Source organism: Callorhinchus milii, unplaced genomic scaffold, assembly GCF_018977255.1.
Source record: "Callorhinchus milii isolate IMCB2004 unplaced genomic scaffold, IMCB_Cmil_1.0 Scaffold6, whole genome shotgun sequence".
In the NCBI taxonomy this organism is placed as follows: domain Eukaryota; kingdom Metazoa; phylum Chordata; class Chondrichthyes; order Chimaeriformes; family Callorhinchidae; genus Callorhinchus; species Callorhinchus milii.
Window position 1 is genome coordinate 8185726 of NW_024704747.1, and position 60948 is coordinate 8246673.

The window sequence follows — 60948 nt, forward strand, 5'->3', positions numbered from 1 at the left end:
ATCACGTACATACCAATTTTGAACAAAGAGGAAAGGCAATAAAATGTACAGTGCCTGGCACAGAAGAAGTTACTGTGGAGTCCTGTAGCTCAGTAGTTAGAGCACTCGCTTTGCAAGTGAGAGACCTGAGTTCAATTCCAGGCAGAGGGCGAAACCTTGGGCAAGTTTCCTTACTCCACACGCCTAATAATAATCCCTCCAAAAAACAAAAACAATAATTAAATTGGTCATTTTCAATCTATGACTGTTTGTGGGACATTGCTGTGCGCAATTGGCTGCCGGGTTCGCCCACAAATATACAGTCAACTCACTTTACAGTATATTCTGTGAAGCGCTTTGGGACGTCCTCCCGACGTGAAAAGCGCTATATCAAATGCAAGGATTATTATTATTATTATTATTATTACTGTACTTTTCAGCAACCTATGTCTAGGGAATGTACAGTTATAGTCGAGACACTGCTCCCCATTGTTTAATTGTATATAATAATAATAATATTAAAAATAATCCTTGGATTAACGTGAATTGACTGTATGTTTGTGGGCGAAACATGGCAGACCCAGATCTTTCACTTGAGAGGTGAGTGCTCTAACCACTGAGCTACAGGACTCCACAAATATTCTAAGGAATTCTAAAATAGGCACAAAAACATTGTGTACAACAGTTGTGTTCATAATCAATAAATAAATATGGATAAGTGTGAGGTGATACACTTAGGTAGGAAAAATGATAGGAGGCAATATAGACTTGGTAGCTCAATCTTAAGGGCGATGAACGTACAGGTGTTCATCGGTGTTCAAGTATGGGTGTTCAAGTAAGCTAATCGTTAAAGGTAGCGGGGCAGGTAGATAAGGCAGTAAAAAAGGCATTTGGTGTACTGAGCTTTATTAGTAGGGGTATAGAGTGTAAGAGTAGGGAGGTTATGGTTAATCTATACAAAACACTGGTTAGGCCTCAGCTGGAGTACTGCGTCCAGTTCTGGGCACCTTACTTCAGGAAGGACATTAAGGCACTGGAAAGGGTGCAGAGGAGATTCACGAGAATGATACCAGGAATGGGGAACCTTAGCTATGAGGACAGGCTGGAAAAGTTAGGACTTTTTCCTTTAGAGCAGAGAAGGTTACGCGGGGACCTGATAAAGGTCTTCAAGATCATGAAAGGTTTCGACCGGCTAGATGTGGAGTCCTGTAGCTCAGTGTCTTTAGAGCACTCGCTTTGCAAGTGAGAGACCTGAGTTCAATTCCAGTCAGGGGGAAACCTTTGGCAAGTTTCCTTACTCCACATGCCTAATAATAATCCCTCCAAAACCAAACAATAATAAAATTGGTCATTTTCAATCCACGACTGTTTGTGGGACATTGCTGTGCGCAATTGGCTGCCGCGTTCACCAACAAATATACAGTCAATTCACTTTACAGTGTGTTCTGTGAAGCTCTTTGGGACGTCCTCCCAACGTGAAAAGCGCTATATCAAATGCAAGGATCATTATTATAAGGAAAAGCTGTTTCCGCTGGTAGGTGTGTCTGTGACCCGTGGTCACAGGCTTAAGATATCTACCAAAAGAAGCAGAGGGGAGGTTAGAAGAATTTTTTTCACTCAGCGAGTTGTTCGAATTTGGAATGATCTGCCTGAAACTCCTTTAATACCCTTATCTAATAAAATCTATCCACCTCAGTATTGTTCTGTCATCAGCGGGGCCCTGGAGTACTACAGACTCACCTGGCTCAGAAAGCAGACTACCAAGACCGTCAGAGAGGGTTAACTTGATTCTGACTTTCTGCTGCCAAGCCCTTCATGTGGAGGCAGCACAGCTCAGGGACTTAATAATAATCATGCATTTGATTGAGCTTTTTATCACTTTGTTGAGATATGTCAAACCGCTTTACAGAATATATTGTAAAGTAAATTGACTGTATTGTGTGGGCAAAACACGGCAGCCAACTGCATACAGCAGTGTCCCACAAACAGTCATGGATTGATTTTTGGGGGGAGGGTTTATTACCTCCGGAAAGCGATCCACCATTTGACTAACAATCGGGTTCCTACTTACTGCTAGGTAAACAGAGGTGTGAGGAGTAAGGACATCTGCTTAAAATTTTGGCCTGTCCAGGAATCAAACCCGGATCCTCTCGCTTGCAAGGCGAGTGCATTAATCACTAAGCTACAGGACTCCACACCCTGCAGATTAGGTGGCTTGTGGCAAAAATGATAGTGCAGGATGGGCCAAATATTCTATTTTTGTGCTGAAATGTTCTTTGATTCTGTAATTAGTTGAGGAAGGAACTCCAGGTTGAAAAGTCTTCCTGGCAGGGGGAAGGAATAATTAGGGGTATCCTCACTGGCAGCTGTTATACATATCCTGGCAGTGAGCCAACCATAGCCCTCGCAACAGCCTGGCATTGCAATGTCACTCACTGGCCTGGGACTGACTTTGACAGGAGTGGAAGGAAAACGTGGGTGTGTGCACACCCCTCATTGGAGGGAAGCCTACAATCTTCATCATTTTAGCAATCAGGATTATCCACCTTAAGCCACGTCATCATAAAAGTTCATTTACAGACCCTTACAATAGATTTAGAATAAAATCGGTCACTGTTTAAGAAAAAAAACAGATGTTATTTGTATTAATAAGTGGCATTTTTCACATTCCTTTTCAAGCAACTGTGTGTAAGCCATAACCTATTATATGAGCCGCTGCCCTATTTGTTTTGCACTTTTCCCAATTACAAGAAGTGTGTGTGCAGGTGTGTGTGCAGCTGAGATCTCTGTTAAATTAATCCATGGCACATGGTTGCACGCAAAGCTGTGCCACAAGCAGACTGTGGCGGGACAATGCGAACAGATGTAACAGACAAGGTGTGACTTTTTTCTTTAAGTTTCCTGTCAACACAAGCTGACTGTTAAGCCCATCGTTAAACACTGTCTGATAACATGTTTCAATTGGCGTGTTTTACGTCTGATAAGGAGCTAAAACCACGATATTGAAACCAACATTTGTGATTGAGGTCTTTTTTGGAGGGGAGATGGGTTGGGAACGGGGTGTTCGCGCTAACTAACCACAGTCATTTGTTACGCGTGATGCAGATACTACGTTGGTTTTAGGGAAGATAAGATAAAATTGAGCCCCACCAAACGTCTGAGAATAAGCTCCAGACGTCTGAAAGCACCAAAACAATTTGTTTTTGTATTGCCTGTGGTTTTCAGTTGAGACTTACTTTTCAAAAGAAGACATTAACTGGAAGAGGAACATAGAACAGACTGCAACCCAAATTAAGCAAGAATTAGAGACTCTAGCTGAAAATAAGTGCAACTTGACCATTACATAATCGCTTTTGAACTAGGAGAAAGAGTTGCGCAAAACATCCAGACACATTCTCCGAAAACGTTGGTATGAACTGTTTGAATATTCTGCACCCAGATCACTTATTCATGACACTTTCAAGTGTTTAACTTGACCTGCACTACAATAAATAATAATAATCCTTGCATTTCATATAGCACCTTAAAAAAAAATCCTCTGCGCACCCCCCTCCCCCCAGGGCTCAGAGCCCACCATGGTCCTGTTAGGTTGGCTGCCCCAGCCCCAGCCCATGGGATAATGTGTCCATCCACCTGACCGCTTGCTCCCGGTCCCGTGGGCGCAATATGGCTGCCGCTATGACCCGAGCTCCCTCACCCCCTCCCTCCTCTCTACCCCCAAACCCTCCCCCCTCTGCATCTCTCCCGCTCTCTCCTCCTCTCTCTCCGTCCCTCTCGCCTTCTTTCCCCACTTGACCCTCCCACAACCTCCCTCTGTTCCAGCCTGGGAATCCTCCGCCGGGCTCACCGTGGCACTCGGAGTTGGCTGTCCAGCAGCAGCCACACCGACTGCCCCATTCCTCACCACTCTCGCCACCCACCCCGGACACAGACCCTCTCCTCCCTTATCCCCATTTCCCCCACCCCTGCTTCACAACCTGGACCCCCCTCCCCTCCCACACACCCTTCTGTCAACCGCTCCATCCACATCGGACTACAAAATGTCCGCTCCCTCTGTAACAAGGCCCTGGTCATCAACGATCTCATCCTTGATGAGAGCATTGACATCATGGCCTTAACGGAAACCTGGCTCACCCCAGGTGACACCTTCCCCCCCCACGGAGGCCACACCACCCGGCTGCACCTCCCACCACATCCCTCGCCCCAACCGCCGTGGTGGTGGTGTTGCCCTTATCTCAAGGACACCACTTGCCCTATCTCCCTCCTCCTCTGGCTCTTTCCCCTCTTTTGAGCACCTCACCCTCTCCCACCCCTCCTTCCTCTCACTTAAAATCCTCCTCCTCTACCGGCCCCCTAAAAACCTCTCCCACATTTATCTCTGATATCTCAACACTGCTCACATCTCTCTGCCTCTGCTCTGATCGCCTCATCATCCTGGGCGACTTTAACCTGCACTTCACCCCCTCCTGCTCAATCTCCTCAGATTTCTCTTCCCTGCTCTCCTCGCTCAACCTCTCCCTCCACATCAACTCCCCCACTCACAGTCACGGCCACCCACTCGGTTTGGTGATCACCCGGGGCCTCAGTGTCTCGGATGTCACCATCACCGATAATAATAATAATAATAATAATAATAATAATAATAATCCTTGCATTTGATATAGCGCTTTTCACGTCGGGAGGACGTCCCAAAGCGCTTCACAGAACACACTGTAAAGTGAATTGACTGTATATTTGTGGGTGAACGCGGCAGCCAATTGCGCACAGCAATGTCCCACAAACAGATAAGGCCATCTCCGACCACCACTTCATCTCCTTCACCACCTCCACCCCCCTCCCCACCTCCACCAGACCCACCACCATCTTCTACCGCCCCTGGAAGAAGTTACCCCCTCAATCCCTAACCGCTGCCTTGGAGTCCTCTGAACTCCTCTCCCTCTGGCCTTCAACCCTCACCGACCCCTCTTCTGCTCTCACCCTCCTCCACAACACCCTCTCCTCCACACTTGACACTCTTGCCCCTATCACCTCCCGTACTGTCTCCTACTCTCGCTCCTCCCCCTGGTTCACCACCCACCTCCGCTCACTGAAGAGCCAGGTGCGGGCCGCTGAACGCACCTGGGTCAAATCTGGCCTAACGGTCCACCGACAAATCTGGCTGGACCTCCTCAAAATCTACCGCTCCACTCTAGCCTCGGCCAAATCGTCCTTCTACTCCAGGATAATCCTGGAGGCGAAGGACAACCCCAGGCTACTGTTCTTTACCACATCCCAACTCCTCCGTCCCCCCTGCCACCCCGCGCTGGTCATCTCCTCCAACCTTCACTGCGAGGAGATGCTGGATTTCCTTGAATCCAAGATCAAGGGAATCCGCTCCGCGGTCACTTCCCCTCCAACATCCACCCACACCCACCCCTTCCCTCCCACACTCCGACTCCTACCCATCCTCCCCTACACACCTTCGTACCCGTTTCCCCATCCTCTGTCACCAAACTCATCCTCTCCCTGAAACTACCACCTGCTCCCTTGACCCCATCCCCACTCCACTCCTTATCTCCCAGCTCCACCTCCTTGCCCCACATATCACAGACATCGTCAACCTGTCCCTCTCCTCTGGCTCTATTCCCATTCCCTTAAAAACTGCCACCATCACTCCCACCTTAAAAAAACCCTCCCTTGATGCGTCGCAGCTATCAAGCTACCGGCCCATCTCCAACCTCCCCTTCCTATCCAAGGTCCTGGAACGAGTTGTCGCCTCCCAGCTGCGCTCTTTCCTCTCCAACCATTCACTATTCGAACCCCTTCAATCGGGTTTCCGTGCTACCCATAGCACAGAAACTGCCCTGGTCAAGGTCACCAATGACATCCTGACCATCTCTGCCTCCTCGTCCTCCTCGACCTATCGGCAGCATTCGATACGGTCGACCATGCTATCCTCCTCCACCGCTTGTCCTCCCACCTAAACCTTCAAGGCCCTGTCCTTGAGTGGTTTAGGTCGTACCTCTCCCACCGTCTTCACTTTGTCTCCACAAATGGTTTTTCCTCCGGCCCCCGCACTGTCTCGTGCGGTGTCCCTCAAGGCTCTGTCCTCGGTCCCCTCCTCTTCACCCTCTATATGCTCCCCCTTGGTGACATCATCCGCAGACATGGGGTTAACTTCCACATGTATGCGGATGACACCCAACTCTACCTTTCCTCCTCTACCCTCAACTCCACGACCACCGATGTCCTGACAGCTGCCTGTCCGACATCGAGTCCTGGACGAGAGATAACTTTCTCCAGCTCAACGTGCGCAAAACTGAGGCCCTCCTGATTGGCTCACGTCAGCGCCTCCGCACCTCAGGCGCTGACAACATCAGCATCCAAGGCTGCACTCTCCACCTCTCAAAGCCAGTCAGGAACCTCGGGTTCTGTTCGACCCTGAGCTGTCCTTTCTCCCTCATATCTGCGCCACAACTGGCACCGCCTTCCATCACCTCCGGAATGTCGCCAGACTACGGCACTACCTCACCCCTCACGCTGCTGAAACTCTGGTCCACGCCTTTATCACCTCAAGGCTGGACTATGGGAACTCTCTCCTCGCCGGCCTTCCCGGCACCTCCCTCCACAAGCTGCAGGTCATTCAGAACTCTGCAGCTCGTGTACTGTCCCGCACCAGGCTTCGGAACCACATCACTCCCACCCTCGCTCGCCTCCACTGGCTCCCCATCCCCCAGAGGATCGAATTCAAGATCCTCATCCTCACCTACAAGGCCATTCACGGCCTTGCTCCCTCCTACCTCTCCGACCTACTATCCCCCTACCTACCTGCCCGTACCCTCCGTTCCTCTGGCTCCGGTCTGCTCCACATCCCCCGCCCCAACCGCCCTACCATCGGTGGCCGGGCCTTCAGCCTCTCAGCCCCGAGGCTCTGGAACTCCATCCCCCAGTGCCTTCGCCGCCTCCTCCCTTTCCTCCTTCAAGGCCGGTCTCAAAACCTTTCTCTTTGACCGTGCCTTCAGCTCCCCTCTCGACTCTCTACCCCCTTCTCGCTCCCTCCCTTCCCTCCCCCTGACCATTTCCCCCCTCCTCGCTCCCTCCCTTCCCTCCCCTCACCCTGACCATTCTCCCCCCTGCTCGGGTCCTGACCCAACTGTACAGCGCCTTGGGACGTCCTCCCGACGTGAAAGGCGCTCAATAAATGGAATCTTGTTGTTGCTGTTGTTGTTGTTATCACATCACAGAAACATCTTAAAGTCAGGACATTATAGCAAAGTGCAATGACCATGTACATATAGGTAAATATGTGTGGAACAATCTGGCAATTGGAGTTCAAAAATCTGGTTACCAATAGAAGATTTAGTTTCATATCTACAAAGCGAAGTCCTTCACTGTCAAAATAATCCATAACTATTTAGTAGCATAATTCTTGGAAATCTGCTGCAGTTCTGTGATAAACTCTCAGATCCTGTTGCTTTCTTTATTACCCTCTCCTCTACGTTAAAATGACCAGGCTCTGCTTTGTGCGTTTGTCAAGCATGTAGAGTGAAACAATTCTTTTTGAAATCCAACTGTAGAGCAATATATATATAAAGCGTATGTACTTAAAGAGAGAAGGTGGAACTTATAGAGTTAAATAAGATACTTAATTGGTTATAGGAAATAAACCTGCAATGGTAGTTTTAGATGGGACTTTGAACTTTGAACTCCTTGCCTAAAAGGAGCGCTGCATTGTCAGAGGTGTCATCTTTCAGAAGAGACATTAACCCAATGTTCCATAATAATCCTATAATCCTTGCATTTGATATAGCTCCTTAGTATGTCTTCGAGATGCCTCAATGCACTTTACAGACATACTGTAAAGTGAATTGACTGTATACTTTGTGGGTGAAACGCGGCCGCCAATTCCACACAGCAGTGTCCCACAGTCAGTCGTGGATTGAGTTACCAACTTATTTCATAGATTTATAGAATATTACGGCACAGAAGGAGGCCATTCGGCCCATCGAGTCTGTGCCGGCTCTTTGACAGAGCAAGTCACTTTCACTAACCCCAATCACCAGCTTTCTCCCCATAACCCTGCAAACCCGTCTTCCCCAGATACCTATCCAGTTCTCTCTTAAAAGCTGTTATCGAATCGGACTTCACTACCCTTTTGGAGTTGAGTTGAGGTATACATCCAATAGAATGGTGGAACAGGCTGAATAGCCTACTCCTGTTTCTGTGGAAAGGCAGATTGGTTACTTGGAGTCAAAGATTATTCCCATTCAGTCTGTTAACCCTGCATCCCAAAGTCCTAATGAGTAGAGTAATTTGCTCTCTAATTTGATCTTAATATCCACCTGAACAGGCATACTGAATCTCAGTCTAACATTTCATCCAAAGGATGCTGCCTCTTGTAGAGGAACAACAACCTTAATGTGGGCACATCAAAGAGGAAGGTCTTCAGATGCAATCTGAAGAAGGGAAAGGAGGGGGCAAGGAGGAGGGATTAAGGCAGAGCTCCAGAGTTTGGGGGAAATTGGTTAAAAACACGGCCACCAACGAGTTGGACAAGGCTGATTCCCTGTAGAATGAGTCTTGATGAGGTTGATCCAGTCGAGATGTAGAGAAGAAGAGAGTATATGCTCAAAAGGAAAATCAGTAACTCAAGCACAAGCTGCCCTCTTGCACCACCTAGCTTGTAATATTGCCAAATTGTTGCATGGCTGCCTGCTGTTCCAGTCTGAGTCTAAATATAATAATAGAAAAAATTATGGACTTTGAAGTTTGAAATAAATTTTGCTTTTGGTCAGCCGGGTGTCTGACACATGCGGAATCCCATCACCATGCTTAAGAGTATCCAAACCAAACTGAGAATTCCATGCATCCCTCCTACACATGGAAATTCCAGAAATAGACTGTTGGAATTTCCTTACCCCAGCCACAGCTAACTCTAAAGATCCTTTGTCACTCATCTCAGTGCGGTCAACTATTCTCCTTGGGGAGCAGGTAAGCGGGGTATCCTTGGAACTCAACTGGCTCCAAGCTCACATGCCTGACAACGGAATGTCGGAATCGAGCCAGCCCTCTGGGGTGGTCTTGGTCAACCGGTTCCTGAGCCAGCAGGTCCGCAGTATTCCTGCACATCGGCAGGACTTGGAAAGGCAATCAATCCTGTCCACTTTGATGCGTCCGCCAGTAAGAATGAAAAATCCAGGCTTTGCCAAGTTGCGTACAACAGAATTTGAAAGGGAAAAGATCGGTTTTATTTTGCAATGATTGTGGTTAACTTAATTCAGTTTCACGCACATTTTGCACGAAGAGGAAGGGCAATAAAGATAATTGTTCCTGGGATAGTTGAAGTTACTGTACTTTTTAGCAACCTATGTCTAGGGAACGTACAGTCCTAGCTCACTGTTCCCCATTGTTGAAATGCTAAAAAACAAATGTGTTCATAATAAACAAACAAATAAATAAATCAATAAATTGGTCATTCAATCCAAGACTGTGGGACACTGCTGTGTGCAATTGGCTGCCTTGTTTCGTCCACAAAATATACAGTCAATTCACTTTACAGTATAGCCTTTGAGACGTCTCGAAGACGTGATAAGGCGCTGTAACACATGCGAGGATTCTGATTATAATCGTAGCTGTTTTCAGTCAAAGAAAGCACAACACCTTGCATCGACTTTACAGCTTTTGGGAGGGGGGGGGGGGATTTTTATTTTTGCGCCAACGGTTGTAAACCCTGTTTAATTGTGCTCCTGGTGTTATCAGCTACACCTTCAACTGCTAGGGCGTTGTCTGGTTTCCTGTTAAATGCTGGAGAGAGAAGAAACCGTTAGACGTTTCGTTTGGTGTGTGTGTGTGTGTGAGAGAGAGTGTGAGTCAGAGAATGAGTGAGTGAGTGAGTGAGAGAGTGAAAGAGAGAGAGTCAGAGACATGTGCAATTACAGACAGTCCTGCGCATGTCTGGGAAGTTTGGGGCTGTTAGTTAAAACTTTTGACTGAAGACGTTTGAGATTATTCTGAGCAGATCATCAGGTCCGACGTGTGCAGAGAAAAAACCTTCTGTGCCACCAGAACACAACACAGAACACAATGACAGATGGGACGGAGTACTTAATGGACGAATTGGTGAGAGCAGATTTTTAATTATTATTATTATAATAATTATTATTATTGTTATTATCATTAACTGTCAGCTTCTGTTATAAATATTTTATTATGCAAGACCCCCCCCAAAAAAATACCTTTTTCAGGTGGTACACTTCTCTTTGGGCAAAAAAAAAAAATTTTTTTAATTTTTTTTTTAAAAAACTCATTTTTTTTTAACACAGTGTTATCGTTGGCACTGAGTGTAGACTGTGGTGAGGAGAAGATTAATCAGAGAGACTCACATCTATTATTGTTCTCTGTGTTGTTTGGATAACGCCAAAATCTGGATGTCTGACTGAAAACAGCATTTTTTTTTGTGCCCAAAAAAAAGTGTATTTGGATTTGACAACTCCTGATTTTTCCAATAACAAACAGTGCCTTTTTTTTATTTTTTTTATATAGGACCTGTGTTACCTGTCGCGGGTTCAGTCCGGACTCTCTTTTGATTGAGTTTCTGCGTTGAATTAAATGAATATGTGTTGGGAAGCGACTGAGGGGCAGTACAGGGACAGCACAGGACAGGACAGGGACAGGACAGGGATAGCACAGGACAGGACAGGGACAGGGACAGGGATAGCACAGCACAGCACAGGGACAGGGACAGGGATAGCACAGGACAGGACAGGGACAGGACAGGGATAGCACAGGACAGCACAGGGACAGGACAGGGATAGCACAGGGACAGGACAGGGATAGCACAGCACAGCACAGGGACAGGACAGGGATAGCACAGCACAGGACAGGGACAGCACAGGGATAGCACAGCACAGCACAGGGACAGGGACAGGGATAGCACAGGACAGGACAGGGATAGCACAGGACAGGACAGGGACAGGGACAGGGATAGCACAGCACAGCACAGGGACAGGGACAGGGATAGCACAGCACAGCACAGGGACAGGGACAGGGATAGCACAGGACAGGACAGGGACAGGACAGGGATAGCACAGGACAGCACAGGGACAGGACAGGGATAGCACAGCACAGGACAGGACAGGGATAGCACAGGGACAGGACAGGGATAGCACAGCACAGCACAGGGACAGGACAGGGATAGCACAGCACAGGACAGGGACAGCACAGGGATAGCACAGCACAGCACAGGGACAGGGACAGGGATAGCACAGGACAGGACAGGGATAGCACAGGACAGGACAGGGATAGCACAGGACAGGACAGGGATAGCACAGCACAAGACAGGGACAGGACAGGGATAGCACAGCACAGCACAGGACAGGGACAGGACAGGGATAGCACAGGACAGGACAGGGATAGGACAGGGATAGCACAGCACAGGACAGGGACAGGACAGGGATAGCACAGGACAGGACAGGGATAGCACAGCACAGGACAGGACAGGGATAGCACAGCACAGGGACAGGACAGGGATAGGACAGGACAGGGATAGCACAGCACAGGACAGGGATAGCACAGGACAGGACAGGGATAGCACAGGACAGGGATAGCACAGGACAGGACAGGGATAGGACAGGACAGGGACAGGGATAGCACAGGACAGGACAGGGATAGCACAGCACAAGACAGGGACAGGACAGGGATAGCACAGCACAGCACAGGACAGGGACAGGACAGGGATAGCACAGGACAGGACAGGGATAGGACAGGGACAGGACAGGGATAGCACAGCACAGGGACAGGACAGGGATAGCACAGCACAGCACAGGGACAGGACAGGGATAGCACAGCACAGCACAGGGACAGGACAGGGATAGCACAGCACAGCACAGGGACAGGAGGGGGTTTTTGCAGCTGAAATCGCAGCTCCGGGTTTTACGTCGCCTTCTCCCCTCCGCAAACCCGACCCAACCCCGACCCCCACCCCCCCCACCCCCCACCCCCCACACCCCCCACGCCCCCCCCCCCCCCCCCCCACACCCCCCCCCCCCCCCCCCCCCCCCCCACACCCCCCACACCGCCCACCCCACACCCCCCCACACCGCCCCCCCACACCCCCACACCCCCCCCCCCCCACACCGCCCCCCCCCCCCCACACCGCCCCCCCCCCCACACCGCCCCCACCCCCCACCCCCCCCCCCCCACACCCCCCCCACCCCCCCCACCGCCCCCACCGCCCCCCACACCGCCCCACCCGCCCCCCCCCCCACATACCGCCCCCCCCACACCGCCCCCCACCCGCCCCCCCCCACACCGCCCCCCCCCACCCCCCCCCCCCCCCCCCGCCGCCCCCCGAAAATCATTGGCTTTAAGCCCAGATTTGAAACTGGGCGGAATTTTCAAAATCGCAGTTTGTCGTTTTTTTTCTTTCAACGCAAAATAAACGAAGAAGAACGTGTTTTGGGGCAGTTTTAGCACCGAAATAAACGCGCAAAAATGGGGTTGGGGAGGGGGGTTGGTTGGGGAGGGGGTGGTTGGGGGAGGGGGGTGGTTGGTTGGGGAGGGGGGTTGGTTGGGGGGGGGTTTGGTTGGGGAGGGGGGTTTGGTTGGGGAGGGGGTGTTTGGTTGGGGAGGGGGGTTTTGGTTGGGGAGGGGGGGTTGGGGAGGGGTGTTTGGTTGGGGAGGGGGGGTTGGGGAGGGGTGTTTGGTTGGGAGGGGGGGGTTGGGGAGGGGGGTGTTTGGTTGGGGAGGGGGTGTTTGGTTGGGGAGGGGGGTGTTTGGTTGGGGAGGGGGGGTTGGGGAGGGGGTGTTTGGTTGGGGAGGGGGGTTGGGGAGGGGGTGTTTGGTTGGGGAGGGGGTGTTTGGTTGGGGAGGGGGTGTTTGGTTGGGGAGGGGGGGTTGGTTGGTTGGGGGTTGGGTTTGGTTGGGGAGGGGGGGTTTGGTTGGGGAGGGGGGTGTTTGGTTGGGGAGGGGGGTTGGTTGGTTGGGGAGGGGGGTTGGTTGGTGGGGGTTTGGGTTTGGTTGGGGAGGGGGTTTGGTGGGGAGGGGGGTTGGTTGGTTGGGGGTTCGGTTTGGTTGGGGAGGGGGGTGGTTTTGGTTTTGTTTGGGGAGTTTTTGGTTTGGTTGTTGGGGAGGGGCGGTTGGGTGGTTTGGTTGGGGTGGTTTGGTTGGGGAGGGGCGTTGGGGTGGTTTGGTTGGGGTGGTTTGGTTGGGGAGGGGGGTGTTTGGTTGGGGAGGGGGTGTTTGGTTGGGGAGGGGGGGTTTGGTTGGGGAGGGGGGTGTTTGGTTGGGGAGGAGGGTGTTTGGTTGGGGAGGGGGGTTGGTTGGTTGGGGGTTTCGGTTTGGTTGGGATGGGGGGGGTGGTTTGGTTTTGGGGGGGTTTGGTTGGGGGTTGTTGGTTGGTTGGGGGGGGGGGTGGTTTGGTTGGGGTGGGGGTGGGGTGGTTTGGTTGGGGGGGGGGTGGGGTGGTTTGGTGGGGTGGTTTGGTTGGGGAGGGGGGTTGGGTTGGTTGGGGAGGGGGGTTGGTTGGGGAGGGGGTGTTTGGTTGGGAGGGGGGTTGGTTGGTTGGGGGTTTGGGTTTGGTTGGGGAGGGGGTTTGGTCGGGGAGGGGGGGTTGGTTGGTTGGGGGTTTCGGTTTGGTTGGGGTGGGGGGGGGTGGTTTGGTTTTGTTTGGGGGGTTTTGGTTTTGTTTGGGGAGTTTTTGGTTTGGTTGGTTGGGGAGGGGCGGTTGGGGTGGTTTGGTTGGGGTGGTTTGGTTGGGGGTTTTGGTTTGGTTTTGTTTGCATTCTTTCACCATCAACTTCTGGTTCTGGTCCTATTCACTGTTTGTTTGCAGTGTTATTACTGATTGCAATCAATCGCCCGGGACTTCCACAAGAAGTTTGCAATTACTTAACAACTCCATCTGAACCCCCAGAAAACCGTCAGTCACACGTGTGTGTGTGTTTGGTGTGTGTGTGTGTGTTTGGTGTGTGTTTGATGTGTGTGTGTGATGTGCGTGTGTGTGTGTGTTTGGTGTGTGTGTGTGTGTGATGTGCGTGTGTGTCTGTGTTTGGTGTGTGTGTGTGTGTTTGGTGTGTGTTTGATGTGTGTGTTTTCTTTGTTTAAAAAAAAACAGTTTCCCCACAGTTGGTTTTATTCAAAGTCATATGCAGACTCGAAACTGTTAGTAGGGATTTTCATTCCGCACCGCTCACGGGTTGAGGTCCTCTCTCCTCTCTCTCACTGCCCACTCGGGGGAGACAGACAGAGCCCGTGAGTCAGTTCTATTTATTTTTGGATCTCCTTTTCACGAAAAGTCCCTTCCAAAAACCACAGCGATCAGTAAAGCAAAGCGGGTGGCGGCGGCTGCTTTAAAGCGACTCGGTTGGATGTCGGATGTAACGCTGCTGAGTGGAGACGCTTTTGTCAAAGGCTTTTTTTTGAGTTGGTTTGGAGCCGACGAAAAAAAAAAGAGAGAATTCTCTGGGGATTCACTCTCTCTCCTGTAGCAGCAAAATTTGAGCAGAACACTCTTGTGCCAACAACAAGAACAAAATGCATCTATGATTTGTTATCTATCTATCTGTCTATCTATCTGTCTATCTATCTAAATATCTGTCTAAATATCTATCTATCTAAATATCTATCTATCTAAATATCTATCTCTAAATATCTATCTAAATATCTATCTCTAAATATCTATCGAAATATCTATCTATCTAAATATCTAAATATCTATCTATCTATAAAGTAAAACTCATTTGTTAATTTCTGTAAATCTAAATCAGGGAGAGACATAGAAACCTGTGTGTGTTTGTGTGGGTTTTTTTTGTGGGTTATGTTGTATCCCGTGATGTTACGCCTTAGAAAGCGACAATGCACCTTTTTTTTAAAAAAAAAGTTGACGCAAGTTAAGTCGGTGGTGGTTTGGCTAAATTTGCTATAGATAGAGATAGAGATTATATATTAAAAAATATGTTTTTTTATCATTCTCGCAGAACTACGAACACAATGACTCGGCTAATTACAGCTACGAGGGGGAGTTCATGTGCGAAGAGCAGAATCTGTACATCAAAAAGATACTTATCCCGCTTTTCTACTCCCTGATCTTCATCCTGGGCATTGTGGGTAATGGGCTAGTGGTGCTGGTCATGGGCTACCACAAGCGTTACCGCAGCATGACTGACAAGTACAGGCTCCACCTCTCTGTGGCAGACTTGCTGTTCGTTTTGACCCTCCCTTTCTGGGCCATCGACACCGTCAACTGGTATTTCGGAGACATTACGTGCAAAATCGTGCACGTCATCTACACCATGAACCTGTACAGCACCGTCCTGATCATGGCCTTCATAAGCTTGGATCGCTACTATGCGGTCGTGCATGCAACCAACAGCACCAGACAGCGGAAAATGTTGGCCAACCGCTTTGTGTATGTGGGCGTCTGGTTACCATCGATTCTGCTCACTGTGCCCGACATGGTGTTCGCTAAAACCACACAACTCATGGACAGGATCGTGTGTGACCGCATCTACCCAACCGAGACCTTCCAGACCTGGCTGGTGGCCTTCAGGATGAAGGGTGTGCTGGTGGGATTTGTCCTGCCCGCTCTGGTCATCCTCACCTGCTACTGCATCATTATCTCCAAGCTGTCCCAGTCCACAGGTTTACAGAAGCGCAAAGCCTTGAAAATCACCATCATCCTGATCGTGATCTTCTTCACCTGCTGGCTGCCCTATTACATTGTGATCCTGATCGACACAGTGATGCTCATGAGAGGTAGAGAGTACTCCTGTGTGATGGAGCAGATGGTGATCATGGCCATGAATTTGACTGAAGCCGTAGCCTATTGTCACTGTTGCCTCAATCCCATTCTGTATGCCTTTGTGGGGGTGAATTTCAAGAGCTACACCCGAAAAGTCTTCAGTCATTCAGAAATCAGATGCTCACCTCTCAAAAAGCTTCAAAGCAAAGACAGAAGAGCGACTCACCCATCAATTTCTACCGAATCAGAATCATCCAGCCTTCAATCCAGTTGCTAAACTTGTTCCTGGACCCATCCACTCATTCCATTCTGCTTCTGAAGCTGAAATGCTGCATTAATTTGATTTCTCTTTGGTAGCAGTTTGTCACTATCTAAGTCCAGGCTTATCTTCGTGTAGTTTCACTGCTCTGTGTTTGCTATTTATAGAATGTTATTTATATCTACTTTTCAAATCTCTCTGCTCTCCAGCTGTATACGTTTGAAACATGTGTCAGGTTATTGCCATTGTAAATTGGGCAGTTCTATAATGTTTTTTGGAAGAGCTTTGAAAGCAACATTCATGTAAAGGCAGCGATGGAGAGAGAAATTATTCATGTTTTTTAGCGTTTGTTTCTTAACCAGTTTCAGTGTTGTAAATAGTTTGTGCTGTAAATAGTTTGTGTTGCAACAATCCCGATGTGTTTGTTATCTGAGTATTCACCCTTTACTGTAAATGAAGCAGTAAGATCAGGTTGCTGTGCCTGCAAGAGGCTGGGATGGAGGAACAGACTGTTTATGCTGCATAATGTATCACTGGCTTGAGACCTTTGTAAAGAATGAATATGCCAGAGTTTTTGCTTATGTCAAATGTGCATATAAGTGGATCGAGTGCAATTGTATTGCTGAATGCAATGTAAATAAATGCATTATTTTCAATATGATGTTTCATCTCTTGTTTTCTTTAAATGAATGGCTGTATGCCTATCCAACTTTACTTTCATACACTAAATCAGCATTTAAAACAAATCTGCATTTAGTCTCAAGATCATCACTAAAGACTGATCTTGTACAGAAGTTCCAGCTTTCCATCTATATCCATCAGGAGTCACCTCTCACATCAATGCTTATAACTCAGCTGGGGTCTGACACATGTGGAAACCCATCTCCCTGCTTGAGCCTCTAAGCCAGACTGAGAGTTCCATGTGCCACATGGAAACTTCTTAGTGTGGAATAGAATGTGCACTCTCCCTGGAGGGAAACACCCTATTTACCTAATTCTAAAGAATGTTAGGCACACATTGGCAAGAGCCAAGCCTTGGGGACCCTAGGGGGTGCATAACTGCATAACTTGCCATTCAAAGCAAGCTTCCTGTTGCTTGTCCAGCTAGGTCCACCCTAACTGTTAGGGATTTGGCTTGCAGGAAAACACGAGCTGAGTGAAAAGAATCCCTGCCCCCAGTTTGTCCTTCCAAGTTATGCTGATGAGCCAGAAACGTAAAAAATATTTTTGGCAAAAAAAGCCTAATATGCCAAAGTCTTTGGCAAACCTACCATGTTTTTATTATGTTTGTAGATAGGTTTATTTGTTCTTTTGGAGTCGTCTCTACTACCAGCTGCATTTGTAGTCGACAACAACAACAACAAAATTACATTTGTATAGCGCCTTTCACATCGGAAGGCTGTTCCAAGGCACTCGACAATCAATGTTTCGGACCCGAGCTGGGGGTTGGGATCAGGCAGGGGGGGAAGGGGGGTAACCAAAGGCAGAGGAGGGTCTTGAGATGGGTGTTGAAGGAGGAAAGGAAGGGGGCAAGAAGGAGGGACAGTGGGATGGAGTTCCAGAGGCTGGGGATAGAGTGGCTGAAGGCCCACCCACCAATAATGTGGTGGGCGAGGCAGGGGAAGTCAAGTAGGCCAGAGCCCGCTGAGTGGAGGCAGCGAGCAGGTTGGTAGGGGGTTAGGAGGTTGCAAAGGTAGGGGGGGAGCAAAGCCTTGGAAGGCTTTGAAAGTGAGGACCAGGATTCTCTGTATCCTCTGTGTGATGGAAAGCCAGTGGAGTCGGACGAGAGTGGGGCTGATAGGGTTGCGGAGCCTGGTGATGGAAAGGACACGGGCTACAGAGTTCTGGATGATCTGCAGCCTATGGAGGGAGGAGTTGGGGAGGCCATGATAGGATTTGGTTAATATAAACTATAGCCAACTATGATTTATTTGTATTTGCATTAAAAAAAATTGCTGAGGTAATAATAATAATAATCCTTGCATTTAATATAGCGCTATTCACGTCTTCTCGACGTCTCAAAGCGCTTCACAGAATATGCTGTAAAGTGAATTGACTATATTTGTGGGCAAAACACGGTAGCTAATTGCGTACAGCAATGTCCCACAAACAGTCGTGGATTGAAAATGACCAATTTTATTATTGTTTTGTTTTGGAGGGATTATTATTAGGCGTGTGGAGTAAGGAAACTTGCCCAAGGTTTCGCCCTCTGCCTGGAATTGGATCCAGGTGTCTCGCTTGCAAGGCGTGTGCTCTAACCACTGAGCTACAGGACTCCTAAGGTACCAGCCATTGAGGTAACCCTCTGCAGTAGGGATTTTTATTCAATTTAAAACACCAAATAAACTAAATGAGTAAAAGCATTGGAACATATTTTCAAGTGAAATGTTCTGTGGGTGTCATTTAGTGAAAGTTTAATTTCCTCTTGAGTTAACACCTTCTGTAAGATGGTGGATGATGACCTACATGTAAGATTTCCACTTTTCATACAGTGCTAATCTCAATAATTGCTTTAAAGATGATAATGTGTTAATAAAAAAGTGGATAGTATTATACCTACTTTGGATGCTATACTTCCAACACTTTAACAATTAATGATTCATGTATTTCCTATTAACATTTAGGTAAACTTAATTGTGCATTAAAAGCAGTTAATTATTTGTTTACAATCTCTTTTAAAAGGTAGCTGATCAATATCTACTTAACATGGGCTGGAAACTTAACCCTGAAAGGATAAGCTGATTGGTGATCAAATACTGCATGGATACCAAGGGTCTTCATGACTGAATGGACCAAGTAAGAACAATATCCTGGAGCTTTTGTCAAGGTGACAGAAAACTTTGGCAGGTACATGTTTAGTCTTTTGTAAGATAATTTTTTAGTCGAAAGTTTTTCTGAAATTAGCTTACAACTGTGTTGTCTCAGCTGACACTCCAATCCAGCACTGGGATATGTTGTATTGTCAGAAGTGCTATCCTTTGTATGAGTTGTTAAACCAAGGCCCATCTGCCTATTCACATTAAAGATCTCATGGCACTATTCGAAAAGAGAAGGGAGTTTCTCCGGGTGTCCTGGCCAACAATCCCCCAAACAAAATAGATCATTCACCTCATGATTGCCTGTGGAATACTGCTGTGCATAAATTGGCTGCCATGTTCACCTACAAAATCTAGTCACTGCACTTTACAGTAAATCCTATGAAATGCTTTGAGATATCTCAATGATTCGATGAAGCATTATATCAAATGTAAGGATTATTACTTAGTACTTAAGGATAATTTGCTAAATTAGCTTCCAGTATAAAAAAAGTATCCCATCCAATCTATAATTTGACTCAGTGTCCCGAGGTTATAGAAGAGAAATGATTCAGAGTTCCTAATCTAATTGCTGTCTAGTGATCACTGCTGGAAAGTAGATTGCTGTTGCCCCAACCTATCTCTGCAACCTCCTCAACCCGGTCACTTCTTCCACTCAATGGGCTCTAGCCTGCTTTACATTCCCTGCCCCACAAGCCCCACCATCAGCAGTTAGGCTTTCAGCTATAATAAATGTAAAATTATTTATTGAATTATATTGTAAGAAAAGGGTTAGGCTTGGTTGTCATTTCCCTCGCCCCCGCCATGGCCTAACAACTATTGACATTCAGAGAATTAGAATGGGAGGAAAGTTTCACCTCAGCAGTACGGGCTAGCATAGACATTTGAAAGTTGGGCGTATTGGATAGTTGGCAGTATCTGTGGAACCGTAACCCTGCATGAGTTAGTACTTTCAAAATGAGAGCACCAAAATGGAAAGAGAAATAAAGAAATTACATATTAAAAGCACAGTTCTGGTATGTATTTAAAGATTAACTTATCTATTGACAAGATGTTTTATTTTGAAGATTTGACTCAACTGATGTTAGAACTCATTGATTTATTAATTCCAGCATGTTAATACATCCTAAACTTTATACATATTATACTTTATTGTTATTTTTTAAAAATAAAAAAAATTCACAGTGTTCAGAAGTTTGCAATCTGCCTGTTCAGGTGCACATTAAAGATCCCACAGCACTATTTAAAAAGGGAAGGGAGATTCTCTCTCCTGTTGTCCTGGCTAATAAATCCTCTCAATAAAATTGGTCACTTACTCCATGGCTGCTTATGGGCACATTGCGACATTATTATGTGCAACTGGCTGCTATGTTGCGCCCACAAAACACACCTCCACACCACTATTTATCAGATGTCTCAATGACATGATGAGGCACTATATCAAATGCAAGGATTATTAATGCAATTTGCAATTCCTCTGACAATCTGGACCTTCCGCCACCCAGCCCCCCGCCTCACCCTCCTTGAGACGGCTTGATGAAATGTAAAGGATTATGATTGACCACCACCCCCGTACTATCAGCCCAGACTATAGCTCAATTTCTGATGTGTGGTCACCAACTGAGCCAAGCTAACACTCATTTGCTGTGCTTCCTAATTAAATTTAACTAAAAAGCAAAGGCAGGAAGCATTAATTATGGATTTCTGATCAACTTGGCAAATGTAATTCTTTGCAAAGTAAGTTCTTCCTGAGTATGATTTATGTGTATTACTCCTTTTTGTTTTACTAGTGTATGAAAATAAATACTGGATAAACAGTCGTGGATTGAAAATTACCAATTTATTATTGTTTTTTTTTTTGGAGGGATTATTATTATTAGGTGTGTGGAATAAGGAAACTTGCAAGGTTTCGCCCTGCCTGGAATTGAACCCAGGTGTCTCACATGCAAGACGAGTGCTCTAACCACTGAGCTACAGGACTATATCACAAGATAATATTCTGAACGTCATTCACCACTCATTAAAGGACATTGTGTACATTCCGGCAGCTGTCACCAGCATAATCACTGCTAAGAAAGTACAGTGTGAAAACCCTGTAAACAAACAGAGTCTACTTTGAGCACATTGACACCAGGAAGTGATCTCATGGCAGTTAATTGATTTTGAGATTAAGATTGTTTTCATAAAATGCTTGACGACATGATACGATGTAAATTCAACCCATGTAATGTTACATGCTTGATGTGCTAAATTGAGGTAAAAAAAGATTTAGAAGCGTGCTCCTGTTTGCGGTGGTTCCATTCACACAACTGGTCTTTGGATTTTGACTGTCGATTGAGGAAAACACAGAAAGGAAATGTTGGCATTTCCCAACATAAGAGGGGATGGAAGTTGGAGAGAGTGTTACTCTGCTGAAATAATTTTTGGTGGCTTGCTCAAGAGATTGGAAAGTGTGGAAACAGTTCATCTTCCTTCCCGTTTTGCTAAAAAAATGATCTGTGTGGAATATAAAATAATTAAATATAGCTACAAAATATTAATTGATTTCCACATTTTTATTTTCCAAGGTAGAATTCCCCAGCTACAATATCCCTCCTGTGAAGACAATGTGAAGATTCATTGCTTGAACAAAATATGATTTGTGGATTAAAATATTTCCAATAATGCTCTTTTCTGATATATCACAAAGTATCTTACAGGGGATTCAACAAAACCTGCAACCGCATTAAAAATACTAAATGTTAATTAAAACATTGAACTAGCCAGCTCTCATGGATTAGTTATACAAGTCAAACTGTGTGAAACTAACAAATACAACTGAATGTTTGAAGATGGTTTATATATAACAAGTAACTCCAACATTCAGTGGGATAGCTTTTGTATTTGTAACTAACTTATGAAGAAATTGTGTTAAATGTAATAATAATCCTTGCATTTGATGTAGCATCTTATCACGCCTTTGAGACGTCTCAAAGCGCTTCACAGAATATACTGTAAAGTGAGTTGCCTGTATATTCACTATTAATACACACAAAATAGTGAATATATTGATAATACAATAGAAAATATATAACTGTTAATTCCAGGGAGCACAGTGTGTTGTGTGTTGTATTGAGTGTTGTAAGATATGAGCTTCACAACTAGCATTTGCCAAATAGTAGCTCTCAATCTCCCGCGCATTTTCAAAGAAGAAACTGAATGAAGGGTGGGGAACAGTAACTGGAAACTCAGTCAGACTAAGCTGTTTTCATATTTTCCAGGAATCTGGCTCAGAACAGAATTGAGGACAGTCCATGTTCTCAGTCAGAGTGGTGCTTGGTGAAAGAGACCTAAAGGTGAATAAAAGTAAAATCAATCTTAAAAAATAAAAGTTGTTTTATCTTGAAAAACATTCCTCTTGTCACAAGAGAAGGCAGTTTGCATTGCTTCATCTTCCAATCATATAAAGTGAAACCACAAAGCTGAACTCTGAAAGGGGAAGAGTGCCAGCTGGTGGCTGTATAATAATAAACCAACTGCTTTCAAGATGCAAAATACAAATTCAATGACAAAAATAAAGTTAAAAAGCTCAAACAGAACAAAATGTTCATCCTACTCCATTCCTAGTCCATTCATTTCCTTGATAAATCTCATTCGAGCACACGCCTTGCAATCGAGAGACCTGGGTGGATTCGTTTCTTGGCAGGGTGAAACGTTGGGCAAGATTCCTTACTCCACATTCCTCTGTTTACCTAGCAGTAAGGAGGAACCCAGTTGTTAGCCAATTGGCAGATCGCTTTTCCAGGGTTAATAATTCCTTCAAAAAAAATTGGTCATAAATGTGCCTTGTTATATAATTATCACATACTACATTTCCCCGCCATATTAACTATTGGTAATCTACTTTGGTCATGTAAAATAAATGCTACTTTAATACATTGATTACATTTACTGAAATACATATGAAACAAGGGGGTGGGGGGGAAAGTAAAACCAGTTCCATTTATAGATAGCCGTGCAAAACAACATGCTATCATGGAATTGATCCCTTCCACTTTATCCCTTGTTGGGGTTATTGTCAATACTCCAAAAGTAACCAAGCAAAACTCCAGAAGATTTATCCTTTCCTTCATAGACACCCCTCTCACCATAACCCTGTCTAAACAGCATTGTGTCTCATATGTTCCAATTACAATAACCACATTACCATTTCAATAAGTCAGCTGTGCCATCTATATATTGGGAGATGGGAGAGGAGAGAGCAGTGATTCCTCATAACCATTTGAAAGAGAAATGAATCTGCTATTACACAACCTCATTATATTTCACAATTTTCTCTGCTTATTTGCTGATCACTAACATAGAGAAAAAAATACACCTGATAAAATAAATGTGTTATTAATATAAATTTAAAATGTTTAACAAATTGATGGCATGTTGTCATGACAAACAAATATTTTCTAGATAGAGTGTACATTTCAAACTTCTTGCATTGGGTAGAGAATGTATCCTGGCAATCAAACACCTGTAACAAAATGTATCATCACAGTATAATGCATTTTCTCTGCTGAACAAATACATCTGAACATAAGTCGACATTTCAGAAAATGTTATCAACATATCATTCAAGCTTACTTAAAGTGTCTCTACAAATTCCACTAGCAAATACATCAAAGGAGTTGCTGAAACAAGTATTGCTGCAGAACAATCTGCACTACACCGCTTATACTTATTATGTCCGAAGGAGCTTCTAAAAGTGTGAATATTAGCATAATGTGTGAAGGTTGATGAATAAAGTGGAACATCTGTGGGAGACAATGTGACAAATTAAACACTGATAAGAATATGTACTCTACTTTCCAGTTTTGTTTCATTCTATCACTTCCTACTCATTTTCACTATAGTTTTGCTCTTTTGGCTTTGGCGCTTTGCCTAAGCTGATGTATTTTAAAATACATTATCTATCTCATGCTGAGATGTGTTGGCCACAGGGAAGCTCGCAGGGAGTTCCTGGTACCTCTACTTTCCACCTAGTGAGGGCTCAAACCCGTGCTTGTCGGATGTTGAACTACCAACTAGTGACTATCCTCCTTGGGGGGAGGTAAGCGGGGTCTCCTTGGAGTTGAACTAGCTCCAAGGTGACATGCCTGCCACAGACTGTTGGAATTGAGTCAGCCCTTTGTGGTGGTCTGAGTAGTCCGGTTCCTGAGCCAAAGCCAAGGAGAGTCCACAGTATTCCAGGGCACTGCTGATGACATCACACTCAACCTGGCTCCTCGGCAGGACCTGGCGGGAGGGTAGACCAGTCACTCTGGTCAGGGAGTCATCCCACTCCGCTCCTGTTAACCCTGCAAGCCAAAGCTCTAATGGGTAGGGTGGTCCTAGCTGGATAAGCAGCAAAAAAAAGCAGCAGTGGGAATGCTTGCCAGACAGTGATATCAATGGCAAGTTGTGCGGTTTCAGCTGGTTAGGTTCCAATACACACTCTGGGGTCTCCAAGCCTTGGCTCTTGCCAACCTGCAACTAATACTCTCAGGAATTAGGTAAGCAGGATGCATCCCTCCAAGGAGAGAGCACACATTCCATTCCAATAATCTAACTCTAGAAATTCCATATGTAGTTGGGATGCTTGGAATTCTCAGCTTGGTTTGGATACTCTTAAGCATGGTGAGTTTCCACATGTGCCAGACACCCGGCTGACCAAAAAAAATCTAAACCAGCTGGTAGAATAAACGTAAGATCTCTAAGACACACACAGTGATAAACACACTCACTCACAGACAGAGAAAGAGACACACATTCTCACAGAGGGAGAGAGAGACGCACACACATTCACACAGATACACTCAGAAACATACACACATATAGAAGAGACACATGCAGACACACTCACAGAGACTCTCACAAATAGACACATACAGAGGAGAGAGACACACTCACACAGACACTCACAAACACATGGAGAGAGACATACTCACACAGACACTCACAAACACATAGAGAGAGACACACAGACACTCACAAACACATAGAGAGAGAGCCACACAAACACATACTCAACAACAGAGAGACACACAGACACTCACAAAAACATCAAAGGACACATACCGACACTCACAAATACATAGAGAGAAACACAAAGTCACAGACAAACACAGAGAGACACACACACTCAGACACAGCCCTCGGGCCAGAAATTTCACTTATAGCAGATTTGTTGCGGGTGACGGCTGTTTATCGCGGATTCTGCAGAAAAAGTGCGGCTGCATTTTTCTATTGGCCCAGCTGAAGATCCATTTTTTGACTATGTTCACCACTCACCAAACTCAGGTGCCCGCTCAACCTTGTGAAGCTCTTTGAGATGTCCTCCCGATGTGAAAAGGGGAGGACAATAAATTGTTGAGCTTTTAGCCTGCAATTATCAATTTGCTGTGCTGGGAAGACAGTGGTGGGCGGAGGTTCTGGAAGGATGAGTCAGCATCGCCAAATCCTGTTGAACTTACCTTTGGAGGTTTTATCACATATCATGATATAATGGGGCAGGTGGCATGACATAATGGTTTTAAGGACTGAGCCACTCGAAAATCATTCCTTTATTTTAAAATCAGTGAAACAAAAATAATAGTCACCGAATGGCTGACACAGCAAACATGCATTAATTAGACTTTAGAAATATAGAAAAGTTATTTACTCTGTAAAACAATAGTACTTTTTGCTTTTCACAATACCTTCATAGTGTCAGAGCCAGGTTTTGCAATCGGTGGGGGAGGAGGCAATGGGCCATTACCTTCCCGTTTATCTTACAAAATGGGAAGAGAGCAGGAGCACAAGGTAAAGGTTCCATTCATAACCTAAAGGCTGCCGGGAACAGGCGTATTATTATTATTAGTATGAAAACATCCATTTAATTTTACTCCCAGACTGCTCGAGCATTGTCCATTAATTTTTCATTTCTGGAGATTCCAGAACAATCTTGGAGGTGAATGGAAACCCTATGAGATAGGTTGAATTATCTTCATTCAAACCAATCTGGGGATCAACTCTCCTTTTTCATGTATTTGTGACAAGGGACGAATGGAGAAAGTGTGTATATAGAGAAAAGACAATAGATAGAGAGAATAGGATAAAGAATGGGGGCAGACAGAGAGAGAATGGGGACAGACAGAGAGAGAATCAACAACAACAACAAAGTTACATTTGTATTGCACCTTTCACGTCGGGAGGACGTCCCAGGGCTCTGGACAGACAAGGTTACGGACCCAAGCTGAGGGTATGGGAGGGGGAGGACAGAGGGGGAAGCAGGGAGATCAAAAGCACGGTCAAAGAGGAGGGTCTTGAGGTGGATCTTGAAGGTGGCGAGGGAGGGGGCGAGATGGAGGGACTGCGGGATGCATTTCCAGAGGGCGGGCGCAGAGTGACGGAAGGCCCGCCTGCCGATAGTGGGGCGAGCAAGGCGGGGGATGTGAAGCAGGCCAGAGCCCGCTGAGCGGAGGGAGCGAACAGGATGGTAGGGGGTTAGGAGGTCAGAGAGGTAGAGGGGAGCAAGACCATGGAGGGCTTTGAAGGTGAGGACCAGGATCTTGAACTGTATCCTCTGTGTGATGGGAAGCCAGTGGAGTTGGCAAGGATGGGAGTGATAAGGTCATGGAGCCTAGTGTGGGAGAGGACACGGGCTGCAGAGTTCTGGATGATCTGTAGCCTGTGGAGGGAGGAGTTGGGGAGGTCGACAAGCAGTGAGTTTGCATAGTCAAGCCTCAATGTAATGAATGCGTGTATGAGGGTTTTGGCGGCCTGCAATGTGAGACAGTGTCGGAGCCGGGCGATGTTGCGGAGGTGGGGAAGGCAGAGCAGGTCAATGCTCGAGCAGTCTGGGAGTAAAATTAAATGGATGTTTTCATAGTAATAATAATAATCCTTGGATTTGATACAGCGCCTTACAAGAACATACTGTGAAGTGTAGTGATATTTTGTGGGCAAAATAGAAAAACTCCAAAACCAAAAACAATAAATTGGTCATTTTCAATCTATGACTGTTTGTGGGACATTGCTGTGCGCAATTGGCTGCCACGTTCTCCCACAAATATACAGTCAATTCACTTTACAGTGTGTTCTGTGAAGCGCTTTGGGATATCCTTCCGAGGTGAGGAGGCGCTGACGGGAGCCAATCAGGAGAGTCTCGATCTTGTTGACGTTCAACTGAAAAAAGTTAGCTCTCATCCAGGACTTGGTGTCTGACAGATATTCTGTCAGCACAGCAGTGGTCCTGGAGTCAAGGGTGGAGGCAGAGAGGTAGAGTTGGGTGTCATCCGCATATATGTGGAAGTTGACCCCATGTCTGTTGATGATATGACCAAGGGGGAGCATATAGATGTTGAAGAGGAGGGGACCAAGGACAGAGCCCTGAGGAACGCTGCACGAGACGGTCCGAGGGCTAGAGAAGCCGTTGGAGGAGATGAAGTGCAGGCGGTGTGAGAGGTACGATCTGAACTATTCAAGGACAGCTCCATGGAGGTTGAGGTGAGAGAAGAGACGGTGGATGAGCATAGAGTGGTCGACGGTGTTGAAAGCAGCAGAGAGGTCAAGGAGGATGAGGAGGCAGAAGGAGCCCTGGTCGCAGATGGACAGAATGTCATTTGTCACTTTGAACAGGGTGGCTTCAGTGCTGGGGGCCTCATGGAAGCCCGAGTGGAGGGGTTCGAGAAGGGAGTGGCAGGAGAGGAAGGTGCGAAGCAACTGTCTGTCTGACTGTCTGTCCCTATTTCTCTATTCTCTCTGTCTGACCATAATCTCTCCCTGTCTGTCCGTTTCTTCCCTTTCTCTCTCTGTAGCTATCTCTGTCTGCCCCTATAATAATAATAATCCCTGAATTTGTATCTGGTACAGCACCTTATTACGTCATTGAGACATCTGAATGCACTTCACAGAATATATTGTAAAGTGTATTTTGTGGGTTAATAAACTCTGTCTCCTCCTAACCTCTCTCGCTGTCCCTATTATCTATGTCTCTCCCTATTCTCTCTCTGTACCTATCTGTCCCCTGCCATTCTCTCTCTCTCTGCCCCTATGCTCTTTCGTCTACTCCTCTTTCTGTCTGCCACTATTCTCTCTCTCTGTACAGAGACAAACTGATATAGAGGGAGACAGACACACAGACTGGTATGGGGGGGGGGGGGGGGGGTGAACAGACAGACAGACAGACTGGGATGGGGGGGTACAGACAGACTGGGATGGGGGGGGGGACAGACAGACTGGGATGGGGGGGTACAGACAGACAGACTGTGATGGGGGGGTACAGACAGACTGGGATGGGGGGGTACAGACAGACAGACTGTGATGGGGGGTACAGACAGACTGGGATGGGGGGTACAGACAGACAGACTGGGATGGGGGGACAGACAGACTGGGATGGGGGGGGACAGGCAGACTGGGATGGGGGACAGGCAGACTGGGATGGGGGGACAGGCAGACAGACTGGGGTGGGGGGACAGACAGACTGGGGTGGGGGGACAGACAGACTGGGATGGGGGGGACAGACAGACTGGGATGGGGGGGACAGGCAGACAGACTGGGGTGGGACAGGCAGACAGACTGGGGTGGGGGGACAGACAGACAGACTGGGATGGGGGGGAACAGACAGACTGGGGTGGGGGGACAGACAGACAGACTGGGGTGGGGGGGGGACAGACAGACAGACTGGGATGGGGGGGACAGACAGACAGACTGGGATGGGGGGGGACAGACAGACAGACTGGGGTGGGGGGGGAACAGACAGACTGGGATGGGGGGGACAGGCAGACAGACTGGGATGGGGGACAGACAGACAGACTGGGATGGGGGGACAGACAGACAGACTGGGGTGGGGGACAGACAGACTGGGATGGGGGGGACAGGCAGACAGACTGGGATGGGGGGACAGACAGACAGACTGGGATGGGGGACAGACAGACAGACTGGGGTGGGGGGGGGGACAGACAGACTGGGATGGGGGGGACAGACAGACTGGGGTGGGGGGACAGACAGACTGGGGTGGGGGGGACAGACAGACTGGGGTGGGGGGACAGACAGACTGGGGTGGGGGGGACAGACAGACTGGGGTGGGGGGTACAGACAGACTGGGATGGGGGGGACAGACAGACAGACTGGGGTGGGGGGACAGACAGACAGACTGGGGTGGGGGGGACAGACAGACTGGGATGGGGGGGACAGACAGACAGACTGGGGTGGGGGGGACAGACAGACAGACTGGGGTGGGGGGGGGGACAGACAGACTGGGATGGGGGGGACAGACAGACAGACTGGGGTGGGGGGGACAGACAGACAGACTGGGGTGGGGGGGGGGACAGACAGACTGGGATGGGGGGGACAGACAGACAGACTGGGGTGGGGGGGGGTACAGACAGACTGGGGTGGGGGGGGACAGACAGACTGGGGTGGGGGGGACAGACAGACAGGATGGGATGGGGGGGTTAATAATTAGCAGCTTCCGGTTGTCCCCGGAAGTGACGCGGTGGGGAGGGCTGAGGTGGTTCCGGTCCTGTGTGTGACTGTGAGTTTGGGGATAGTGGAGCCGCCGCTCAGAGCCGCTATGACAAAGGAGGAGATTCAGGGGTAAGGCTCGGGCTCGGGGGGGTCGGGAGGCTGAGGCTGACTGCCGTGATGGAGGAGAGGGCGCGGGGCCGGGGTTACATCATCCTCTCCCCGCCCCGGGCCCACCCCGCCCGCCCCGCCCCGGCCCGGGCCCAGGCCTCGGCCTCCCGCTGTCCCGGCGGCAGTGCGGCTGCTCCAAACCATTTCCAAACAGTTGGCTTTTAGATTGAGAGCCGCTGTCAGCGATCTGTGCTGTGACCACCAGCGGACACTTTGCTCTCGTGTATTAGATACAGATATATATATACACACACACACACTGTATATATACTACATAATCAGGTGTTTAAAAGCTATGAGAATAAATAAAACACTTCACACCACAGGTTAAAGGTCTGCGCTCCCGCAGTGGCGGTGCTCCACAGCAGTAACCACCCCAGTTGGAGGGACTTGGATTCCTGGTCTGTCCCAGAGCTACTATTGGCTTTATCGCCCCTGGGGAGGGAGGTAGAAATCATCTGCAGTTCCTGCTCCTGACTCCTAAGCAATTGACTGCTGCAGGAAAGGACTTGTGGAGTCCTGTAGCTCAGTGGTTAGAGCACTCGCTTTGCAAGTGAGAGACCTGAGTTCAATTCCAGTCAGGGCGAAACCTTGGGCAAGTTTCCTTACTCCACACAGAGCCTAATAATAATCCCTCCAAAAAACAATAATAAATTGGTCATTTTCAATCTACGACTGTTTGTGGGACATTGCTGTGCACAATTGGCTGCCGCGTTCGCCCACAAATATACAGTCAATTCACTTTACAGTATATTCTGTGAAGCGCTTTGGGATGTCCTCCCAATGTGAAAAGCGCTATATCAAATGCAAGGATTATTACCCACGTAAATGTCAGGAAAAGGCTGGATCCACCATCCTGGGAGACTTGCTGGTCAAGCCATTGAAATATCTTAAGGAGCCGAGCCTGTTGACGAGACTTCCCTGGCGTATTTGATCTACAACGCCGGAGTGGTCTGTTTACAATTTAAATGGTGTTCTATCTGTTCATTTTGGGAATCCTCCACTTTTTTTTGTAAAAAAACATTGATTGCATCCGAGCATGTTTGATATCAGAATGCAAAAAAAATTCTTGGTTGCAAAACTTGTACAAAAATACTCATTATATCCTAGCCATGAAAATTTTGTTTGTTTTCAGTTAAGAGAAGGAAATCTAGTATCTAGCAGAAGTGGTCAGTTTCACCTCAGGAGAGGAAAATATCTGTGATGATAATTTGTAAAAGTCATACCCCACTGATTTTTTTTGTCAGACAAGTGTCTGACACAGGTGGAAACCCATCACAGTGGAGTCCTGCAGCTGAGTGGTTAGAGCACTCACTTTGCAAGTGAGAGACTTGGGTTTGATTCCCAGCGGGGCGAAATCTTGGGCAAGTTTCCTTACTCCACACGCCTGTTAATAATCACTCAAGAAAAAAAACAATAAATTGGTCACTTCAAACCACGATTGTTTGTGGGACACTGCTGTGCGCAATTGGCTGCTGCTTTTCGCCCACAAATGTATAGTCAAATTCACTTTACAGTCAATTCACTTTGCAGTATATTCTGTGAAGCGCTTTGAAAAGTCTAGAAGATGTGAGAAGCACTATATCAAATGCAAGGATTATTATTATTAAATTATCCAAACTGAGACTTCTGTGCATCCCATCTACACGAGGAAGTTGAAGAGATATTTGTGGGAATGGAATGCGCATTCCCTCCCTGGGGGCAGAGACCCCATTCCTGCTTACCTAATTCCAGAAATCATTATGGGGCAGGTTGGCATCAGCCAAGGCTTGGGGACCCCAGAGTGTGCGTTGTGGTTCTGCTGGGATCTAACCAGCGCCAACCGCATAGCTTGCCATTGAGAGCACTGCCTTGCAAGCTTTCCCTGCTGCTTGTCCAAGTTATTCCAGTGGAGTGATGTCAGTGGCTAAGTAATAATAATTCTTTGATTTGTTTGTAGTACCTCATCACATCATAGAGACATCTCAAAGCGATTCACAGGATATGTGGGTAAAATGTTTGCTGGTGAAGACAGAAAACGCACAAATAATTTTTTCATCCGCCACTTACCTTCTCCAGATTGATTGTAGAGATTCAGTCTCTCAGATCGTCCTATTCAACCCGCTGTGTAAAGCGCTTGGAGACATCCACCTAATGTGAAAGGCGCTACGCAAATGTAAATTGTATTGCATTGTAACATTACAATTGGCTTCAATTCTATCAATTAGGGAGGAGAAAAATCAGCTTTTTCTATCTAATCACTATTAAGTTATGCTATCTCCAATATATGTTTATCTTGATGATTGACGAGGGCAGGACTACAACAACAACTTGCATTTAGATAGCGCCCTTCACGTGGGCTAGTGTCCCGGAGTGCTTGACAGTGGCGGAATCTGACCCCCAAGCCAGGGGGAGAAGAAGGTGACCATAAGCACGATCACAAAGGAAGGTCTTTAGGTGGGATTTGAAAGTGGGGAGGGAGTGGTCAAATCAGGAATTGAGAGAGAGATTTCCAGAGTTTCGGAGTGTAGTGACTGAAGGCACGGCCACCGATGGTGGAGGGTATGAGGGACGAACAGGCGGCTGGAGCCAGCTGAGCGGAGCCAGCGGGTGGGAGAGTGGAGGCTAAGCAAATTGGATCAGTAGAGAGGTGAGGATGTGAAAACGAGTGAGAGGATCTTGAAATTGATCTGCTCAGTAATTGGGAGCCAGTGGAGCCTGGCAAGGACTGGTGTGATGGGGGTACAGAGTTTTGTGCACGTGAGAATCCGGGTGGTGGAGTTCTGAATTAGTTGTAATTCGTGGAGTCCTGTAGCTCAGTGGTTAGAGCACTCGCTTTGCAAGTGAGAGACCTGAGTTCAATTCCAGTCAGGGCGAAACCTTGGCCAAGTTTCCTTACTCCACACGCCTAATAATAATCCCTCCAAAAAAACAAAACAATAATAAATTGGTCATTTTCAATCTACGACTGTTTGTGGGACATTGCTGTGCGCAATTGGCTGCCGCGTTCGCCCACAAATATACAGTCAATTCACTTTACAGTGTGTTCTGTGAAGCGCTTTGGGACGTCCTCCCGACGTGAAAAGCGCTATATCAAATGCAAGGATTATTATTATTATTATTATTTATGGTGGAGCTGTGAGACCAATGAAGAATCCATTGGAATAGTTTAGCTTCTGTTGTGAGGTACAGATGGAGGTGGACAATGTGATGGAGGTGAAAAAAAGCGGTCCTGGTCAAGGAACAGATTTGGGATTCTAAGGAAAGCCAGGGATTGAACCTGACGCCTGAGTTGCACACAGGTTCAGTGAGTCTGAGGGAGCAGAGGGACTGGATTTGGATGTGATGCACTTTTTGTCAGATAGTCAAAAAGTCAAATAGCCTCCTGACATTCTTTGTCTGGGTTCATGTATGAAGAGAGAACAGCGGCCACCTCCTTCAGGTGAGGAGAGAGAAAAATTTATATTTTCACCAATTTTGTGATGCGTGTTGTAAGGGCTGGGGGGGGTAACTTGAGTTTTTTTAAAATCACTATATGTAATGGGCTTTGTTTTTGATAGAAAAATAAATGCGGACTAAATACCAGCTTGAGCTGAAAGTCTGTTAATATCATGGTCCATTGTTGTTGAGTCTGGGCTCTGAATGTAACGAGCACAAAAAGCAACGCATTCAGTGCTGGAGAGCCACCCTTGGCATTTTGCCAACCCATCTTTTTTTAAGTGTACTGTATTTTCCAGGCATGTCTGGAAATATCATGTGAAGGAAATCACTGCAGTACGTTTTCCTGTTTATTACAGGAAATGTTTGAAACTGGAATTTCTGGTGCAGTCTCACTCACCATTCAGAAAAGTTGCAGGTGTACTCCTTTCATAATTTTGAGCAGCTGGACTATAGGACAACAATTGTGCTCATATAAAGTCAGCCAGGAAAGTGGAAAAACAGATTGATCCAAATTCTTTTTATCAGAAGTGATCAGAAACATGTTAACAATTTTTGAAAATTAATCAAATATACATTTATTGCAAGTATTTTAGTGTAAATTTATAGTGGCAAAAATCCTTTGTTTTCAAAATATGATATTGGGATTTCACTTAAGGCCCACATGGACACCATCACTGTTCTATTATTTGGCTGTCGGCTTAGGACATTTAAGATATTAATGTAAGCTTCAATAATTAAGATTAAGATGTTATAATGAAACTGGGAAACAAAATAAAACCCCTAAAATTTGTTAGCATATAATAGCATGTAACAAGTCTGTCTGTCTGTCTGTTGTCATGGAGAATGCTATTTGTTGCAAAAAAAATGTGCATTTTGTTATAATTAAATAATTACTAATGCATTCGCTTCTGTCTCAAAATATAATAGTAATGATAATTTTAACGTATCACTTGTGTAGTTTCCAATTATAGCTGTACATAGACACAAATTTGTCCAGATTGCCATACATTCTAGGTAAAGTTACAGGAACTCTGTTTAACTGATAACTATAGCATTAATTAGCTAGTGACCCGATGAGTATCATACAGTCTGCGTTTAAATTTACCAGTGTTAGTTAATGCTCACTCAGCAAGTGATTTTCTAATATAACTTCTGGGCATCTCACAAACACAATGAGAGAACAAAGTTCCATATCGCTACTAACTTTAAGTCAATAAAATGCTACCCCATATTTTTTGGCGCCATTTCATAATAAAGTATATGTGAACTGGGTAGTTAAAAAATCAGAAAATTATTATCTGAAATTTCTTTGGAAAATTGAGTCTAGGACTGCTTCTGGTAGCAGTATTTATTTTGTAGTGGAGTAACAGGATATGCTCCACTGCAAAATAGTGTGGAGCCTATATAATAGTACAAAACATTGTCCATTTACTGCTGCTGGTTACATCGAGCTAGTTGTCACCTGCAATTTGTAAAGTATAGGAAGTATTGGATTCAGCACAGGCATATTTAAATAACAAAACTTTCAGTTTAGGGTTGTGAGGTGACACTGCACATTTGAAATCCAAATTTTTGGGATAATGAAATGGCCGGATGCAGGTTGCATGTCTGCAATTCTCCACAATATGTTCCTGATCTCACCTGGGAGAGGGAGAGAGATTGTTGTGCCAAGCCAAGGGCAGCTGCTTCCCTACATAAAGGATTAACGGAATTGTTATAAGGATCCGCTTTTCTCATCTTCCAATGGCGAATTTGTAAAGCGAGACATTCTCTTCTGCAAACTATGTTCAAGCTTGGCCTCCCAATTCAGACCACTGTTATACAGTTGTTGCTAGCTATTGCGTGCAAGGGAGATTACGTAGAATCTGTTAATTTAGTGGAATAACAAGATGACTAACTAGAACAAAGCACTTTGAAACAAACACCTGGAATTATGTCTGTTTTCCTTGCAGCTGGCAAGCCAGTCCAAATGACGAGGGTTTCACATGAATGTTTATTTCCTGAAGGCGTAGTTTAGTCATTCAATAGAAAATTCTTCTCTGATCTACTTTAACTGTTGTGTGATCAGGAACGATGTAACATAACAAACCAACAGAGCTTGATATTGTAAGACAACATGTAAATGGCAAGATATAAACAAATGCACTCATCGAGGGATTAAATCACTTTTACATGCAGTGGAGTTCTACGTCTTGACGTTTCTAATCACCCTTTAACATCCTGAAGGAAATGTATGAAAAGCACAATAGATGGAAATAACAAGGCAGCTGCTGTTAATAAATTTTGCATTGGCACTTGACAAACATTACAGTGACCCTCCTGTTTTATCCTATATAGTGCCCAAGAGGACCAGGCACAGTCCAAGAAGGCTGCCAAGAAACTACAGAAAGAAGCGGAGAAAGCTGCCAAGAAGGCAGAAAAACAGGCTAAACTGGTGGGTTTGGAAACATTAGGCATTAACGCAGCTGGATTCTCATAATGAACATTGTAACATTTCTTCTTGCCAGCACATCAGAAATTTTCAGAATTACTGTCATTTTCCAGTGAATTATTAAAAAAACGAATACTATTACGTAGAAACAAATGCTTATGAAAAGCAGGAATGAGAAAAGCCTAATCACCCCATCTGGACCTCAAGCGAAATGTGATGGCCCAGGTTGATTCTGTTACTGCCATTAGTGGTTATTTGCCTATGCAGATTTGCTTTTGTTTGTAAGATAACCACTGAACAATCTTAGCTGATGAGATAGTGTCTGCTGTGCACATATAGTTCTTAATTGGTGAACAGCCATCAGGAAGAATATACTGGATGGCAGATTACATATATAAATTACACTTATATAGTGCCTTTCACGTCGGGGTGGGGGGGCGGACGTCCCAATGCTCTCACAGGTTCACACTCGAACTGGAGGTTGGAATCAAGAGGGGTGGCGGCAAAGGGGTGGGGATGGAAAGGTGATCAAAGGCAGGGTCAAAGAGGAAGATCTTGAGACGGGTTTTGTAGAAGGCAAGGGAGGGAGGCGCAGGGATTCTGGGATGGAGTTCCAGAGGGTGGGGGCAGAAAGGCTGAAGGCCAACTGTCGATGATGGGTTGGGCAGGGTGTGGGACATGGAGGAGGTCAAGGCCCGCCGAATGGAGGGAGCAGACAGGTTAGTAAGCGAGTCGAGTGATGCAGGTCCCTTTTGGGATGGTTCTCCTTCCAGTTATATAGTAGTCCTATGCATTAACCCAGCAATAGCTAAAGAGTTTGAGTGATGGCAACAAGATGCATTCTTCGAGTTGGGTGGATTTCATTCAGCTGTTTGACTCACTAGGTGACCCCACACACAGGCGTATATCATCAATCAGCAACAGAAATTCACTAAATGGTACCAAATTAGCCCCTTACTTAAAAGTGCACTGTATTAATAATTGCTGGTATGGTCAATATTATTTATATGATAAATTAAACAAAATTTCCTTAGGTAAGTAGTTTTACATTTTATTTCTCGAATCCTATTTTTTGTATTGTTTTGAGAGGATGGTATTGTTGAACATTATGTACCAGCCTTCGAATCACTTGAAAATGGTTGTAACAAGCAGAACAATGATATATTCATTACCTTTATAAAGCTCCCGTTCTTCTTCATGATAGTATGCATGCCACTGCATGTTCAACACTCAATGGCCTGAACACTGTTCATTGTTAACATCACTCCATGATGGATCACATGTGAAATTCAAGTGGATCGACTGTTCTTCAAAACTATTTGAACACACCTATTGCACTTGTGTTGGATAACAGAAAATATTTGCAAATTTTGTGTACGGAGTAGCATTCAATTAAACATACTTAGTTTTTAAGTTGGTACATTTAGTAATTTAAATGATGTTTTCTTTTACTTTTTCAGATTACATGAGAAGAGCTTTTATTTATTTGATAAACAAACAAAAATCCTTATTGGTTCTTATACTTTCCAACATCAGTCATGAGATAGCAATCAGGAAAGAATATTGTCTATTTCTCTCCCACACACTTTTTCTCCCTTTCCCCTTGACCCAAGATCATCACCACTGCTGTTTAGAGTGAAATCAACATGCTCATCATAGGCCACACCTCTAAAGTTGAACGCTTCCTTGTCTCAGTGATGCAGTCTTGTCTTATTTATCCAGTAAGCTTTTGGTTTGGCCATTTAAGATGTCTTTTTAAACAAGAAATTGTATCTGTAAAATATTCATATTGAATTTATTGGCATTTATGTGCCAAACTATCACCCACTAGGCCCGGCGTTATTTCAGAACTTTTCAAGTCCTATTTAGTTTACAGTTTTTCTACATAGTTTATAAATGCTGTAATATGAACATTTATTGTGGCTTATTTTGTTTTATTTTATTTAGGCAGCAGAAAGTCAAGTAGCTGATGGAGAGGTGAGCACTCTGACTGCATACAGATCTGTGTAATGTTAAACAATGTGCTAAAGTGGACCTATAGTAAAAGTCCATTTGTACAGTGGAGCCCTGTTATAGTGCTTTGCAGCGCAGTATTGCATTACTTATAATGTGGCACGTAGTCTAGGACTGCGCTAACCGGGTGCACAGTGCTCATTTAACCATCAAATTGTAACACTTTTGTAAGTTTTATTATATACAAATGAAGTGTCCTCAAGAATTGGTTAATGTCTGATGAGATGCAGTATTTTTAATAATGGAACACAAGTAAAAATACATGTGACCTCATTAAAAAGCACCTCACTATGGCCTGAGTTTGCTTATAATGCATATGGGCTGTGGACCCATGGTTAGTGGAAGTGTAGTATTCTTCTGGCATGGGATTGTCCAGATTCCTGAACTTGGACGCAGGAAACCGGTGACTACCCTCGCAAGCATTTCTAGCATTGGAAAGGTGTGCGAGAGCAGTCACAGCTGACTGGCCAAATTCCTGTATGCATGTGCAGTATAATACGGGATCTAATATTATGGACCCAAAACACCACAGTAAAACAGATTATGAGTTAATTTTTTTCAATTCTGAGAATTGTCAATACTATTGATTGTTGGTGGTGAGGTGCAATACTTTTAATAATGGAATACTAGTAACAACACACGTGGCCCCATTACAAAGCACCTCACTATAGCCTGAATTTGCTTATAATCAGGGCCAATAATAATAATCCTTGCATTTGATAAAGCGCTTTTCACGTCGGGAGGACGTCCCAAAGCGCTTCACAGAACACACTGTAAAGTGAATTGATTGTATATTTGTGGGCGAACGCGGCAGCCAATTGCGCACAGCAATGTCCCACAAACAGTCGTAGATTGAAAATGACCAATTTATTATTGTTTTTGATTTTGGAGGGATTATTATTAGGCACTGTGTGGAGTAAGGAAACTTGCCCGAGGTTTCGCCCTCTGCCTGGAATTGAACTCAGGTCTCTCACTTGCAAAGCGAGTGCTCTAACCACTGAGTTACAGGACTCCAATAGAAAATTGCAGGGAATTTTGACACATTTTGCAGAAAGTTGTTGTTTGGTTCTATTCAGAGGTACTGCCAACCTACATTTTCTCACTTTATTGGTAAAAACTAAACATGAAGAAATAACACATATTAGATTGTTGCAAAATAAAATTAATGCTTTCGTTAACAAAAACTGTGTGCCTCATTCAGTGGATAGAGAAATACCAGCGAGACTGCAGGGTTCCAGGAGGTCACCACCTCCTACCTCTCGGGGCTGTCACCACTCACAGACACGAGAGACTCACAGGCACAGAGAGACACACTCACAGACAGAGAGAGAGAGACATAGACACAGAGAGAGACAGACACAGACAGAGAGGCACATTCACAGATACAGAGAGACACACACTCACAGACACAGAGAGAGACACACACACTCACAGGCACAGAGACACACACACTCACAGAGAGAGACATGTACTCAGACAGAGAGAGAGACAGAGAGAGACATTCACATACAGAGAGAGTGACACTCACAGAGAGAGACACATGCACTCACAGATAGAAAGAGAGACACTCACAGACAGAGAGTCGGAGACACGCAGAGAGGCACACATACACTCACAGACAGAGAGACACACAACCACAGACAGAGAGAGAGAGAGAGACATATTCACAGACACACAGAGAGCATCTGAACAGCGGGGCCTCGAGGTGAGCGAAGTCCATCTTCCGCTCTCACTGCATGCGCGTCCGGAGCTGCTCTATCTACAGCAGCACGCAGAGGCCTGGGGCCGAGCACTGTGTTGTTATAGGTGTGTATTGGAGGAGGGTGTTTGTAGCGGAGGGAAGTGTTTGTAACAGAGTGGAGCATTTGTAGTGGAATCCGTGGAAAAATTTTGGTGGCATTGTTCTCATGGCCCATTTTATAATGCAGATGGCCTGTGATGATCACTATCACTAGTGATTAATGGTTCAAACAAAATTATGGTGAGCTTTGATACTTTGCAAAGTTGTACTATAGTTAGCAAGCCATCTAATGAATATTTAAATAAAAATGTAATTGTGGCCAATTTGATAATTTTTTCTGAAAATTAGTTATAATTTTATGGCAATATACTATCAATTTTTAGCACCAGGTTGGAAATCGTATGATCTTTATTGGGTTTTGTACAAATTTTGGTGTAATAAATGTGCCTTCTGCTTTAGGACATTGCTAAAGACAGATATGGAACTCCTGCAATGATCCAATCACAGGAAAAAATTGGTGAGTATAATTCTAAAGAATAAATTACTCTTTGGAAATATAGTAAACCGTGAGATGGATGGTAGCAGACTACAGGAGGACATAGACAGACTGGTGAAATGGACAAACACATGGCAGATGAAGTTTAATTGCAGAGATGTGTGAGGTGTCGCACTTTGGGAATGAGGAGAGGCAATGCACACTAAGTGGCACAGTTTTAAGCAACAACAACTTGCACTTATATAGCGACCTCCACGCGGGGTAGCGTCTCAGAGCGCTTAGCAGTAGAGGAGCCTGACTCTGAGCCAAGGTGGGGGGCGGGGGGAGGGGGGAGAGGGGGCAAGACGGAGGGATTGAGGGAGAGTGTGCCAGTGTTTCAGGGCGTAGTGGCTGAAGGCGCAACCTCCAATGGTGGGGCGGAGGGTGTGAGGGACGAGCAGGAGACCGCTACCAGTCGAGTGGAGGTGCCGGGTGGTGGAGTGAGGAGATCAGAGAGGTAGGGAGGTGCCAGAGATTGAAGCGATTTGAAAACGAGTGTGAGGATCTTGAAGTCGATCAGTTCGGTGATGAGGAGCCAGTGGAGCCTGGCCAGAACTGGTGAGATGTGGATACTGAGTTTGGTCCAGGTAAGTATGCAGGCCGCAGAGTTCTGAATGAACTCTGCCACCCGCAGAAGGGGTTCAGGAACAGAGAGACCTGGGGGTTCACATACACAGACAGGACAGGTTGATACAGCTGTTAAAAAAAGCAGCAGCACATGGGATACTTGGCTTTATAGATAGAAGCATAGAATACAAAAGCAAATAAGTTATGCTAAACCTTTATAAGTCACTGGTTAGGCCTCAGCTGGAGTGTTGTGTCAAATTCTGGGCACCACACTTTAGGAAAGATATCAAGGCCTTGGAGAGAGTGCAGAGGAGATTACCAGAATGGTACCAGGGATGAGGGACTTTAGTTATGTGGAGAGACTAGAGGAACTGGAGTGTTCTCCTTAGAGCAGGGAAGGTTAAGGGGATATTTAATGGAGGTGTTCAAAATTATGAGGGATTTTGATAGATAGGGAGGAACAGTTTCCACTGGAAGGTGGGTTGGTAACCAGGGGACATAGATTCAAGGTGATTTACAGAAGATCCAGAGTTGTGATGAGGAGAATTTTTTTTACATAGAGAGTTGTTACGTTGTGGAATGCACTGCCTGCCTGAAAGGCTGGTGGAAACAGCTTCAATAAAATCGTTCAACGGGGAATAGATAGGTACTTGAAAAGTGAAACATTGCAAGGATATGGGGAAAGAGCGGGGAGGTAAGACTGATTTGGTAGTTCTTCCAAAGATCTGGCACATGCACGATGGGCTGAATGGCCGCCTCCTGTGCTGTAATATTCTATGATTCTATCCCTTCCTCTGCACTGCATGCTGATAACACAAATAATTATATTGTGTTTTGTAAATAAAAGTACCCGTTTTCTGTTTTGCTTTTAAAATTCTGCATAATCTGCAGGAAATCTTTCCCTTCTGTCACACCTGTCTGCTAACTCTAATTCTGTTGTATGCAAGTTCTGCCAAGGACTTTATAGAAATGACAAAGAAACACAGATTCCAACAACAATGATTTAAATTTATATAGCACCTTTTACTTCAGGGGGTGGCTCAAAATGCTTCATAAAAGATTCCAAGCAGTTCATGAGAATATAATATATATGTGTGTATAATATAATCCTTGCATTTGATATAGTGCCTTATCGCATCTTCGAGACATCTCAAATTGCTTCACAGAATATACTGTAAAGTAAATTGACTATATATTTTGTGAGTGAAATAGGTTAATAGAGAATAGGTTGATAGACATGAGCCCTGGAAACAAAATGAGGTTACAATGACATAGACAGTGGAGACTGGCCAGAACTGGTGAGATGTGGGTACAGAATTTGTCCGGGTCAGTATGTGAGCAGCAGAGTTCTGAATGAGCTGGATCTTTTGAATAGTGGAGCTGAGGAGATCAGCGAGGAGTGCGTTTAAGTAATCCAGGCGGGAGGTGATAAACACTTGCACGAGGGTTTCGGCTGCATTTGGGGTAAAGTACGGTCGGAGGTAGGCAATTGGCGGAGGTGGAAGAAGGCAATCCTGGTCAAGGACCAGATGTGAGGAAGGAAGGACAGCGGGAGATGGAACCAGACGGCTGGAGTCTGAGGGAGAGCCCAGGGAGGTTGGCTACATTCAGTTGCAGGAAGTTTGCACTCATCCAGGCCCTGATGTCTGCCAGGCAAACTGGTAGAACATTGGCGGACCTGGGGTCGATACTGGAGGAGGCAAAGTAGATTGTGTGTTATCTGCATACATGTGGAAGTTTACCCTGTGTCTGTATCATCAAGCGGGACCATATAGATGAGGAAAAGAAAGGGGCCAAGGATGGAGCCCTGGGATATCCCGCAGGTGACATGGTGGGGGAGGGAGGAGAAACTATTTGCCAAGATGAAGTGTTAGGGGTTGGTTAAGTAAGACATTTGATATCAGCATTTGATTCAAGTTCCAGATCTTCTTTTAAGCAAACAGTTTCCAATATAGGATCTATAAAAGTAAGGTAAAGTCAGTTCAGTCCGGTAAATAAATACGTAGAGTGGTGTAGTGGTTAGCCATAAAGCTCCCTGCACTCTTCTAAATTGCTGATTTTAGGAAAAGTGCTGCACTTGGCCTGTGATTCTGAGGTAAGAAAGTGGAGGAGGGGGGGAAATGAGTCAGGTAACATAACTCAATAAAATTACTGTTGGCCATTAGCATTCTGTTGCAGCAGCTGAGGCTCTGAAGTTTTAAAATATTCTTTTGAAAATGAGAACATGTGATTAATTTAGATTTTTTGATTGGCAAATGTATCATCATGTCATCTAACTGGAGTTACCTGATTTTTGGCAACTACTTTTTTTTATTGCAATGTGGCACATTTGGAATGAATCATTTAGTTTAACAAGCATCGGTCAATTCAATCATCTATTGCATCTCACATATATTTAACCATTCTTTGTAAATGTTTTTCACAGACACAATGAGAAAATTTCTAAGAATCTTAGGGCAGTGTATTTTGTTTACATTTTTCTTTCATGTTATCAACGCTAGTATAAAATGTTCAATTAAAAATTGTATTGGTTTAGGTGGATCCTGTGGTACTGTGGGTTAAACTCTCTTTAATCTCTACTTAGAACTTAGTGTGAATCCCACCTAGATCAGTCGACTGAAGCTACAATCTGATAGCTACAATCTAGAAATCATTTGGCATTTCTCAGTAAATGGAAACTAGAATATTCACACTTGTGGAATAGAATTTTCTTTTTAAGTTAAATTTAAATTGAAATTAAATTGAGGAATATCGTTTACAGGAGCTTCCATGCTCGGGCCCCGACACCTGACTGTTCAGTGCTTTGGGACGTCCTCCCAACATGAAAGGCGCTCTATAAATATAATTTTGTTGTTGTTTTAACAAATGCGACATACATTGATTGGATTCTGGTACTGAGTATGAATAGGTTTATTCCTCAGAATTGATCTCTTTTTCCTTGAGGAGGGAAACCATTTATATTTCAAATGATCCTAAAATGTATTGTAATTAACTACAGCTATATCAGTTTGGTTTCATAGTCAGAAAGATTTTAGATTTCTAGTTTTCATTTAATAATAAAGTTTTAGGGCTATTTTTTNCTCCACCCTCACATATTCTTTGCATGGAGGATGGGGTAGAAGTAAGCTATTGATTTTATTTAGACTTTCCAGTCTTTTTCTATATTGGAATCTTGCAGAAGCTCTATTTCGATCTTTACACATTTCTGATTTTTCTCAGCTTTCTTGTTTGAAATTTGCATTACAAGAAATTTGCACTTTTCAGGAAAGCGTCTGCTAACCGAAGATTGAAGCATTTAAAGAATTTCACTCTTGTTAAAGTTTGATCTTTAAATGTAAACATGATTTTCTTTTAACACATTGGGAACATAGGAAAATAGGACAGAATGCTCATCTGTCCATTGAGATATTGAACAGTGTCCATAACCTTACTGAATTAGATGGGTTTTGTGTCGTTAGTGACAATGTGTTTTCTGAACTAACCCTATAAGAAGGGTAACATTTCTTCTGTGTACACAGACCGTGTGTTGGTTCATGTGAAAGACCTGACTGAAGAGAAAGTTGGCCAGGTTGTTTGGCTCCGATCCAGAGTTCATACTAGCAGAGCCAAAGGTAAGAACTAGAGTCAAAAACTGATGTTTGCAAACTTTATTTTACTGCAAAAAGTTTGTTTTTGGAAAATTGGTAAATTGGGCTTTTAGGTTTCTGACATTAAAATCTGTTGGAAAGTATTTTGTGCTCGAGGCTGCTGTCTGAATAAATGTACTTTATAATTCAAGAAATAATTTCTTTTGGTGAGTGGCTAAGAGAACAGGGGACAAAATTGATGAAAGTCAGTTCAGTGCATACGGTTTAGCTGTGGACAGTCTTAATTACTCTTTAACCTGTGACCCAAAGTGTTTTCCCATGCTCGAGAGCTTCCGGGTAATTTAAGGAAAACCTGCATGAATAACAATAAACGTGACTCTGCTCTGGTAAGAAGGAAAACACTGTGTCGGGGGATCTGACGTGTATATCACTCACTGAACACTATTTTTATCTCAACCAGGGAAGCAGTGCTTTTTAGTCCTGCGTCAGCAGCAGTTTAATGTCCAAGGACTTGTGGCTGTGGGAGACCATGTAAGCAAGCAGATGGTCAAATTTGCTGCTAAGTAAGTTCCGAACTACATCCTGTTGTCTGAAATACAATTGTGAGAAAGTATAGTCCACATTACACATGCAATTGACTGCTGTGTTTTACCCAAAAATAATACAATCAATTCACTTTACAGTATATTCTGTGAAGCGCTTTGAGACGTCTCGAAGACATGATAAGGCGCTAGATCAATTGCAAGGATTATTATTATAATAGCCCAGGCTTTGTATAATTTTTATCACGCAGTTCTTAAATCATACATACATGTTTTGCCACATGAGCAGATATGAATTTAATCGGTATAATACTTTTATTTAGAAAATCCAAACAGAATCTCTTGGAGTAGCAATTTAAAGTAGCCTACAAAGCGTTTTAAGGATAAAAATCTTACGAAGCATTGTTTATTATTGTGATTATAATTTTTTACTGCTTTCCTAGAAGATTTTGTCAGGCTTTTAAAAAAAGCCTACGGCCAATGTATAGTTTCATTGTTTTTAATAGGATATCCTGTAGGATGTTTTTGTGAGGGTGATCACAGGTCAAAGCTTATTAAAGGGCATTGTGAGTTTGTAGTTAAATGTGTAATTACTTCAATGTAGTTCTCATGCAATCTTTTAGCAGATGGCTTTGTTGTTTTTTCTAAGCTGATAAGCAAGCTTTACATACTGATGACAGGAAGTTCATTTGCACCTGTCTCAGTTAAGAATGTTCCTTGCTAGCAAACCCAGCATTTTCATTGTCTGGGTTTCTCAGCCCAGCTTCAGTGGGAAAATGTGTTTGTATGCAAAGGTTTGTCACGCAAGAGATAATTTCTTGAGACAAAAAGAGGAACTTGTGAATTATTTTTAAACAAAAACTTCCCTTGCCCCAAACAACAATGTTTTGGTTTATCTTGTGAATTGACGCTTTTTCTATGATTCTTCCTCATAAATTATACTTATCAGTATCCTTTGAAAGTATTATGGGGAATTTTATTCATAATATTGAAGTTTATTTATAATATTGTTTTTTGGTCAGCTAGGTATCTCACATGTGCTGATGTGTATCCAAACTAAAGATAATTCCATGCATCCCACTTACACATGGAAATTCCCAAGATATTGATTGGAATGGAATGAATACTCTTCCTGGAAGGGACACATTCTGCTTACCTAATTTCAGAGAGTATTAGGCGCAGCTTGCGAGACAAAGCTTGAGGACCCCAGAGAGTGCAATGGAGTACACCTGGGATTTAACCAGTTAAAACCACATAGCTTGCCATTGAATGCACCATCTGTGGCAAGCTGTCGTGCTGCTTATCCAGCTAGGACCACTTTTCCCATTAGGACTTTGGCTTGCAGTATTAACAGGAGCTGATTGGGAAGAGTCTTTTCTTCCATTTACTGGTCTGCCCTTCCAAGTCCTGCCGATGAGCCAGGCTGGCTGGGCTGTCATCAGCAGTGCCCTGGAATACTGGCTCAGGAATGGAACTACCAAGACCGCCTCAGGGTATTGGTTTGATTCTGATATTCCATTGCCGAACATGTCACCTTGGAGTCAGTTCAGCTCCAATCACCTTGGAATAATTAAAGAAAGGAATATTTTGGACATGCCAGTGTCACTGATATCACTTCCTAAATAATGAGCAAAACCGCGACCTAATGATCCTGGAGGTGCTGACCAGCCGTGTTTTAGTGCACCTCCTTATAACACGGTCTGAGTTTGTAGACACATTACATCTTGTTCTGAATTCAATATTTTCTACCTGTCTTCATTTTAAAACTACATTGTTTAATTCTTTTATAGTATGGCTGAGCTTTTTTAATTGATAATATCAAATATCAGTCATCTGCATGTCTCAAAATATTACTTTGTGGTTGATTCTATACAGATAACCAAGAACGGTGTTTTTTTTTGTATCCGTATCACCATTCATGACTTCAGGTTTTGTACATCGAATTGATCCAAATCAGTCTGCATCGTTGGTTTTAATAGTAAATTTGCTGTGAATTACATAAACTAAAATTTTATGATATTTTTCATAGCATCAACAAAGAGAGTATAGTGGATGTGCAGGGCATTGTGCAGAAGGTTGATCAGAAAATTGAGAGTTGTTCCCAGCAAGATGTTGAGCTGCACATTGAAAGAGTAAGTGTTTTTACAAAAAAAGTAAACTTTGGATTTTTTTTTTAAAAAAGTGGGGAGAGCACGGGGGAGTGGGATTGAATTGGATAGCTCTTTTTAAAGAGCCGGCACAGACACGATGGGCCGAATGGCCTCCTTCTGTGCTGTATGATTCTATGATTCTAAGTACAATCTAGTAAATCTGTTGCACAACTATAGCCTGAAAGAGTATAAAAAAAAGTCTAGAAGATTTATATTTTGAAATACCAATTCAAATTTAAATCAAGTTGTCTCTTGAATTGTGAATTGTAGCCCTGTCCTGTAGCTCAGTGGTTAGAGCACTCGCCTCGCAAGCGAGAGATCTGGGTTCGATTCCCGGCAGGGCGAAACATTAGGCAAGTTTCCTTACTCCACACGTCTCTGTTTACTTAGCAGTAATTAGAACAGTTGTTAGTCAATTAGTGGATCGCGTTTCCGAGAGTAATAATTCTTTAAAAATGATAATTTGGTCTGCTTGTGGGACGCTGCTGTGCACAATTGGCTGCTGCGTTTCGCCCACAGAGTATACAGTCAATTCACTTTACAGTATATTTTGGGAAGCTGGAAGACATGATAAGGCGCTATATCGAATGTAAAGATTATTATTATCATAATTGACTTAATTTGCAACTTATAGTAAATTGGCACTAATTACTTGGAACCTAGTTTATCTTACTATTACTTTATATGAATCAGATTTTAGAGTGAGAGTTGAGTTACATATCAAGCTCACCACCCTGATTTGCTTTCAGTGCTTTTTCCTCTCATTCCTAGGCCTCGCTCACCATAAACCCTTTCTAATGTCAGCAATTTATAGTCTGGGATCAAAATCATGATCAGTTATGCAAATTTAGTTTGTTGTTCAAGTGAAATATCACTAACTATTCCTGCTCCATTTGTCATGTGTTTGCTTGCTGCTATTTTGTCATTCTGTCTTACTGTTTCTGTTGCTATTCTTACTTTCAGATCTATGTTATCAGCACAGCTGAGCCACGTCTGCCTTTGCAGCTAGATGATGCAGTTCGTCCTGAGACAGGAGAGGAGGTAAACATGACACTTTAAATCTTTTCATTAAGTACATCAATAAGCCTCAGTTTGACTAAGATTGTCGCACAATCACCAATTCAAATGCCATATCAGGGCTTGAACTCATGGGAGAGCACTGCATTATTAGAGACATTCAGTTAAGTTCCTATTGGCCTGTATTTAGCGCTCTGGAATGCTATCATGAGTGAGGAGCGCTATATAAATGTAAGTTATTGTTATTTAGAGAAGCTTCCCTCCCTGCTTCCCCCTTATTGAAAATGATTAATTTCTCCTAATACCCTAATCAACAATTGTTCAAATACACATGTACTGGCTTACTCAGAACACATCATTTTCACTCTGTACAAACAATGTTCTTTATACCTAGGGCCACTTGCATCATTCATTATATTGTTGTAGTTGTCTGCCTTAGTTGGCTGCATGGCAACAATAAGGAAGGAATTGATGGCTTTAATCTGCCTGCTCTTCCCTCCCTCGTTCCTGTTGTGACGGGTTGTCTTGTCACTGTGCCTCGTTCTGCCCGAGAGGTGGCCTTGGCTCTTTGTTGGAACCGTACTGTTCAGCTGCCCTGAGCACAGTGGAGGCTTTGACTTGAAGTCACTTGTGACCAACACATCCTGGAGTCTTTGTAGAATTGCCTCTGGAACACAGGCCATTTGATGCTTTCAGTTCAACTCTTGATTTTACAAGTGTGTGTCAGCTAGGTTCACTCTCGCCTCTGAGTCAGAAGATTGTGGGTTTGTATCCCATATTGGGACTTGAACTCACATAGTCTAAGCTGACACTCCAATGCAATGTTGGGGGCTGTTGCATTGTCAAAGCTGCCGTCCTTTGGATGACATGTTAAACCAAGGTCCCGTCTGCCTGTTTGTTCGTTAGGTAGACATCGAAGATCCCATGTCACTATTCGAAAAGAGAAGGGCGGTGTCCTGACCATCAATTTCCCTAAATAAAATTGGTCTTTTGTTTCATGGCTGTTTATGGGACATTACTGTGCACAATTGTGCTCACCTAATTTCCAGAAATCATTAGGACCAGGTTGGGGACCAAATGCCAACCCAACCAGCTGAAACCGTATTGCTTGCCATTGATATTGCTGTCCAGCAAGCTTTTCCGCTGCTTATCCAGCAAGGACTTGCCGGATTAACAGGAGCCGAGTGGGATGACTCCCTGCTCTGTCATTGGTCTGCCCTTCCAATTCCTGTCAATGAGCCAGCCTGGCTGTGCTGTCATCAGCAGTGTCCTGGAGTTCTGCAGACCAGCCTGGTTCAGGAGCCGGACTACCAAGACTGCCACTTGGCTCAAGGGTTGACTCGAGCCAGTAAGCTATAAAGAGACCCTGTTTACCTTTCCCCCCCCACAGGAGGATAGTCACTAATTGGTCTTTTGTCATCCGACAAGCATGGGTCTGAGCCCCCACTCAGTGAGGAGTACCAGGAACTCCCTGTGAGCTTCCTGGTGGGCAACACAGCTCAGCATGAAATACGTGAGAGCATTGCCGCCATCTTCCTGTCCGCAGCTCAGACACACCTCCCTTCCCATTGGGTTTCACCAATTAGAGAAGCGGAGCGTAAGCTGCACCTGGTTACCTCATTGCAGGCCAATCAAGATGGATTCCAGGTGCTGGATGTGCTCATGTGTGTTCACATGAGTGTGTTCACACTCCGTTCAGCTGGCTCTGGCCTGCTCCACATCCCCTGACCCACCCGCCCCACCATTGGCGAGAGAGCCTTCAGCCACTCTGCCCCCAACCTCTGAAATTCCACCCCCCAGTCATTCTGCCTCGCCCCATCCTTAGCCTCCTTCAATTCCCGCCTCAAGACCCTCCTCTTCGACCATGCCATCGGCCATCCCCCTTCCCCTCCCTCCCTTCCCCCCAACCCCAGCTCGGGTCTGAAATGCTGTACACTACCCAGGCCTTGGGACGTCCTCCTCAGCTACCTGGCAGAATCTGCCTTCAGTGTGGTGGAAAGACCCTGTTATTCTTTATAAACCAGAAAAAGATGATGAACCTTTAAGACTTTTTTGTCTTGCTAATATTTTTAAAAACTTACTGGTGCAATTTGTTATGGACTGTGATCATAAAATCCCCTGGGTGCAGATGTTTAACAGGGAGAGTTACACAATATAGCAGGTGCTTTTAGGCTTTTGTGATCAACAGAAAACGGAACTAAAAATGTTAGGTCATCACTCATATGATTGGATTTTGGGGTTGTGTTTAACATAACAATGCTTTGTGTGTTATAGTTGAACTAGACATGCAATATCCTTCCTCTCCTGTAACAATCTTCAACAACAGCAACAAGATTTCATTTATAGAGCGCCTTTCATGTCGGGAGGACGTCCCAAGGCGCTGTACAGTTGGGTCAGGACCCGAGCAGGGGGGAAATGGTCAGGGTGAGGGGAGGGAAGGGACTGTCCTGGGTCTATGATTCCTCAACTGTTGTCAGTTTTAGAGAATAAAACCTTAGCACCACAAATGGAAGTTTTCTAATGCATTTTCACCACTTTTTACAATTTTTAAAAATAACTTTGGATAGGAACAGGAGTAAGCCGTTCAAAGCCTGTTCCGCCATTCTATTAGATCACGGTTGGTCTTTACCTCAACACCAAATAAATAAGTTTGTGGACACACTTGTATTAATGGATAACCTGATTTCCCAGACCAGTGTGACCACAAAAATGCCAAAAATAATTGTAAATGTTTGTTTCACATAGGAAGGAAGAGCAACTGTTAACCAGGATACAAGGCTTGATAACCGAGTCATTGACTTGAGGGTAAGATAGATTTGTATTGTGTAGCTACTAATACACTTGTATTTCTTATCTACCGTTGCACTTTGAGAGATCCGTCATTTACCCATGTATCTGCCTAACTCGCTTGTTGTGCAGAAATAAGACCTGATATTTAAGTATTTATCTGGTTTAATAAGGAAAACACGTATGTACATTAGGGACTGAATTTTCTGATATAAATTTATCAGCACATCATGTTGGTTTGGGCTTACATTTGAGAAATCACAAACTGGAAATGTAATGATAAAGTAATTTATAATTGTGTTTAAAGCATGAAAGGAAATTCTTGTAAACCTCCAAAATCTGTTTGTAAGTCTGGATTCTTTTTTAAAAACATCTCACAGCAATATTCATTAATACCAGTGCGTGCACAAACTTATTTCTTTGATTTTTATTGTAGACAACGACAAGTCAGGCCATCTTTCGCCTGCAATCTGGTGTCTGCCAACTGTTTCGGGAAACATTAATCAATAAAGGATTTACAGAAATTCAGACTCCAAAAATCATCTCAGGTACTTGAAAGCGTTTTTCAATTTCTGACCTCGTCACAAATATTTTATCTATTACAGTCAATTCACTCTACAGTATATTCTGTATTTTTGTTAATTGAAGCAATTGAAGCAATAAATAAGCCCAGACTTTGAGAAGTGGTCCTCTTGCCATCTAACAGGAAACTGACCTGGGCGGGGGGAGGAGTTGGAAGAGTTAATGAAACAAATTATCGAGTGGGCTTCAGTGCCTTTGACCAAATGGATGAAAAAATATCTTTTCAACTGCAATTTCAATCTTTATTGAACTAGTGCAAATATACCTTATGATTAACCTCTAACTACAGTTACAATTGTGCTACAAATAGGATAATTTTTAATTGATAAGTATGCTCATTGGAGTAAAAAATAGGAGTGAACAAAACATTAAGTTGTAATAAACCAACTTAATCCATGATTGTGTTTACAGTCACCTTGTAGACTGTGCCAGTCATGTGCCAAAGTGTATTTTCCACACAAGAGTTTTCACATGCAGCATAGTGGTTAGAGCACTCGCCTTGTGAGCAAGAAGACCTGGGTTTAATTTCCAGCAGGCCGAAACATTGGGCAAGTATCTTTACTCCACACGCCTCTGTTTACCTTGCAGTAAATAACAACAATAAGATTACATTTGTATAGCACCTTTCACGTCGGGAGGAATCCGGTTATTAGTCGATTGGCGGATTGTTTTTCCAGGGGTAATAATTCCTTTTTAAAAAAATCTGGTCACTCAGTGCACAACTGTCTGTGGGACACTGCTGTGCACAATTGGCTGCTGCGTTTTGCCCTCAAAATATACAGTCAATTTACTTTACAGTATATTTTGTGAAGCGCTTTGAGACGTCTCGAAGATGTGATAAAGCGGTATATCAAATACAAGGATTATTATTATTTCAATTACAATGTTTGAAACTGAGCAAATTCTTCATTCTCAGCACCCTTCACACACACCGTGGAGTTCATGTCCGTACTGATACCAAACAATGGGGAAAGCCATGAAGAGGGCCAGTCTTCCTTTAAACAATATTTCAACATCATGATATCAACGTTTGGAGTTGACTTCCATGAGGTTCAAACTCTTGTGCTGTGTATGAGGCACAGATGGACAAGAGCAATACACAAACATACTAGGACTTTTTTTTCTTTCTCTATATTTTAAAGACCCTGTATTTTAGACTCTCAACGCGGTATGATCCTAGAACAATGAGTAACAACTCCAGACAGATTTGGGAACTGCTGGTAAAATACAAACCACATTGTTACCAATTAACAGGAAAACCCCCACCTGATTCAGTAAAAGGTCATTGTGTTCACTCTATGGACAGACACATCCTGGGCAGATTACAATCAATGAAAAGATACCAGGCTGCTGCATGGAGCAACTGATGTTTTCACAAAACCAGAGTTTAGTAGTCACAGACGAGAGGTAGTTCAGCAGGGCAGTCTTTGACATGAAGGTTTATTAGGCACTTAAGATTTTTTTGAAAATGGATATTGTGTTTTAGTATTCGATCTAAATGTAGTTCAGAACACTTGTGAAAATAACCAAACCCCTCCAAAAAAAACTACATATACTACAGGTTTCGAGTAACCCATTTGATCTTTGTATTCAGTTCTGCAATGCCTTTGAGTTGTTTGTTTGGTGCACTACTGCCCTCTCTTGGTGTTGACTAGGTATGTGTGGTACACTCTGCTGTTTGGCCCGGCCCGTTCTGTTTAAATCTGAATTTCATCAATATGTAAATACTGAATCTAGCACATACTACCTTACGTTACAATTCATGTAATCTAGCACATTGAAATCAGCAAATGAGTTAGCTTTCTGTTTTTTTTAACTCATCTCGGGATGTGGGTCAGTGGCATTTACTGCTGGGCAATTTCAAATGGTGATAAGAGACAGCCACATAGTGTGGAACTGGTCACATGTGATAAGGATGGCAGATTTTCTTACCTGATGGACATTAGTGAACTAGAATACATTAGAATATACAGCACAGAAACAGGCCATTCGGCCCAACTGGTCTATGCCAGTGTTTATGCTCCACATGAGCCTCCTCCTGCCCTTCCTCAACTAAGCCTTCAAGCATAACCTTCTATTCCTTTTTCCCTCATGTACCTCTCTAGCTTTCCCTTAAAATATATCTATGCTATTTTCCTCAACAACAACAACACAACAACAACAAAATTACATTTATAGAGAACCTTACACGTAGGGAGGACGTCCCAAAGCGCTGAACAGTCAGGTGTCAGGGTCCGAGCATGGGGGAGGGGTGGTGTAGGGGTGAGGGAAGGCAGAGAGGTGGGAGAGACCGGGTCTTGAGACCGGCCTTGAAGGAGGGAAGCGAGGCGAAGCAACCGTGGGATGGAGTTCCAGAGTGTGGGGACAGAGAGGCTGAAAGTCCGGCCTATGATGATAGGGCGGGTCGGGCGGGAGGCATGGAGCAGACTGGAGTCCACTGAACGGAGGGAGCGGGCAGGTTGGTAGGGAGTCAGCAGGTCAGAGAGGTAGGAGGGGGCAAGGCCATGGATGGTCTGAAAGGTGAGGACGAGGATCTTGAACTCGATCCTCTGGGGGATGGGGAGCCAGTGGAGTTGGGCGAGGGTGGGAGTGATGGGATCGCGGAACCTGGTGCATAAGAATACACGAGCTGCAGAGTTTTGGATGATCTGCAGTTGGTGAAGGGAAGAGTTGGGAAGGCTGATGAAGGTTCCTGACTGGCTTAGTGAGGTTGAGTGTGCAGCCGTGGAGGCTGATGTTGCCAGCGCCTGAGGTGCAGAGGCGATGGCGAGAGCCAATCAGGAGGGCCTCGGTCTTTCTGACGTTCAGTTGGAGAAAGTTGGCCCTCTTTCAGGACTTGATGTCGGACAGGCAGTCGGTCAGGACACCAGTAGTCCTGGAGTTCAGGGTGGAGGCAGAGAGAAAGTTTGGTGTCATCCACATACATGTGGAAATTTACCCCATGTCTGCGGATGATGTCACCAAGGGGGAGCGTGTAGAGGGTGAAGAGGAGGGGACCGAGGACAGAGCCCTGAGGAATCCGGCACGAGACGGTGGGGGGACTGGAGGAGAAGCCGTTTGCCGCGACGAAGTGGAGGCGGTGTGAAAGGTAGGACCTGAACCAGTCAAGGACAGAACCTTGAAGGTTGAGGTGGGAGGAGAGACTGAGAGCCTGTCCGACATCAAGTCCTGGACAAGGGCCAAGTGTGGTCTAACCAAGGTTCTATTGAATTTTACCATAACATCCCTGCTTTTCATTTCTATCCTTCCAGAAATGAACCCCAATCCCTGATTTGCCTTTTTTATGGCCTTATTAACTTGCATTGCTACTTTTAGTGAATTATGTATGTGTACCCCTAGGTCGCTTTGCTCATCTACCCCATTTAGGTTTTTATTTTCCAGGTTGTGTATGAACTAGTTGGGGCTTTACAAATAATGCAGCAATTTTGTGGCTATTTTTCTGGTCCACGTTTAATGTACCTACCAAGATTCTGGAATTCAGGTTATGAAACTGCTATAGCGGGAATCCAACTCATGACCTTGGGAATACTATTTCAAATTACAAACTATTTGAACAAATTGAGGATTAATTAGCAACCAACGTAAGGGAAATTACATTTTCATTAATTGTTAATTTGATACTTGAGATACTTACATCTGTGATTTTATTTCTACACTTACTTGCACATGATTAATCCAACTCACAAATAATACACATAGGTTTTTTAACCCAACCCGCAATTCATTGGTTTTAGAAATTAATTATTATGGAAATGGAAAATTTAGATGAATATTTTTTGTCTTCCAGCTGCCAGTGAAGGGGGAGCCAATGTGTTCACTGTGTCGTACTTTAAAACCAGTGCTTACTTAGCTCAGTCACCACAGCTTTACAAGCAGATGTGTATTTGTGCTGACTTTGACAAAGTATTTTGTATTGGACCTGGTAAGTTTAATTTTTCTAATTCTTCCTACAATCTTGTATCTTCCAATGACGTGTTTAAAAGTTTTTGGGGTGAAGTTCAAAACTAGTGAGACACATTATGGAAAGAAGAGATCTAGGATGCAGATGCATAGATCTTTAATGCTGGAATTGCAGATGGAAAAAACCCATAAATAAGAAGAAATCTTTAATTTTCTGGAAGGTTTCGAGAGAATGAAAGATTATTTGAGCTGCTTAGGAAATGCATAATAAAGGGGCATAAGATCAGATTTGTTACAAAGTTTGAAGACGTGGCATATGCTCTTCATGATGCTTCTCCAGTTTTAATAATATTCCTGTTTTGCATAGTTATTTAAATTCCTTTTATGCTGATGAATTGGATAGCATTGCAACAGAATTATTTTTGAGTGTTTTAGATTTTGGCAGTTATTGCCTTGACTCTGCTTTTCAGTGTTCCGAGCTGAGGACTCCAACACACATCGTCACCTGACTGAATTTGTTGGGTTGGATATTGAGATGGCTTTTAATTACCACTACCATGAGGTGGTAACTCAGATAACTGATACATTGGTCCAAATCTTCAAAGGCTTGAGAGACAGGTAAAGTAACTCATTTACTTTGTACTTACAGTGCATTTGCCCTTTGAAGTTTTGTGCAACTTAAAAGATAATGGACAACTAAAAAGCACATTCTCTTCTGAAGTGGAAACAAACATACAACTTGAGCTGTAGCGCAAAAGTATTTAAATCCTCAGTATTGCTTATTGTAATTGTTTCACTGAGCAGGTATCAGACTGAGATTCAAACAGTGGGCAAGCAATTCCCAAGCGAACCTTTTAAGTTCTTGGAACCAACTTTGATACTGGAATATCCAGAAGGTGTGGCCATGCTGAAGGAAGCTGGTGTGGAGATGGGAGATGAAGAAGATCTGAGGTAAAGATGAACTGTTTATAGTAAGAAACGTTAGATTAAAATTTAATCCTAACAGTCAATATACTGGCAGTAAAAAAAAACTTTAGAAATTAGTTGCTTCACACACTGAACCTAAAATGATTCTTTTATTGCTGCAATAAGATGACATTACTGCCAGTTATGTTGAGGTTTCTCAAAATAAATAAATGGGGAAAATAAACTGAACATGAACAGGTAATTATTGGAAGGTCAAGCATCTGCAATGCATAATTCAATAATAGGGTAGATTTTTTTGATGTAATTGAAAATAAGCAGAACTAAAGTCGGGTGATATTAGACACTCAATATGGTGAGCGTTCAATTTGACTCGTCAGAGTTTGCATATTATAATGTTAATTGATGATCTTGAGCAGATTATTACATTTACTTTTCAGCACTCCAAACGAAAAACTATTGGGTCGCCTGGTGAAGGAAAAGGTAATACATTGAGAAATACAGTGGAGCCCCAATATAATGTGGTAATTGGGGTCCATAAAATCCCAACTGTAAAACTATATGCTAGTGCTATAAAGGGGCCATTTACTGCTTTTCACATTTACTGCCGCATTTACCAGCTTCCTGCCAATCAGCCAGAATCCTGTGCTAAAAAATGGCTAAAGAAAAAGCATGTATTAGTGTAAAATAATTTTGCATACATGGCAAAGTCACCATGCAGATGACAACAACAAAATTACATTTGTATAGTGCCTTTCACGTCAGGAGGACGTACCAAGGCGCTGGACAGTCAACATTTTGGACCTGAGCTGGGGTCCAGATTGGGGAGGGTGGAGGGCGGGGGGGGAAGAAGGTTGATCAAAAGTACAGTTGAAGAGGAGGGTCTTGAGATGGGTCTTGATGGAGGCAAGTGAAGGGGTGAGGTGGAGATGCTGTGGGATGCCATTCCAGGGACTGGAGGTAGATTGGCAGAAGGCCTGCCCACCAATGGTGGGCCAGGCGGAACAGGGGACGTGAAGCAGGCCGGAGCCTGCTGAGCGGAGGGAGCGGGCAGGTTGGTAGGGGGTTAGGAGGTTGCACAGGTAGGGGGCAGTGAGGCCATGGAGGGCTTTGAAGGTGACGGGAAGTTAGTGGAGTCGGGCGAGAATGGGAGTGACAGGGTCACGGAGCTACAGAGCTCTGGATGATCTATAGCATTTGGAGGGAGCAGATGGGGAGACCGACAAACAAGGAGTTTGCATAGTGAAGCCTGGATGTTATGAATGCGTGTATGAGGGTTTCGGCGGCCTGCGGTATGAGACAGTAGCGGAGCTGGGCGATGTTGCGGAGGTGGGGGAAGGCAGAATGGGTCATGGCACAGATGTGGGGTAGAAAGGATATTTGAGGGTCAAACAAGACTCCCAAGGTTCCGGACTGGCTTAGTAAGGTGGAGTGTGTATCCATGGATGGTGCCTGAGATGTGGAGATGCTGACAGGAGCCAATCAGGAGGGCTTCGGTCTTGTTGATGTTCAACTGATGAAAATTAGCTCTCATCCAGGACATAATGTCTGACAGACATGCTGTCAAGTCAGCAGTGATCCTGGAGTCAAGGGTGGATGTAGAGAGGTACAGTTGGGTGTTATCTGTTGAAGTTGACCCCATGTCTGTGGATGATGTCACTAAGAGGGAGCATATAGATATTGAAGAGGAAGGGGAACCTTGGACAGCCCTGAGGAACGCCGCATGAGACAGTGTGGGGGCTAGAGGAGAAACTGTTTGTGGAGATGAAGTTAAGGCGGTGTGAGAGCCATTCAAGGAAAGAACCATGAAGGTTGAGGTGAGAGGAGAGGTTAGAATGGTCAGCGATGTCGAAGGCAGCAGAGAGGTCAAGGAGGACGAGGAGGCAGAGGGAGCCCTGGTCGCAGATGGACAGAATGTCATTTGTCACTTTGATCAGAGCTGTGGGCGGCACGGAAACCCAATTGGAGGGGTTTGTGAAGGGAATAGCGGGAGGTGAAGCTGAGAAGCAACAACTCATTCCAGCCAGGAGCTTGGAGAGGAAAGGGAGGTTGGAGATGGGACCGTAGTTTGAGAGCAGGAATGGGTCCAGGGTTTTCTTTTTAAATATAGGAGTGATGATGGACGTTTTTAAAGGGGTGGGAACGGTACCAGTGGACAGGGAGAGTTTTATGATGCAAGTAGGTGGATCTGCGAGGTAAGGAGGGAGGTAAGGATGGGGTTGAGAGAGGAGGTGGTCAGTTTCATGTGGGTTATAGTGGTGGTGAGAGAGGAGTGGGAGACAGGTTCGAAGGTGTGGAGGGAGGGATGGGTAGGGGCCAGGGTATGAGGGGGAGATGGGAAGGAGGTAGTGGACGGAAGGGCAGAGGCAACTGAGCGGTTTCCCTTGACTTTGGATTCAAAGAAATCCAGCATTGCCTCACAGTTGGCATTGGAGGAGAGAATGGGCAAGGCATGAGAGGGTGGGTGGAGGAGCTGGTTGGTGATGGAGAAGAGGGGCCTGGGGTTATCCTTGACCTCCAAGATTGTCTTGGAGTAGAACGACGATTTAGCAGAGGCAAGGGTGGAGCAGTAAGATTTGATAAGGTCTAGTCAGATCTGCCAATGGACCGTTAAGTTTGATTTAAGCCAGGTGCATTCAGCGGCATGCACCTGTGCTTTAAGGGATCGGAGATGGCTGGTGTACTATGGTGACTTTCGTGAGTAGGAGACGGTTCAGGAAGTGAGGGTAGCAAGGGAATCAAGAGTAGTGGAGTGGGAGAGTGACCAAGGAGGATAGGTCATTGTGGGAGGAAGCCCAGAGGGGAAGGAGTTCAGATGACTCAAAGGCAGCAGAGAGTGGGGTGGAGGGAATTTGTTTTCCTGGGGTGGTAGGAAATGGAGATGGGTTGGGTGGCGGTGGGGAGAGAGATTGAGTAGTTAAAGGAGATGAAGTGATGGTCTGAGATCGCTTTGTCGATGATGGTGAGGTTCGAGACAGTGAAGCCTCGAGTGATCACCAGGTCGAGAGGGTGACCGTGGATATGGGTGGCGGAGTGGATGCGGAGGGAGGAGAAGTCAACGGAGGTAGAGCAGGAGGGGTGAAGTGAAGGTTGAAGTCGAGTGGGAGTAGTGGAGGGTAGAGAACAGGAGTGGGAGCTTTTTGGGGAAGCAGCTCAGGTCGGTGGCGGCAGCCAAAATGCGCAGTCTGAGACTAAGACCGAAGGGTGGGGGTGGGCAGCGAGGCATGGTTAGCCTGCTGGCGTGGATCATCATGGGGAGAGATTGACAGTCTTATAGTCCCAAAATGTTTGAGTTTTTTTTAATATCTTTTCAGTACGATACAGACTTCTATGTCCTCGACAAGTATCCTCTGGCTGTGAGGCCTTTCTATACAATGCCGGACCCACACACTGCAGTAAGTAAAACTCCTGTGCTGATGTAATACACATAATCTAATAAAATATTAAACAAAAAAACATTTAATAATTTTCAATGTTCCTAGAAATACTCCAACTCGTATGACATGTTCATGAGAGGAGAGGAAATTTTATCTGGAGCCCAGAGAATCCACGATCCTCAGCTTCTGACTGACAGAGCACTCCATCTTGGCATAGGTATGGTAAACTATTTAATACTGTATAATTTCAGGCATTTATTGGTAGTAAATGTACAATGGCCTGACAGTACGGAAGCTTCTTGTGGTCAGGAGGATCTGGATCCATTCTCTGGCAGGTCCAGGACTCCTATCCTCACTAAACCTGATGCAAATGCGATGGTTTGCTGTGAAACCTGTGTCACCTCCTAAATGGCCTAGTGCAGGAGGAGGTACGAGGGTTTATCATTTTATAAATAAAGAATTATTTTTTGTAACTTTTTTTCCTTAATTGGTGTAAGTACTTTGAAAGATTTGAAGTATTTGAGCTTCATGCTAAGCAGCATAAATGAGAAATAAACATCCAATGCATTTGTATCTTGAAAAGCTTCACTCTTTGTTTTACTTTGCAGATGTGGAGAAAATAAAATCATACATTGATTCCTTCCGTTTTGGTGCTCCTCCCCATGCAGGTGGTGGAATAGGTAATGTATCATTTCTACCACTTTTTTTAATTAAACTTTCCAGTTACCAATGGATATAAATGTGTAATAATTTCATGTTTAATTTCCTCTTTTCAATTCCTAGGTTTGGAACGTGTTACCATGCTGTATCTGGGTTTGCACAATGTACGGCAGACATCTATGTTCCCACGTGACCCCAAAAGGTTGACTCCCTGAGTCAACCTTAAGGATGAATAGATCTGCTTTGATAAACTGATATGCATAAATGATCAGTCATATGTTAAAATGACTGATATGTTAAAAAAGTGCCACAAAAACAGTTTTTACCAATCCATTGTAATTTGTTCCAGAATGTAAATTTGATACAGTATTACTACTTAAATATTTCTTAAACTAATGTACTGAAATTACTGTAGAAAATACATTACTTAATCATCTGTAATGTAAAAAAAGATATTTAGTTTTAACAATAAAAAGGCTCAGAAGAAATGTATAACCTATTATGTTTACAGACAGTCTATCAGGTGCAATGTTGGAATTTACAAGGTGGCTTGTAGTAATAATCTCAAATTGGAGTGGCAAATGGAAGTAAAGCAGACTAGGAATTTATAATGGCAACAAAATTTGGATTTTAAGAAATTCTAAACTTAAGAATTGTCAATAAAATTAACAATTAACTAAAAATGTGAGGGGTTCATGTTTCTTTCTGAATGTGATGTATGTTACTTTGGTGAACTGTTTACCAAGTTCTATGAATACTGGTCATTGCCAGCCTATTTCTGTTTTTTAGGTCGGGTCACTAGAGCAAAAAAATCATGAGCTGAAGAATATTTCTGGAGATCTTAATACTCAATATGTTGCATTTTATTTCCTGTCCTGAATGGAATTGGTCCCATATGAAATTATCCATGTATAATACATTTCAAAGAGCCTAAACTAGTATTAATTTTATGATTATGTCATCATCAACCATTGGGTTGCTCAAAGGACACTCTTGTAGGTGATGCAACTTGTTGCATCCGTAATAGAAAATGGATCAGGCGCACCTATGATATTCCCACAGTAAGCTGATTTTATTCATGTCATTTTGGCAATTGCTAAGTGGAGTCCTGGCATTCCGACAGGAAGAGGAAAAACTATGTTTGCTGATCAACATCTCACAGGCAAGCAATGAATAGAGGTCTAAAGTGCACGTCAATGTGTCAGAGGCCATCAATGTGACCGAGGTGGAAGAAAGTAGTCCTGGTCAGGGAACAGATGTGGAGTAGAAAGGAAAGCTGGGGATTGAACCTGACCCATAAGTTTGCACAGTCTGGTG

General features: G+C 44.4%; 2 protein-coding genes across 2 annotated transcripts; both read left to right on the plus strand.

Annotated features, from left to right (window-relative positions):
* Positions 1–9962: 9962 nt before the first annotated feature.
* Positions 9963–16610, plus strand: cxcr4b (chemokine (C-X-C motif), receptor 4b). The gene is given in 2 exon segments (NM_001292467.1): positions 9963–10077; positions 14934–16610. Coding segments are annotated over 2 exon segments (1077 nt in total). The 5' UTR covers positions 9963–10041; the 3' UTR covers positions 15975–16610.
* Positions 16611–29289: 12679 nt separating this feature from the next.
* Positions 29290–60308, plus strand: dars1 (aspartyl-tRNA synthetase 1). Its single transcript, NM_001292463.1, is given in 18 exon segments — positions 29290–29359; positions 35156–35252; positions 37197–37226; positions 39463–39520; positions 43624–43716; positions 44153–44255; positions 46264–46366; positions 47348–47425; positions 50147–50206; positions 50625–50736; positions 54558–54692; positions 55141–55288; positions 55475–55621; positions 56035–56077; positions 58909–58989; positions 59077–59188; positions 59580–59651; positions 59755–60308. Coding segments are annotated over 18 exon segments (1587 nt in total). The 5' UTR covers positions 29290–29336; the 3' UTR covers positions 59847–60308.
* The last annotated feature ends 640 nt before the right edge of the window (positions 60309–60948 follow it).